The 72089-nt window shown below is 43.8% G+C and overlaps 1 protein-coding gene across 2 annotated transcripts; it reads left to right on the top strand.

The window, feature by feature from the left end:
• The first annotated feature begins 19502 nt into the window (after positions 1–19502).
• LOC119287895 (kinesin light chain 3-like) lies at positions 19503–41118 on the top strand. 2 transcript variants are annotated; one of them, XM_037567518.1, is made up of 18 exons: positions 19503–19763; positions 20096–20161; positions 20257–20447; positions 21149–21253; positions 22205–22305; positions 22658–22736; positions 34839–34850; positions 35512–35577; positions 36442–36510; positions 36583–36639; positions 37556–37633; positions 38021–38118; positions 38199–38244; positions 38631–38758; positions 39226–39325; positions 39840–39902; positions 40485–40541; positions 40669–41118. In XM_037567518.1, the coding sequence occupies exons 1-18, from the start codon at positions 19631–19633 to the stop codon at positions 40846–40848; spliced, it is 1629 nt and encodes a 542-aa protein (XP_037423415.1). In that variant the 5' UTR covers positions 19503–19630; the 3' UTR covers positions 40849–41118. The 2 variants fall into 2 exon arrangements, with proteins under 2 accessions (XP_037423415.1, XP_037423416.1); XM_037567519.1 differs by lacking the exons at positions 40485–40541; positions 40669–41118 and having other exon boundaries at positions 39793–39902.
• The last annotated feature ends 30971 nt before the right edge of the window (positions 41119–72089 follow it).

The raw sequence follows: 72089 nt of genomic DNA, 5'->3' as shown, positions 1-72089 counted from the left end.
CATGACGGTGCTTCGGAGATGGAGATCACAAGCACAAGATGATGATGGCCATATCATATCACTTATATTGATTGCATGTGATGTTTATCTTTTTATGCATCTTATCTTGCTTTGATTGACGGTAGCATTATAAGATGATCTCTCACTAAATTATCAAGAAGTGTTCTCCCCGAGTATGCACCGTTGCAAAAGTTCTTCGTGCTGAGACACCACGTGATGATCGGGTGTGATAGGCTCTACGTTCAAATACAACGGGTGCAAAACAGTTGCGCACGCAGAATACTCAGGTTAAACTTGACGAGCCTAGCATATGCAGATATGGCCTCGGAACACGGAGACCGAAAGGTCGAGCGTGAATCATATAGTAGATATGATCAACATAATGATGTTCACCAATGAAACTACTCCATCTCACGTGATGATCGGTTATGGTTTAGTTGATTTGGATCACGTGATCACTTAGAGGATTAGAGGGATGTCTATCTAAGTGGGAGTTCTTTAGTAATATGATTAATTGAACTTAAAATTTATCATGAACTTAGTCCCTGATAGTATCTTGCTTGTTTATGTTGATTGTAGATAGATGGCTCGTGCTGTTGTTCCGTTGAATTTTAATGCGTTCCTTGAGAAAGCAAAGTTGAAAGATGATGGTAGCAATTACACGGACTGGGTCCGTAACTTGAGGATTATCCTCATTGCTGCACAGAAGAATTACGTCCTGGAAGCACCGCTGGGTGCCAGGCCTGCTGCTGGAGCAACGCCAGATGTTATGAACGTCTGGCAGAGCAAAGCTGATGACTACTCGATAGTTCAGTGTGCCATGCTTTACGGCTTGGAATCGGGACTTCAACGACGTTTTGAACGTCATGGAGCATATGAGATGTTCCAGGAGTTGAAGTTAATATTTCAAGCAAATGCCCGGATTGAGAGATATGAAGTCTCCAATAAGTTCTATAGCTGCAAGATGGAGGAGAACAGTTCTGTCAGTGAGCATATACTCAAAATGTCTGGGTATAATAATCACTTGATTCAATTGGGAGTTAATCTTCCGGATGATTGCGTCATTGACAGAATTCTCCAATCACTGCCACCAAGCTACAAGAGCTTCGTGATGAACTATAATATGCAAGGGATGAACAAGACTATTCCCGAGCTCTTCGCAATGCTGAAAGCTGCGGAGGTAGAAATCAAGAAGGAGCATCAAGTGTTGATGGTTAACAAGACCACTAGTTTCAAGAAAAAGGGCAAAGGGAAGGAAAAGGGGAACTTCAAAAAGAACGGCAAGCAAGTTGCTGCTCAAGAGAAGAAACCCAAGTCTAGACCTAAGCCTGAAACTGAGTGCTTCTACTGCAAGCAGACTGGTCACTGGAAGCGGAACTGCCCCAAGTATTTGGCGGATAAGAAGGATGGCAAGGTGAACAAAGGTATATGTGATATACGTGTTATTGATGTGTACCTTACCAATGCTCGCAGTAGCACCTGGGTATTTGATACTGGTTCTGTTGCTAATATTTGCAACTCGAAACAGGGACTACAGAATAAGCGGGCACTGGCAAAGGACGAGGTGACGATGCGCGTGGGAAACGGTTCCAAAGTCGATGTGATCGCGGTCGGCACGTTACCTCTACATCTACCTTCGGGATTAATATTAGACCTAAATAATTGTTATTTGGTGCCAGCGTTGAGCATGAACATTATATCTGGATCTTGTTTAATGCGAGACGGTTATTCATTTAAATCAGAGAATAATGGTTGTTCTATTTATATGAGTAATATCTTTTATGGTCATGCACCCTTGAAGAGTGGTCTATTCTTACTAAATCTCGATAGTAGTAATACACATATTCATAATGTTGAAACCAAAAGATACAGAGTTGATAATGAAAGTGCAACTTATTTGTGGCACTGTCGTTTAGGTCATATCGGTGTAAAACGCATGAAGAAACTCCATACTAATGGACTTTTGGAACCACTTGATTATGAATCACTTGGTACTTGCGAACCGTGCCTCATGGACAAGATGACTAAAACACCGTTCTCCGGTACTATGGAGAGAGCAACAGATTTGTTGGAAATCATACATACCGATGTATGTGGTCCGATGAATATTGAGGCTCGTGGCGGATATCGTTATTTTCTCACCTTCACAGATGATTTGAGCAGATATGGATATATCTACTTAATGAAGCATAAGTCTGAAACATTTGAAAAGTTCAAAGAATTTCAGAGTGAAGTTGAAAATCATCGTAACAAGAAAATAAAGTTTCTACGATCTGATCGTGGAGGAGAATATTTGAGTTACGAGTTTGGTGTACATTTGAAAAACTGTAGAATAGTTTCGCAACTCACGCCCCCCGGAACACCACAGCGTAATGGTGTGTCCGAACGTCGTAATCGTACTTTACTAGATATGGTGCGATCTATGATGTCTCTTACAGATTTACCGCTATCATTTTGGGGATATGCTTTAGAGACGGCCGCATTCACGTTAAATAGGGCACCATCAAAATCCGTTGAGACGACGCCTTATGAACTATGGTTTGGCAAGAAACCAAAGTTGTCGTTTCTTAAAGTTTGGGGCTGCGATGCTTATGTGAAAAAGCTTCAACCTGATAAGCTCGAACCCAAATCGGAGAAATGTGTATTCATAGGATACCCAAAGGAAACTGTTGGGTACACCTTCTATCACAGATCCGAAGGCAAAACATTTGTTGCTAAGAATGGATCATTTCTAGAGAAGGAGTTTCTCTCGAAAGAAGTGAGTGGGAGGAAAGTAGAACTTGACGAGGTAACTGTACCTGCTCCCTTACTGGAAAGTAGTTCATCACAGAAAACTGTTTCAGTGACACCTACACCAGTTAGTGAGGAAGCCAATGATAATGATCATGAAACTTCAGATCAAGATACTACTGAACTTCGTAGATCAACCAGAGTAAGATCCGCACCAGAGTGGTACGGTAATCCTGTTCTGGAGGTCATGCTACTAGATCATGATGAACCTACGAACTATGAAGAAACGATGGTGAGCCCAGATTCCGCAAAGTGGCTAGAAGCCATGAAATCTGAGATGGGATCCATGTATGAGAACAAAGTATGGACTTTGGTTGACTTGCCCGATGATCGGCAAGCGATTGAGAATAAATGGATCTTTAAGAAGAAGACTGACGCTGATGGTAATGTTACTGTCTACAAAGCTCGACTTGTCGCAAAAGGTTTTCGGCAAGTTCAAGGAATTGACTACGATGAGACCTTCTCACCCGTAGCGATGCTTAAGTCCGTCCGAATCATGTTAGCAATTGCCGCATTTTATGATTATGAAATTTGGCAAATGGATGTCAAAACTGCATTCCTGAATGGATTCCTGAAAGAAGAGTTGTATATGATGCAACCAGAAGGTTTTGTCGATCCAAAGGGAGCTAACAAAGTGTGCAAGCTCCAGCGATCCATTTATGGACTGGTGCAAGCCTCTCGGAGTTGGAATAAACGTTTTGATAGTGTGATCAAAGCATTTGGTTTTATACAGACTTTTGGAGAAGCCTGTATTTACAAGAAAGTGAGTGGGAGCTCTGTAGCATTTCTGATATTATATGTGGATGACATATTACTGATTGGAAATGATATAGAATTTCTGGATAGCATAAAGGGATACTTGAATAAAAGTTTTTCAATGAAAGACCTCGGTGAAGCTGCTTACATATTAGGCATTAAGATCTATAAGAGACAGATCAAGACGCTTAATTGGACTTTCACAAAGCACATACCTTGACAAAATTTTGAAGAAATTCAAAATGGATCAAGCAAAGAAAGGGTTCTTGCCTGCGTTACAAGGTGTGAAATTGAGTAAGACTCAATGCCCGACCACTGCAGAAGATAGAGAGAATATGAAAGATGTTCCCTATGCATCAGCCATAGGCTCTATCATGTATGCAATGCTGTGTACCAGACCTGATGTGTGCCTTGCTATAAGTTTAGCAGGGAGGTACCAAAGTAATCCAGGAATGGATCACTGGACAGCGGTCAAGAACATCCAGAAATACCTGAAAAAGACTAAGGATATGTTTCTCGTATATGGAAGTGACAAAGAGCTCATCGTAAAAGGTTACGTTGATGCAAGCTTTGACACTGATCCGGACGATTCTAAATCGCAAACCGGATACGTGTTTACATTAAACGGTGGAGCTGTCAGTTGGTGCAGTTCTAAACAAAGCGTCGTAGCGGGATCTACATGTGAAGCGGAATACATAGCTGCTTCGGAAGCAGCAAATGAAGGAGTCTGGATGAAGGAGTTCATATCCGATCTAGGTGTCATACCTAGTGCATCGGGTCCAATGAAAATCTTTTGTGACAATACTGGTGCAATTGCCTTGGCAAAGGAATCCAGATTTCACAAAAGGACCAAACACATCAAGAGACGCTTCAACTCCATCCGGGATCTAGTCCAGGTGGGAGACATAGAGATTTGCAAGATACATACGGATCTGAATATTGCAGACCCGTTGACTAAGCCTCTTCCACGAGCAAAACATGATCAGCACCAAAGCTCCATGGGTGTTAGATTCATTACAGTGTAATCTAGATTATTGACTCTAGTGCAAGTGGGAGACTGAAGGAAATATGCCCTAGAGGCAATAATAAAGTTATTATTTATTTCCTTATAATCATGATAAATGTTTATTGTTCATGCTAGAATTGTATTTTCCGGAAACATAATACATGTGTGAATACATAGACAAACAGAGTGTCACTAGTATGCCTCTACTTCACTAGCTCGTTAATCAAAGATGGTTATGTTTCCTAACCATGAACAATGAGTTGTTATTTGATTAACGAGGTCACATCATTAGTAGAATGATCTGATTGACATGACCCATTCCATTAGCTTAGCACCTGATCGTTTAGTATGTTGCTATTGCTTTCTTCATGACTTATACATGTTCCTACGACTATGAGATTATGCAACTCCCGTTTACCGGAGGAACACTTTGGGTACTACCAAACGTCACAACGTAAATGGGTGATTATAAAGGAGTACTACAGGTGTCTCCAATGGTCGATGTTGGGTTGGCGTATTTCGAGATTAGGATTTGTCACTCCGATTGTCGGAGAGGTATCTCTGGGCCATCTCGGTAATACACATCACATAAGCCTTGCAAGCATTACAACTAATATGTTAGTTGTGAGATGATGTATTACGGAACGAGTAAAGAGACTTGCCGTTAACGAGATTGAACTAGGTATTGGATACCGACGATCGAATCTCGGGCAAGTAACATACCGATGACAAAGGGAACAACGTATGTTGTTATGCGGTCTGACCGATAAAGATCTTCGTAGAATATGTAGGAGCCAATATGGGCATCCAGGTCCCGCTATTGGTTATTGACCAGAGACATGTCTCGGTCATGTCTACATTGTTCTCGAACCCGTAGGGTCCGCACGCTTAAGGTTACGATGACAGTTATATTATGAGTTTATGCATTTTGATGTACCGAAGGTTGTTCGGAGTCCCGGATGTGATCACGGACATGACGAGGAGTCTCGAAATGGTCGAGACGTAAATATTGATATATTGGAAGCCTATGTTTGGACATCGGAAGTGTTCCGGGTGAAATCGGGATTTTACCGGGTTACCGGGAGGTTACCGGAACCCCCCGGGAGCCATATGGGCCATCATGGGCCTTAGTGGAAAGGAGAAAGGGGCAGCCCAAGGTGGCTGCGCCTCTTTCCCCTCCCCTAGTCCTATTAGGACTAGGAGAAGGTGGTCGGGCCCCCTCTCTCCCTTCCCCTCCGAGGAATCCTAGTTGGACTAGGATTGGGGGGAGGAATCCTACTCCCAGAGGGAGTAGGACTCTCCTGCGCCTCCCTCTTTGGCCGGCCAGCCTCCCCTCCTCTCCTCCTTTATATACGGAGGCAGGGGCACCTCTAAACACACAAGTTGACACAAGTTGATCCACGTGATCGATTCCTTAGCCGTGTGCGGTGCCCCCTGCCACCATATTCCTCGATAATACTGTAGCGGAGTTTAGGCGAAGCCCTGCTGCTGTAGTTCATCAAGATCGTCACCACGCCGTCGTGCTGACGAAACTCTTCCCCGACACTTTGCTGGATCGGAGTCCGGGGATCGTCATCGAGCTGAACGTGTGCTCGAACTCGGAGGTGCCGTAGTTTCGGTGCTTGATCGGTTGGATCGTGAAGACGTACGACTACTTCCTCTATGTCGTGTCATTGCTTCCGCAGTCGGTCTGCGTTGGGTACGTAGACAACACTCTCCTCTCGTTGCTATGCATCACATGATCCAGTGTGCGCGTAGGAAAATTTTTGAAATTACTACGAAACCCAACACCACTTACTTGTGGCACTGCCATGTAAGTCATATTGGTGTAAAACACATGAAGAAGCTCCATGTTGATAGATCTTTGGACTCACTCGTTTTTGAAAAGTTTGAGACATGTGAACCATGTCTATTGGTGTATACGCATGAAGAAACTCCATGCAGATGGATCATTTGGACTCACTTGATTTTGAATCACTTGAGATATGCAAATCATACCACATGGGCAAGATGACTGAAGAGCCTCGTTTTCAGTAAGATGGAACAAGATAGCAACTTGTTGGAAGTAACACATTTTGATGCGTGCAGTCCAATGAGTGCTGAGGCACGCAGTGGATATCGTTATGTTCTTACTTCACGGATGATTTGAGTAGATACTGAGTATATTTACTTGATGAAACACAAGTCTGAATTATTGAATGGTTCAAGTAATTTCAGAGTGAAGTTGAAGGTCATCGTGACAAGAGGATAAAATGTCTATGATATGATCATAGAGATGAGTATCTGAGTTACGAGCTTTGGCACGAAATTAAGACATTGTGGAAATTGTTTCACAATAAATACCGCCTGGAACACCATAGTGTGATGGTGTGTCCGAACATCATAGTTACACCCTATTGGAAATATATGGTGCGTACCATGATGTCTCTTATCGAATTACCACTATCATTCATGGGTTAGGCATTAGAGACAACCGCACTCACTTTAAATAGGGCACCACGTAATTCCGTTGAGACGACACCGTTTGAACTATGGTTTGGAGAAACCTAAGTTGTCATTTCTTGAAAGTTTGGGACTGCGACGCTTATATGAAAAGTTTCATCGTGATAAGCTCGAACCCAAAGCGGATAAATACATCTTCATAGGATACCCAAAATGGTAGGGTATACCTCCTATCTCAGATCCGAAAGCAATAGGGATTGTTTCTTGAATCGGGTCCTTTCTCGAGGAAAAGTTTGTCTCGAAAATGAAGGAAATATGCCCTAGAGGCAATAATAAAGTTATTATTTATTTCCTTATAATCATGATAAATGTTTATTATTCATGCTAGAAGTGTATTTACCGGAAACATAATACATGTGTGAATACATAGACAAACAAAGTGTCACTAGTATGCCTCTACTTGACTAGCTCGTTAATCAAAGATGGTTATGTTTCCTAACCATGAACAATGAGTTGTTATTTGATTAACGAGGTCACATCATTAGCAGAATGATCTGATTGACATGACCCATTCCATTAGCTTAGCACCCGATCGTTTAGTATGTTGCTATTGCTTTCTTCATGACTTATACATGTTCCTATGACTATGAGATTATGCAACTCCCGTTTACCGGAGGAACACTTTGGGTACTACCAAACGTCACAACGTAACTGGGTGATTATAAAGGAGTACTACAGTGTCTCCAATGGTCGATGTTGGGTTGGCGTATTTCGAGATTAGGATTTGTCACTCCGATTGTCGGAGAGGTATCTCTGGGCCCTCTCGGTAATACACATCACATAAGCCTTGCAAGCATTACAACTAATATGTTAGTTGTGAGATGATGTATTACGGAACGAGTAAAGAGACTTGCCGGTAACGAGATTGAACTAGGTATTGGATACCGACGATCGAATCTCGGGCAAGTAACATACCGATGACAAAGGGAACAACGTATGTTGTTATGCGGTCTGACCGATAAAGATCTTCGTAGAATATGTAGGAGCCAATATGGGCATCCAGGTCCCGCTATTGGTTATTGACCAGAGACGTGTCTCGGTCATGTCTACATTGTTCTCGAACCCGTAGGGTCCGCACGCTTAAGGTTACGATGACAGTTATATTATGAGTTTATGCATTTTGATGTACCGAAGGTTGTTCGGAGTCCCGGATGTGATCACGGACATGACGAGGAGTCTCGAAATGGTCGAGACGTAAAGATTGATATATTGGAAGCCTATATTTGGGTATCGGAAGTGTTCCGGGTGAAATCGGGATTTTACCGGAATACCGGGAGGGTTACCGGAACCCCCCGAAAGCTATTTGGGCCATAGTGGGCCTTAGTGGAAAAGAGAAGGGGCTGCCCTAGATGGGCTGCGCCCCCCCCCCTTCCCCTAGTCCTATTAGGACTAGGAGAGGTGGCCGGCCCCCTCCTCCTCTTTTCCCCTCCGAGGAATCCTAGTTGGACTAGTATTGGAGGGGGAATCCTACTCCCAGAGGGAGTAGGACCCTCCTGCGCCTCCCCCCCTTTCGACGGCCAGCCTCCCCTCCTCTCCTCCTTTATATACGGAGGCAGGGGCACCTCTAAACACACAAGTTGACACAAGTTGATCCACGTGATCTATTCCTTAGCCGTGTGCGGTGCCCCTTGCCACCATATTCCTCGATAATACTGTAGCGGAGTTTAGGCGAAGCCCTGCTGCTGTAGTTCATCAAGATTGTCACCACGCCGTCGTGCTGACGAAACTCTTCCCCGACACTTTGCTGGATCGGAGTCCGGGGATCGTCATCGAGCTGAATGTGTGCTCGAACTCGGAGGTGCCGTAGTTTCGGTGCTTGATCGGTTGGATCGAGAAGACGTACAACTACTTCCTCTACGTCGTGTCATCGCTTCCGCAGTCGGTCTGCGTTGGGTACGTAGACAATACTCTCCCCTCGTTGCTATGCATCACATGATCCTGTGTGTGCGTAGGAAAATTTTTGAAATTACTACGAAACCCTTCAGTGGCATCCGAGCCTAGGTTATTTATGTTGATGTTATATGCACGAGTAGAACACAAGTGAGTTGTGGACGATACAAGTCATACTGCCTACCAGCATGTCATACTTTGGTTCGGCGGTATTGTTGGACGAGACGACCCGGACCAACCTTACGCGTACGCTTACGCGAGACCGGTTCCCTCGACGTGCTTTGCACAGAGATGGCTTGCGGGCGACTGTCTCTCCAACTTTAGTTGAACCAAGTATGGCTACGCCCGGTCCTTGCGAAGGTTAAAACGGAGTCTATTTGACAAACTATCGTTGTGGTTTTGATGCGTAGGTGAGATTGGTTCTTACTTAAGCCCGTAGCAGCCACGTAAAACATGCAACAACAAAGTAGAGGACGTCTAACTTGTTTTTGCAGGGCATGTTGTGATGTGATATGGTCAAGGCATGATGCTGGATTTTATTGTATGAGATGATCATGTTTTGTAACCGAGTTATCGGCAACTGGCAGGAGCCATATGGTTGTCGCTTTATTGTATGCAATGCAATCGCGATGTAATGCTTTACTTTATTACTAAACGGTAGTGATAGTCGTGGAAGCATAAGATTGGCGAGACGACAACGATGCTACGATGGAGATCAAGGTGTCGCGCCGGTGACGATGGTGATCATGACGATGCTTCGGAGATGGAGATCACAAGCACAAGATGATGATGACCATATCATATCACTTATATTGATTGCATGTGATGTTTATCTTTTTATGCATCTTATCTTGCTTTGATTGACGGTAGCATTATAAGATGATCTCTCACTAAATTATCAAGAAGTGTTCTCCCTGAGTATGCACCGTTGCCAAAGTTCGTCGTGCCCAGACACCACGTGATGATCGGGTGTGATAAGCTCTACGTCCATGTACAACGGGTGCAAGCCAGTTTTGCACACGCAGAATACTCAGGTTAAACTTGACGAGCCTAGCATATGCAGATATGGCCTCGGAACACGGAGACCGAAAGGTCGAGCGTGAATCATATAGTAGATATGATCAACATAACGATGTTCACCATTGAAAACTACTCCATCTCACGTGATGATCGGTCATGGTTTAGTTGATTTGGATCACGTAATCACTTAGAGGATTAGAGGGATGTCTATCTAAGTGGGAGTTCTGAAATAATATGATTAATTGAACTTAAATTTATCATGAACTTAGTACCTGATAGTATCTTGCTTGTTTGTGTTGATTGTAGATAGATGGCTCGTGCTGTTGTTCCGTTGAATTTTAATGCGTTCCTTGAGAAAGCAAAGTTGAAAGATGATGGTAGCAATTACACGGACTGGGTCCGTAACTTGAGGATTATCCTCATTGCTGCACAGAAAAATTACGTCCTGGAAGCACCGCTGGGTGCCAGGCCTGCTGCTGGAGCAACACCAGATGTTATGAACGTCTGGCAGAGCAAAGCTGATGACTACTCGATAGTTCAGTGTGCCATGCTTTACGGCTTAGAATCGGGACTTCAACGCCGTTTTGAACGTCATGGAGCATATGAGATGTTCCAGGAGTTGAAGTTAATATTTCAAGCAAATGCCCGAATTGAGAGATATGAAGTCTCCAATAAGTTCTATAGCTGCAAGATGGAGGAGAACAGTTCTGTCAGTGAGCATATACTCAAGATGTCTGGGTATAATAATCACTTGATTCAATTGGGAGTTAATCTTCCGGATGATTGCGTTATTGACAGAATTCTCCAATCACTGCCACCAAGCTACAAGAGCTTCGTGATGAACTATAATATGCAAGGGATGAACAAGACTATTCCCGAGCTCTTCGCAATGCTGAAAGCTGCGGAGGTAGAAATCAAGAAGGAGCATCAAGTGTTGATGGTTAACAAGACCACTAGTTTCAAGAAAAAGGGCAAAGGGAAGAAAAAGGGGAACTTCAAGAAGAACGGCAAGCAAGTTGCTGCTCAAGAGAAGAAACCCAAGTCTGGACCTAAGCCTGAAACTGAGTGCTTCTACTGCAAGCAGACTGGTCACTGGAAGCGGAACTGCCCCAAGTATTTGGCGGATAAGAAGGATGGCAAGGTGAACAAAGGTATATGTGATATACATGTTATTGATGTGTACCTTACCAATGCTCGCAGTAGCACCTGGGTATTTGATACTGGTTCTGTTGCTAATATTTGCAACTCGAAACAGGGACTACGGAATAAGCGGGCACTGGCAAAGGACGAGGTGACGATGCGCGTGGGAAACGGTTCCAAAGTCGATGTGATCGTAGTCGGCACGCTACCTCTACATCTACCTTCGGGATTAATATTAGACCTAAGTAATTGTTATTTGGTGCCAGCGTTGAGCATGAACATTATATCTGGATCTTGTTTAATGCGAGACGGTTATTCATTTAAATCAGAGAATAATGGTTGTTCTATTTATATGAGTAATATCTTTTATGGTCATGCACCCTTGAAGAGTGGTCTATTCTTATTGAATCTCGATAGTAGTAATACACATATTCATAATGTTGAAGCCAAAAGATGCAGAGTTGATAATGAAAGTGCAACTTATTTGTGGCACTGTCGTTTAGGTCATATCGGTATAAAGTGCATGAAGAAACTCCATGCTGATGGACTTTTGGAACCACTTGATTATGAATCACTTGGTACTTGCGAACCGTGCCTCATGGGCAAGATGACTAAAACACCGTTCTCCGGTACTATGGAGAGAGCAACAGATTTGTTGGAAATCATACATACCGATGTATGTGGCCTGATGAATATTGAGGCTCGTGGCGGATATCGTTATTTTCTCACCTTCACAGATGATTTAAGCAGATATGGGTATATCTACTTAATAAAACATAAGTCTGAAACATTTGAAAAGTTCAAAGAATTTCAGAGTGAAGTTGAAAATCATCGTAACAAGAAAATAAAGTTCCTACGATCTGATCGTGGAGGAGAATATTTGAGTTACGAGTTTGGTGTACATTTGAAAAACTGTGGAATAGTTTCGCAACTCACGCCACCCGGAACACCACAGCGTAATGGTGTGTCCGAACGTCGTAATCGTACTTTACTAGATATGGTGCGATCTATGATGTCTCTTACTGATTTACCGCTATCATTTTGGGGATATGCTTTAGAGACGGCCGCATTCACGTTAAATAGGGCACCATCAAAATCCGTTGAGACGACGCCTTATGAACTGTGGTTTGGCAAGAAACCAAAGTTGTCGTTTCTTAAAGTTTGGGGCTGCGATACTTATGTGAAAAAGCTTCAACCTGATAAGCTCGAACCCAAATCGGAGAAATGTGTCTTCATAGGATACCCAAAGGAAACTGTTGGGTACACCTTCTATCACAGATCCGAAGGCAAGACATTCGTTGCTAAGAATGGATCATTTCTAGAGAAGGAGTTTCTCTCGAAAGAAGTGAGTGGGAGGAAAGTAGAACTTGATGAGGTAACTGTACCTGCTCCCTTACTGGAAAGTAGTTCATCACAGAAAACTGTTTCAGTGACACCTACACCAGTTAGTGAGGAAGCCAATGATAATGATCATGAAACTTCAGATCAAGATACTACTGAACCTCGTAGATCAATCAGAGTAAGATCCGCACCAGAGTGGTACGGTAATCCTGTTCTGGAGGTCATGCTACTAGATCATGATGAACCTACGAACTATGAAGAAGCGATGGTGAGCCCAGATTCCGCAAAGTGGCTTGAAGCCATGAAATCTGAGATGGGATCCATGTATGAGAACAAAGTATGGACTTTGGTTGACTTGCCCGATGATCGGCAAGCAATTGAGAATAAATGGATTTTTAAGAAGAAGACTGACGCTGATGGTAATATTACTGTCTACAAAGCTCGACTTGTCGCAAAAGGTTTTCGGCAAGTTCAAGGGATTGACTACGATGAGACCTTCTCACCCGTAGCGATGCTTAAGTCCGTCCAAATCATGTTAGCAATTGCCGCATTTTATGATTATGAAATTTGGCAGATGGATGTCAAAACTGCATTCCTGAATGGATTTCTGGAAGAAGAGTTGTATATGATGCAACCAGAAGGTTTTGTCGATCCAAAGGGAGCTAACAAAGTGTGCAAGCTCCAGCGATCCATTTATGGACTAGTGCAAGCCTCTCGGAGTTGGAATAAACGTTTTGATAGTGTGATCAAAGCATTTGGTTTTATACAGACTTTCGGAGAAGCCTGTATTTACAAGAAAGTGAGTGGAAGCTCTGTAGCATTTCTGATATTATATGTGGATGACATATTACTAATTGGAAATGATATAGAATTTCTGGATAGCATAAAGGGATACTTGAATAAAAAAATTTCAATGAAAGACCTCGGTGAAGCTGCTTACATATTAGGCATTAAGATCTATAGAGATAGATCAAGACGCTTAATTGGACTTTCACAAAGCACATACCTTGACAAAATTTTGAAGAAATTCAAAATGGATCAAGCAAAGAAAGGATTCTTGCCTGTATTACAAGGTGTGAAGTTGAGTAAGACTCAATGCCCGACCACTGCAGAAGATAGAGAGAATATGAAAGATGTTCCCTATGCATCAGCCATAGGCTCTATCATGTATGCAATGCTGTGTACCAGACCTGATGTGTGCCTTGCTATAAGTTTAGCAGGGAGGTACCAAAGTAATCCAGGAGTGGATCACTGGACAGCGGTCAAGAACATCCTGAAATACCTGAAAAGGACTAAGGATATGTTTCTCGTATATGGAGGTGACAAAGAGATCACCGTAAAAGGTTACGTTGATGCAAGTTTTGACACTGATCCGGACGATTCTAAATCGCAAACCGGATACGTGTTTACATTAAACGGTGGAGCTGTCAGTTGGTGCAGTTCTAAACAAAGCGTTGTAGCGGGATCTACATGTGAAGCGGAATACATGGCTGCTTCGGAAGCAGCAAATGAAGGAGTCTGGATGAAGGAGTTCATATCCGATCTAGGTGTCATACCTAGTGCATCGGGTCCAATGAAAATCTTTTGTGACAATACTGGTGCAATTGCCTTGGCAAAGGAATCCAGATTTCACAAAAGGACCAAACACATCAAGAGACGCTTCAACTCCATCCGGGATCTAGTCCAGGTGGGAGACATAGAGATTTGCAAGATACATACGGATCTGAATGTTGCAGACCCATTGACTAAGCCTCTTCCACGAGCAAAACATGATCAGCACCAAGGCTCCATGGGTGTTAGAATCATTACAGTGTAATCTAGATTATTGACTCTAGTGCAAGTGGGAGACTGAAGGAAATATGCCCTAGAGGCAATAATAAAGTTATTATTTATTTCCTTATAATCATGATAAATGTTTATTATTCATGCTAGAAGTGTATTTACCGGAAACATAATACATGTGTGAATACATAGACAAACAAAGTGTCACTAGTATGCCTCTACTTGACTAGCTCGTTAATCAAAGATGGTTATGTGTCCTAACCATGAACAATGAGTTGTTATTTGATTAACGAGGTCACATCATTAGCAGAATGATCTGATTGACATGACCCATTCCATTAGCTTAGCACCCGATCGTTTAGTATGTTGCTATTGCTTTCTTCATGACTTATACATGTTCCTATGACTATGAGATTATGCAACTCCCGTTTACCGGAGGAACACTTTGGGTACTACCAAACGTCACAACGTAACTGGGTGATTATAAAGGAGTACTACAGGTGTCTCCAATGGTCGATGTTGGGTTGGCGTATTTCGAGATTAGGATTTGTCACTCCGATTGTCGGAGAGGTATCTCTGGGCCCTCTCGGTAATACACATCACATAAGCCTTGCAAGCATTACAACTAATATGTTAGTTGTGAGATGATGTATTACGGAACGAGTAAAGAGACTTGCCGCTAACGAGATTGAACTAGGTATTGGATACCGACGATCGAATCTCGGGCAAGTAACATACCGATGACAAAGGGAACAACGTATGTTGTTATGCGGTCTGACCGATAAAGATCTTCGTAGAATATGTAGGAGCCAATATGGGCATCCAGGTCCCGCTATTGGTTATTGACCAGAGACGTGTCTCGGTCATGTCTACATTGTTCTCGAACCCGTAGGGTCCGCACGCTTAAGGTTACGATGACAGTTATATTATGAGTTTATGCATTTTGATGTACCGAAGGTTGTTCGGAGTCCCGGATGTGATCACGGACATGACGAGGAGTCTCGAAATGGTCGAGACGTAAAGATTGATATATTGGAAGCCTATATTTGGATATCGGAAGTGTTCCGGGTGAAATCGGGATTTTACCGGAATACCGGGAGGGTTACCGGAACCCCCCGGAAGCTATTTGGGCCATAGTGGGCCTTAGTGGAAAAGAGAAGGGGCTGCCCTAGATGGGCTGCGCGCCCCCCCTTCCCCTAGTCCTATTAGGACTAGGAGAGGTGGCCGGCCCCCTCCTCCTCTTTTCCCCTCCGAGGAATCCTAGTTGGACTAGGATTGGAGGGGGAATCCTACTCCCAGAGGGAGTAGGACTCTCCTGCGCCTCCCCCCCTTTGGCCGGCCAGCCTCCCCTCCTCTCCTCCTTTATATACGGAGGCAGGGGCACCTCTAAACACACAAGTTGACACAAGTTGATCCACGTGATCTATTCCTTAGCCGTGTGCGGTGCCCCCTGCCACCATATTCCTCGATAATATTGTAGCGGAGTTTAGGCGAAGCCCTGCTGCTGTAGTTCATCAAGATTGTCACCACGCCGTCGTGCTGACGAAACTCTTCCCCGACACTTTGCTGGATCGGAGTCCGGGGATCGTCATCGAGCTGAACGTGTGCTCGAACTCGGAGGTGCCGTAGTTTCGGTGCTTGATCGGTTGGATCGAGAAGACGTACGACTACTTCCTCTACGTCGTGTCATCGCTTCCGCAGTCGGTCTGCGTTGGGTACGTAGACAATACTCTCCCCTTGTTGCTATGCATCACATGATCCTGTGTGTGCGTAGGAAATTTTTTGAAATTACTACGAAACCCAACAGAAAATTGAGTGGGAGGATGGTGGAGACTTGATATGGTTATTGAACCGTCACTACAGTTAGTGTGTAGCAGGGCACAGGAAGTTGTTCCTGTGGCACCTACACCAATTGAAGTAGAAGCTTATGATAGTGATCATGAAACTTCGGATCAAGTCACTACCGTACCTCGTAGGGTGACAAGGATGCGTACTACTTCATAGTGGTACAGTAATCCTGTCTTGAAGGTCATGTTGCTAGACAACAATGAACCTACGAGCTATGGAGAAGCAATGGTGGGCCCATATTCCAACAAATGGTTAGAAGCCATAAAATCCGAGAGAGGATCCATGTATGAGAACAAAGCATGGACTTTGGTGGTCTTGCCCGATGATCGGCAAGCCATTGAGATAAATGGGTCTTTAAGAAGAAAACGGACGTGGACGGTAATGTCACCGTCTATGAAGCTCGACTTGTGGCGAAGAGTTTTTCACAAGTTCAAGGAGTTGACTACGATGAGATTTTCTCATCCGTAGCGATGCTTAAGTCCGTTGGAATCATGTTAGCATAAGCTGCATTTATGAAATCTGGCAGATGGATGTCAAAACAAGTTTCCTTACCAGTTTATCGTGAGGAAAGGTTGTATGTGATACAACCAGAAGGTTTTGACAATACTGAAGAACGCTAACAAATATGCAAAACTCCAGCAATCCTTCTAAGGACTGGAGTAAGCATCTCGGAGTTGGAATGTACGCTTTGATGAGATGATCAAAGATTTTGGGTTTATACAAAGTTTATGAGAAACTTGTATTTCCAAAGAAGTGAGTGGGAGCGCTATAGAATTTCTGATGAGTATATGTTGTTGACATATTGTTGATCAAAAATGATGTAGAATTTCTGGAAAGCATATATGGTTATTTGAAAAGTGTTTTTCAATGGAAAACCTGGATTAAGCTACTTGAACATTGAGCATCAAGATCTATGAGGATAGATCAAAAACGCTAAATGATACTTTCAAATGAGCACATACCTTGACATGATCTTGAATTCAAGATGGATCAGTCAAAGAAGGAGTTCTTGCCTGAGTTGTAAGGTATGAAGTTAAGAGTTAAAGCTCGACCACGACAGAAGAGAGAGAAAGGACGAAGGTCATCCCCTATGCTTCAGACGTAGGCTCTATAATATGCTATGTTGTGTACCGCATCGGAAGTGTGCCTTGCCATGAGTCAGTCAAGGGGTACAAGAATGATCCAGGAATGGATCATTGGACAGCGGTCAAAATTGTCCTTGGAGTAAATAAGGACATGTTTCTCGATTATGGAGGTGATAAAGAGTTCGGCGTAAAGGGTTACATCGATGCAAGCTTTAACACCTATCCAAATGACTCTGAGTAGCAAACCGGATACGTATAGTGGAGCAACCATTTGGAATAGCTCCAAGTGGAGCGTGGAAGCAGCATTTACAATATGACCTAGAGATTTGCGAAATACATACGGATCTGAATGTTGCAGACCCGTTGACTAAAACCTCTCTCACAAGCAAAACATGATCAAACCCCAGAGCGCCAATAAAGAAAATAAAGACCACATATGCGCCAAGGAGCCCCCCCCCCGCGCGCCCACCAGCTCTACCGCCTTTGGCTCTCTGGCTGGGCATAGGTCCCCCCTTACCCCTGCCCCTCCAGTCCCAACCCTATACAACCCCTAATCCTAAACCCTACACTAAGTGCTCTACTCCCCTTCTACTGCTACTTGGTGACAACCCTGCTAAGGCCCAACTCTTTTAACGCAAATCGAATCCATCGTCGCCGAGCAGTATGGGACTAAACGAACCCCGATAGTAGTTCAGTTCCCTTACTCGAGTGGCCGCCGCCCAACGACGCCTCCCCCGCACCCCGACACATCTATGGTGCGGGGAGAACTGAGGTGTCACAGGTGGTGTGCACGTTGGTCTCCGCTCCCATAGGCCACCACCACACCGGCGACACACAGGCTCTCCGGTGGCTAGAGTTTTGGCCGGGGTCGAGTGAACTGGTTAAACGATGCCCATCGAACTACGTGAGAGCTATATGTTGCTTCATGTGAGATGGAACAAGCTCACCATGGATCACTCCCAGGTCTCCTCGACGCTGCACATAGCTGCTAGCCAATGAGGTACTATTGTGTACTTGGAAGAATATAAGGCACGGCATACTTGAGGAAAGAGAGCCGGTTTTTTCCACGGGTTCTTTCAGTTCTTTTTGTTTTTGTCTTCTATTTGTTTTTCACCAGTTTTCTTTGTCTCTTTCTTTGTTATTGGGTTTTTCTCTCTCGATTTTTTTGTTTTCTGTTTTTACACCGGTTTTCTTCGTTTCTTTCTTTATTTTCACTGGTTTTTCTTTGTTTTAGTTTGTTTACTATGTTTCTTTCACGGTTTTCATTGCCTTTTTCTTATTTTCTTTCCTTTTTCTTCATTTTTGTTTGTTTCTTTCTCATTTTTCATCAGTTTTCACAGTTTTTCTATATACATTTTTTGTATATATCTAATAAATTATTCTAATACGTGTTTAACATTTTTAGAATACAAGATCAACATTTTTAATACCTGGTACACATTTGACATTTTTCAAATGTTTGATTAAGATTTTTTAAATACAAGATTAACATTTTTAATACATGGTCAACATTTTTTACTTAGACATTTAACATTTTCCAAATGCTTGATTAACATTTTTCAAATACAAGTTTAACATTTATTGAATACAATACAAGATTATCATTTTTAACATACATGGTCAACATTTTTGCTATATACATTTAATTTTTTTAAATGCTTTATTAACAATTTTCAAATATCATTTATACATTTTTTGAATACAATACAATAGTAACATTTTTTTTCAAAACATGGTAAACATTTTTTTATACACATTTAACATTTTTCAAATGCTGGATTAACATTTGAAATACTTCTTTAGTTATTTGTTTCAAAAGCTTGATGGATATTTTTTAAATACATGATCAACTTTGTTCACACACATTGTATATTTTTCATATACATAGTCAATTTTTTCTATACACATTTATCATTTTTAATATTATGTAAATTATATTTTTTAATATATATGTTTAGAATATTTGGAAGTGTAAATGAAAGTAAAAAAAAGGAATAACAAATGAGAACAAAAATAGTGAAAAAATATTTAAAATGAGTGAGTGGCATCCCGCGCACTGGGCCGGCCATTCTCGTGGTCCTGCAGCGAGACCTTTTTTTCTTTGAGCGAATCCTTCAGCGAGACTGCCTCTGTCTCGCGTGACGCGAGACATAGCCGAGTCCACTAGTTCAACTCAAAAAAAAAAACGAGTCCACTAGTCCAGCGAACTATTGGGTTTTGTTGATTCACTGTGGTTATTGAGCCGTTTGTTGGGTATTATTGGGCCCCCAGTTGCACCGGCCTCGTGGCCGAATTAAAACTGACCGCCTGGTGCCTGGCCCTGGCCCAACCAAACCCTTTCCTCCTCTCTCTCGAGTCGCGCTGGCCGCCTCCTTGCCGCTGCCGCCGACGGAGAAAGCAAGCGCCGTCCCCGCCGCCTCCGCTGCCGCCAGCCCCTGCCGCCGGTCGAGAGGCGACACGATATTGGAGCATGTACTCGCGGCGGAGGCTTCTCTCGCTCCTGCGGCACGCTCGCCTCGCCCCGGCGGGTCGTCTCGCCGCCGCAGCGCCTTCGAGGAGCTTCAGCCTGCCCCGCGCGGTCGCCGGCGCGGCCTCCACCTCAGGTGAGCGCTTCCCGTGCCTCTACTCTCCACCCCTCACAGGATCCTCACGCCGGGTCGGTAGCGTTCAGTTTGGCGGTGGAATAGCTGTAGCGAGGCGGACTGGTAGCGTCTTAGATCGTGAGATTGCGATGATGCTGCCTCCGATTGCTTGGGCGGATGTACTGAGAGACAGGCGAGGGTCGTGAGGGCCTAAGACTAGATTAGTGATCTGATTTTAATCTGCCCCGCGGGTATTGTTCCTATTGCAGTAAGGGTGGTATTTCTCATGTTTGCCATCATAAGTTCATAACCATTTTAACAAGATGAGTGAAATTAATGATTTTCTATCACAGGTTCTAGCGATGGTCACTTCAGTTGTAAGGGTTCAACATATGCCGCCATACTGATTGGGCAAGCAGGTCTGCTCTCTGCATATGCAGCCTCCTCCATTTGATTTAATGAAATAAAGATCATATTTGATACCATGTCAATCCTAATTCCAGTCTTGTTACAGCTGTTGTTCTTGGCCTGAGCAGCAACTCTGTATTGGCTCAGGATGATTTGGTTGCTCCAGCAGCTACAAGTGAGCAAGCTGATGTAAATGTTACTGGCCTACGTCGTATTGAAGATGGTTCAGTGATCTCAAATGAACACACGATCAAATGGAGAATGTGCACCGATAAAGCACGAGAGTTTTTCATGGAAGTAAGTTTCTCATTATCCTTACCTTCATCTGAACCACCTTTTGGCATTATCCTTTAAAAATAATCTTAGTACTACATTATAGTTTCCTCCTCTGTTCAAACATAATTCTCTTTATTATATGTGTTTCCCCAAAAATGATACGAAATTTAACCACAATCATGTTTATACATCATAGCCTAGAAAGAACAACTCCAGTGCTTAGTCCCCTGATGCTGACCGATTTTCATATAACCTGTTTGGTCCATACTTTTTGGTCACTTGCTGCAACTCTTACTATGGGGATAGCTCTTCAGTTTCCTCATTAAACCATGTGGATTTATAAGGTTTAGCCTGTAATTAAAGTATTACACTATGTGCTGTTTCATGTTGATTTACGGGAACTGGGTGGTAATTTGCCATGATATTTTTTATTGGTATTTCTTGAAAGCTTGGGTTTAGCAACTTCTCGTATTGTAAGTACATATTCCAAGACCTTGCTTCAGTTACAAAATCATGCAACTATTGAACATTTAAATTAAGTATGACTGTTTGGACCATATACTCTGTGCATTACAAATTTTTAACATCATAATGTTTGGTTGGAGTATAACTGTATGAGAGGAGGAAAGGAGGCGTGTCTCTTTAGTTACTCCTACTCTTCATTCGACCGTTAAATTACAGTTGTTGTTAGTCTATCATATCCATTTATATTAATTTTCTAGGGAAAACTAGATGAAGCCGAGAAGTTATTCAAGGCAGCCTTACAAGAAGCTAAAGAAGGATTTGGACTCAGAGATCCACATGCTGCATCAGCTCTGAACAACTTGGTATGTGTTACTGTTGATTATGAACTGAAGATTGAAGTAACATTCTATTTGCCTTTCTAATGTATGGAACTGCAGTACCCATATAAGTCCATAAGCTAGATTATGAGGTTTAAGATCTGTTTGGATTCATAGTCAAACATTACCACACTTTGCTGTAAGCTAGGCGAGTTTAACCGAGTTAGGAATAGGTTTTGTTCGTAGTAAGTAGTAACATATTTGGCCAGATTCCTCTTTTTTTTGACAGTGGGCCATACAACCATAGACTCAAAAGGCGTGCCAGATTCTCTTAGGGATGCTAAAGTGCACACAGATTTTGTTGTCCTAACCTATGCAAGTTCAGCAGGAAATATGTGGAAAAGTTTGAACAGGTTAGACATTGAACTAAACTGGTAAACTCAGCTGCATTTAATACCATACCATTATATGCTTAATTATGTCTATTTTGTAATATTTAAATCGCGTGGGGGTACTGACAACGTAAGGCTACCAATATAATCAAAGTGTCTGATAAGTCACCTAGAGAACTCTTGTTTGCTAGTTTTTATGCTTTATAGAATTTAAAATCTTGTGTGTATCAGGATTCAGGAATAGATTCCGCGCACTGTATTTTAGATTTCATACGTTTATGAATCTGCATGTGAAGTCCAGTCTTTATCATGTGATTCCATTAAACCTGTAACCATTTAAGCTCTCTCAACCAAACAACTTCAAAAGACTGGAATTGTTGGTTTGTTGTACGAATACCACTGTATTATCCCCCCTATGTTAAGTTGTACGGGTTGCATTTGACACACTGGCACTCAAATAGTTTTTGTCTACAGATTTGAATAGGCAGGCCATGCTCTCTTTGTGGTAGGCTTTCGTAAACCTACCTTAAAAGTTAATACAAGTCTTGCATGAAGCAGCATTCCTTTTTGTTCCCCTATTTAACTGTTATCCTAAGTTTTGCAGGCAGAGTTTTATAGGCTAAGGAAAGCGTATGAGAAAGCTGAACCGTTATATCTGGAAGCGATTGAAATCTTGGAGCAATCATTTGGACCTGATGATATACGGTACTTCGATTTTTAGATTATACTGTGCTCTATATCATTGTTCAGTGACTTTGATTCGGCTCATTTTGTAAAAGAAAGTTCTAGTCAAGAGCAAAATACCACTCTTTTGGGATAAATAAGAGTATATGTGACAGATATTTTTGTTCATTACACTCTAGTATGTGTTACACATTCCTGCCTGCTCATTGTATACCATTGTTGGTGAGTGGAAGGATGGTATGCACTTCCATCTGTGTGTGTTGCGTGGTTGACTGCACTTGTCAATGCATACAGTGTTTCATCTAAATTCCCTGTGTTGGAGAACTACCTTAATTTTGGAATTGTATAAAGATACTTTACATGCCTCTTGTAGGGTTGGAGCAGCTTTCCGTAATCTTGGGCAATACTATTATATTCAACGCAGGTTTGATCAAGCTCAGACATGTTTTGAGGTACCTGTTTTTACCTCATGATTTTTTTCGAGTAAATGTCTTATGTTTTTTGTAATTGTATTATCTTGTAACGTTTGACAAGCTTTTAATTGAAATGTCATCTAGGCAATAATTCTAAGGAATGAATATACATTATCTGTTGCTACCTTAATATGTAGTTCTTTAATCTTGCTGGACACAATGATGGCCATTTTTCAATAATCTTTGGAAACCTGAATAGTGCGCAACATCACATTGGAATAGCCAGGAAAATCAAATATAGTGTTGTATGTGTGGCCCATCACTTTTGGCCCATGACCTAGACAAGGAGAGGCTCAAAGTTGTCTGCCTCTCTTCGGTCTACATGGTATCTGAGGCTAGGGCCCTGGAGATGGCAGCGTCGTCAGCGGGGCTCATCTTTCTCCCTCTCGCGGCAGAGCAGCGTGGTGGCTTGGAGCTGCGCGGTGGCTGCAGCAAAGGGCAGCGCGTTGGTGTGTCATGGGATGGTGCGGATCGACTGGTGGTTGGGCGGCGCACAGGTGGCGGAGTGTGAGCTAGAGGCACTGCCGGAGTTGTTGCTGCTGTTGAGGTTGGTGTTGTTGGAATTGATGGCTAAGCTTGGCGCTGACGCACGTAGAAGAGGTTCTCATAGCTAAAGTGAGTAGTTGAAGTGAGTGATCCTGGTGGTGGTGTGGCTGCTGGTTGCAGAGGAAGGAGGCAACACTGGAGGTGGTACAACTAGGAGAAGAAGAGATGGAGGTTGTCATGGGGTCTGAACTGGCCTCTGCCCTGGAGAAACTGGCGTAGCCATGACTGCGAAAACTGTTGAGGGGTTTTGAAGCTTGAGCTCATGCCAAATGACGTGAATTTGAATGGCGGGATCAACTACCTAAGCTGGTCGAGGTGGGCCCTGTTGATCTTGAAGCCAAAGGATCTGATGGGATATGTTCTTGGGACGGTTGAAGAACATGCTAACAAGGAAAGCTCAGAATGGAAGAAGTGGAGTTTATTGACTCCCTGATACTAGCATGGATGTTGAACTCCTTGATTGTAATGCTCCCAAGGCGGAGGTAGGTGTTGGTAGTAGCAATGGAGGTGGTCGGAATGGGAGATGTTGTCGGAATCGGGGTGGTGGTTCTTCGAATGCTCCTCATTGGAATGCTCCCAAGTTACATGGACCGCAACAGGACGGACCAGGAGGGAATGCTCATGCTAGCTGCAGTGTCGAGGATAAGGAGATTACAACCCTAATCCAGGATGGGACATGCTCCCAAGGCGAGGCGTAGGGGGCTGTGGTACATCGACCGCAACAGGACGGACCAGGAGGGAATGCACATGCTAGCTGCAGTTGTCGAGGATAAGGAAATTAGAGCCCTAATCCAGGATGGGACATGTGTCTTTTGACAAAATGTATCAAATATTTCCTGATGTATTGAATGGTGTGGACAAGAGCAAGCTGAACCATGGCTCAGGCATTGATGTTCACCATGAATGTGCCCAAGTTTCTGTGTAGTGAAGCTGTCATGATGGCCACCTTCTTGATCATCGCACGCCATCCCGGTTGAAAGGTATGAAATTGTTGTGAGTTAAGTTTCACAGAAAATAAATTTCTAGTTCCTCCCAAGGTGTTTGGTTGCACTTGTTTTGTTCGTGATCATAAGCCATCAACAAATTGGATCCTCGGGCAGTCAAGTGTATCTTTATTGGGTATTCTTCAGGACAAAGAGGATACAAATGCTAGAATCTGTATGAGAGGATGACATTTGTGAGCATTGATGTTACATTTCGTGTGTCAAAACCTTCTTATGGTGAGAAAAATGATCTAAGCATCATGTCTGAAGGCCTTAACCAATCTCGGGTTGGTGAAATTGGTCAAGAGGGGGATAGTAGTGGCACATTAACTCATGTGGCTCCTGTGACACAAGCATCGACCTACACTAGTGATGCGCAGGTTGGTGCATCGGCTCAAGTTGGTAGCGTGCCTGGCAGTGTGCCGAGGTGGACATCAGAGCAAGCGAAGCAGCTCAAGGTGTATTCATGGAAGAGTGGTAATGTGTTACACATCAGGGGGAGCAACTAGATCAGCCACTGATGGAACAATAGGGTAGTACTAATGTGATTTCCATCTCCTCTGATGGGGACCAGGCTGAAGGGTCAGTGGCTACCGAAGGGTGAACTGATGGGCCAATTTCTTTGGGGAGAACTACTCGAGCAAGAACAAGGGTACCAGATAATCGGTATGGGTTCGATGCCAATGATATTGGAAATTAAGTTAGGCATTATCTCCAACCTACAAATCATTTGTTGCTTCTCTTTAGTCTAACCTATAGAGCATTTGTTGCTTCTCTTCAGTCTGTGTCAACTCCGACTTATATGAAGGCAAAAGGGTGACTCAAAATGGCATATGGCCTTGGTGGAGGAGCTGGAGGCTCGAGGCTATGTGTTAGAGCAAGACATGGGTAGTAACACCTCCAAACAGGAAAGAACACAATCAACTGCAAGTGGGTATACATTGTGAAGCAGAATGTAGAAGGAAATATTGGAAGGTACAAAGCAAAGCTTGTGGCGAGTATAACCAGGCCAACGACGGTAAATTGGTGGACTAAACCAAAGAAAGACTGTCTCTTTGATGGCGTGGTCATTGCGATACAATACGACAACAAAGATGATGAAGAATATGCCCTACTCAAGGGATCAAGCACTCGATCGTAACTAAATCATCTTGATGCACTCGTAGCATGAGCACATAGGGCAAGATGAAAAGAAGGATAAACAAACGAGATCGTCAACTTTAGCATGGCATGCTTCCATCAGTGCTCCAAAACTTTTGATATTCTTATCTCTAGAAGGGTGCTTCTATTGTTGTAGTGTTTCTAGCAAAAGAGGACAAAACTCTACCTGGAAAATGTATAACTCCGGTATCGCGTCGCGGGTGAAAAGGGCCTGAATATTTCCTAGCAGCCAACACCCCACTAACTCACACATCATTCTTGCTCATTCTTGCATCTCAGGGCCCGAGAAACGGCAAAAAGCAAAAGGTGTGGACATTGTAATTTTTTCCATACAGAGAAACTGATCGTCTTTGAAGGTGAACATTGTGGGGCACTGCTTTCGGCAGAACATTTCCTAGTGTGCAAGTGAATTTGAAGGTGGTAAAAAGGCAGCAAAGTGTTCCAGCACCTAGCCATGATGCTTGCCCCATCGTCGAGGCAGAGAATATTCTCTGATGAGCGGACGGGATAACCCTCTTTGGATTTGCCCAAGATCTTTGGAATTCATTTATTTCTTGCAGGGGTGGCTTGCTTTGGCTTTGGGGCATTTCATGTAACGGGTTTGTATGGTCCTGGGATATGGGTATCCGATCCTTATGGACTAACTGGAAAAGAACAAGCTGTAAATCCAGCGTGGGGTGCAGAAGGTTTTGATCCTTTTGTTCCGGGGGGAATAGCTTCTCATCATATTGCTGCGGGTACATTGGGTATATTAGCGGGCTTATTCCATCTTGGTGTCCGTCCGCCTCAACGCCTATATAAAGGATTACATATGGACAATATTGAAACCTCTCAGCAAGCACAGGAGCTCACCATTTCCACCACATCGGCGCCTCCGATCTTCCCTGCGGTTCCTTTTCCCGAGAAGCAACTTATCTTGGTTGTTGGATCGACGTACATATAGCCATGGGCACGCAAGGCCGAACCTCTATTTCTTCACCTGCCTTTCCTCCCACCTGGCCATGACGACCTTCTCCATGTAGATGTTCGACGATGAGGTCGCCCGTCCACGCTCAGCAGCATCGCACCCATCCTGCGCGTAACCACTGAATCAAGCCTGAATGCCCCCAAAGTCTCTTACCTCTGTGCGTGCATTCATTTTCGCGGGCATACAAATGGTGCATTTTGCATGTTGTTTTGATGCGTTTGGGTTTGGATTTTGTGCTAGATCGAGTGCTCCCGGTGAATTTTTTGGTGTCGGATCAATGCCGCGTAGGCTGTGTGTACTTGGAATTTTTTTGTCTTCACACATTTAAAATTATTTGTTCTGAGATTTTTTTAGGGGGGGGGGCATGCATGCCTCGATTCGTGTTTTTCTAGGATGTTTTTGCTTTTGATTCACAATCATATGGGTCTATGCAGAAAAATAGTTTGTGTGACTTCCTGGAGGAACTTTTTGGTTTGTCTTTTTTTTTTTTGCTTTGAAGAGCTAATTTTGGAGTATGTTCGTAGTTTACGCATTAGATTTTGCTTCGCGATTAGCCATACATATTACTTGTTCATTTCGGTTGTGTTTAAAACTTGAAGGAGCAGTTAGATGTACTAGATAGTGGTATTTCCGATACTTTCCTTGTTTTGTTGAAATCATATTGCTATCATATAGTTATGGTCAATTGGTTTCACTAGAGTAGTTTTAGATATCTCAAATGGGGACTCAAATAATTGGTTTCTATTTTCTACTACATCCTACAAAGTAAATGGAAGTTTTGCGTTTTGCTCGTTTTAGTTTTAGATTATTTTTTTGCTATGAACATAGGTAGGTATTACGCATTGAAGAAGGCACACCGGCTGGATCACAATTCTGTTGGTCACGGAGTCAGCAGTTTAAGATTGCTCTGCTCCAATGACTTGAGAAGGCGAGATGCGATCTCCATGGCTCTATGTATTTTGCATACTCTAGCGTATGTGGTGTTTCCTTCATTTTGGTTCGTTTCCTGAATAAAAGGATATGTGGTGGATTTCTCTCAATCAATAAGCAACTAGAACTTAGCACATGTACATATAAAACAAAAAAGGAGCAAAGGATGCATCATATCATCTGGAGTAACATAATTAATAAATTCAGCTTGCATACTTGTTTCATGACATCTCCTAACAAATACCAATTTAACCACCTTGGCCATCGGCTAATTATCATCTTATCACAATTACAATTTTATTGAATTGAAATCAAATGAATTGAGGAGTCATAAAACATCATCCAAGCTCCAAATACAAGCTACAAGTAGGCAAACACCATCCAATTCAACCACATTTTTTATGAGCATTTACTCATACATTGAGATATCAATCAAGCTACTAGTTCTCTTGTATTGGCTTGTTTTCCAGCATGGTGTAAATTGAATTCTGAGACCTATATCCAATCAAAGCGATACACTTATCCACTTAGCAATTTGTAAAGCTTTATCAAGCAAGTAATGAAGCTACTAGCTACATACATTGGTTTCACAGCAAGGTGAAAATTGCAAGCCATGCAAGGCAAATAAAGGCACAAGCAAGCCAAAAACAGCAAACAACTAGAAATGAACTGAAATGAATGAAACTAATGAAGGAAACACCATATACGCAAGAGCATGCAAAATACATGGAGCCATAGAGATTGTGTCTCACCATATCAAGTCGTTGGAGCAGAGCCGTCTTGAACCGCTTGACTCTGCGACCGATAGAATTCTGATCCAGCCGGTGCACCTTCTCGAATGCGTAAAACCAACATATGTTTGCTGCAAAAAAAAATTAAAAATAAAGTGAGTAAAATGCTAGAAACTTTAATTCCTTTGCAGGATGCAATAAAAACTAGAAACCAATTATCCGAGTCCCCATTTAAGATACGTGAAATTATTCTAGCCAATTCATTGACCATAACTATTTGATTGCAGCATAATTTCAACAAAACGAGGAAAGTATCGGAAATACCACTATTTAGTACACCTATTCTGCCCCCTCAAATGTTAAACTCAAAGGTGCTCTGAAATGAACAAGTAATATGTGTGGATGATCGCCAAATGTAAAATCTAATGCGGACGCTTACGAACATAGGAGGAAGCTAGCCGAGCCTAGGAGGATTCGCTTAGGTAGCTGGAACGTAGGTCTCTGACAGGGAAGCTTAGGGAGCTAGTTGATGCAGCAGTGAGGAGGTTGATATCCTTTGCTTCCATGAAACCAAATGGAGGGGTCAGAAGGCGAAGGAGGTGGATGATACATGTTTCAAATGTGGTACACGGGGACGGTTGCAAATAGAAATGGCGCAGGCATCTTGCTCAACAAGAGCCTCAAGGATGGAGTGGTAGACGTCAAGAGACGTGGCGACCGGATTATCCTGGTCAAGCTGGTAGTTGGGGACTTAGTTCTCAATGTTATCAGCGTGTATGCCCGCAAGTAGGCCACAATGAGAACACCAAGAGGGAGTTCTGGAAGGCCTAGAGGACATGGTTAGGAATGTACGATTGGCGAGAAGCTCTTCATAGGAGGAGACCTCAATGGCCACATGGGTACATCTAACAGTGGTTTTGAATGGGTGCATGGGGGCTTTGGCTATGGCATCAGGAATCAAGAAGGAGAAGATGTCTTGAGCTTTGCTCTAGCCTACGACATGATCGTAGCTAACACCCTCTTTAAAAAGGGAGAATCACATTTGGTGACTTCTAAAAGTGGCCAACACTCTAGCCAGATTGATTCCATCCTCTCGAGGAGAGAAGCTAGGGGTGCGTGCCTAGATTGTAAGGTGATACCTGGTGAGAGTGTTGTCCCTCAACATAAGCTGGTGGTTGCTGACTAACGCTTTCGGATCCGTGTCCAGCGGGATAAGCATGCCAAAGTCGCTCGAACGAAGTGGTGGAAGATCAAGGGGGAGGTAGCTCAGGCGTTCAAGGAGTGGGTCATTAAGGAGGGCCCTTGAGAGGAAGGAGGGGATGCGTACAATATGTCGATGAAGATAGCGACTTGCATTCGTAAGGTGGCCTCAGAGGAGTTTGGAGTATCCAAGGGAAGGAGAAGCGAAGCTAAGGATACCTGGTGGTGGAATGATGATGTCTAGAAGGCGATTAAGGAGAAGAAAGATTGTTTAAGACGCCTATACTTGGATAGGAGTGCAGACAACATAGAGAAGTACACGATGGTGAAGAAGGCCGCAAAGCAAGCTATCAGTGAAGCAAGGGGTCGGGCGTATGAGGGCCTCTACCAACAGCTAGGCACGAAGGAAGGCGAAAGGGGCATTTACAAGATGGCCAAGATCTACGAGAGGAAGACGAGGGATGTTGGCCCAAGTCAAATGCATCAAGGACGGAGCAGACCAACTCTTGGTGAAGGACGAGGAGATGAAGCATAGATGGCGTGAGTACTTTGACAAGCTGTTCAATGGGGAGAATGAGAGTTCTACCGTTGAACTGGACGATTCCTTTGATGAGACCAGCGTGCGTTTTGTGCGGCGGATCCAGGAGTCTGAGGTCAAGGAGGCTTTAAAAAGGATGAAAAGCGATGGGCCCTAGTTGTATCCCCATTGAGGTATGGAAAGGCCTCGGGGACATAGTGATAGTATGGCTAACCAAGCTTTTCAACCTCATTTTTCGGACAAACAAGATCCAGAAGAATGGAGATGGAGTATATTAGTACCAATCTTCAAGAACAAGGGGGATGTTCAGAGTTGTACTAATTACCGTGGAATTAAGCTGATGAGCCATACAATGAAGCTATGGGAGAGAGTCATTGAGCACCGCTTAAGAAGAATGACAAGCGTGACCAAAAATCAGTTTGCTTTCATGCCTGGGAGGTCGACCATGGAAGCCATTTTCTTGGTACGACAACTTATGGAGAGATACAGGGAGCAAAAGGACTTGCATATGGTGTTCATTGACTTGGAGAAGGCCTATGATAAGATGCCGCGAAATGTCATATGGTGGGCCTTGGAGAAACACAAAGTCCTAGCAAAGTACATTACCCTCATCAAGGACATGTACGATAATGTTGTGACAAGTGTTCGAACAAGTGATGTCGACACTGATGACTTCCCGATTAAAATAGGACTGTACCAGGGGTCGGCATTGAGCCCTTATCTTTTTGCCTTGGTGATGGATGAGGTCACAAGGGATATACAAGGAGATATCCCATGGTGTATGCTCTTTGTTGATGATGTGGTGCTAGTTGACGATAGTCGGACGGGGTAAATAGGAAGTTAGAGTTATGGAGACAAACCTTGAAATCGAAAGGGTTTAGGCTTAGTAGAACTAAAACCGGGTACATGATGTGCAGTTTCAGTACTACTAGGCGCGACGAGGAGGTTAGTCTTGATGGGCATGTGGTGCCTCAGAAGGAGACCTTTTGATATTTGATGCTGCAGAAGGATGGGGGTATTGATGAAGATGAACCATCGAATCAAAGCCGGATGGATGAAGTGGCGCCAAGCTTCTAGCATTCTCTATGACAAGAGAGTGCCACAAAAGCTAAAAGGCAGTTCTACAGGACGGCGGTTCGACCCGCAATGTTGTATGGCGCTGAGTGTTGGCCAACTAAAAGGCGACATGTTAAACAGTTATGTGTGGCGGAGATGCGTATGTTGGGATGGACGTGTGGCCACACAAGGATCGAGTCCGGAATGATGATATGTGAGATCGAGTTGGGGTAGCACCAATTGAAGAGAAGCTTGTTCAACATCGTCTGAGATGGTTTGGGCATATTCAGCGCCGGCCTCCAGAAGCTTCAGTGCATAGCGGACGGCTAAAGCGTGCGGAGAATGTCAAGAGAGGTCGGGGTAGACCGAATTTGACATGAGAGGAGTTCGTAAAGAGAGATCTGAAGGATTGGAGTATCACCAAAGAACTAGCTATGGACAGGGGTGCGTGGAAGCTTGCTATCCATGTGCCCGAACCATGGGTTGGTCGCGAGATCTTATGGGTTTCACCTCTAGCCTACCCCAACTTGTTTGGGACTAAGGCCCTGTTTGTTTGGGCTTTTGCTTCTGCTTTTGCAGCTTTTCCATTTTGGCCAAAAAGCCATAAAAGCTCCTAAATAGGTGCTTTTGGGGCTTTTATGGCTTTTGATGAACCAATATTTAGCTTCAAAAGCCATAAAAGCTTCAAAAGCACCTATTTAGGAGCTTTTGTGGCTTTTTGACCAAAGTGGAAAAGCTGCAAAAGCATAAGCAAAAGCCCAAACAAATAGGGCTGAAGGCTTTGTTGTTGTTGTTGGATGCTTATGAACATACTCCAAAATTAGCTCTTCAAAGCAAGTAAAAAAGGTAAGCCGAAAAAGTTCTAGAAGAGATAACATTAATTGTTTTTCTGCATAGACTCTTATGATTATGAATCAAAAGGAAAACATCATAGAAAGCCGTGAAGCGAGGCGTGCATGCACCACACAGCAATTCGCAGCACAAACATTTCTCTACGTGGGAACACAAAACTTTTTCAAGTACACATAGCCTATGCGACATTGATCCGGTGCCACCATGGGCGCTATCTCTGCCACAAAAACCAAACCAAACGCATCAAAACACCATGTGAAGTGCATCATGTGTATCTCCACGAAAACGAATGCACACACAGAGATAAGCAAATCAGGGGTGCTCGGGCGCGATCTCGACGGTGACACGCAAGATGGGAGCTATGTTGCTGAGCATGGGCGGGGAGACCTTGCTGCTGAACACCATGAAGAAGATCGCATGCCTATGTGGGAGGGAAGGAAGGTCAAGAAATAGGGGTCTTGCCTTGCATGCTCGTGGCTATTTATACGCGGTCGAACGGCCAAGATAAGCTGCTTCTCGGGAAAGGGAACCGTGGGGGAGATCGGAGGCATCGGTGTGGTGGAAATGCTGAGCTCTGCTGCTTGGTGAAGGGTTTATCTGCCATGGGGCAAGTGTCGTGGCGGACCGTTGGAATACTTCACTGCCTTTTATCATCTTCAAATTCGCTTACACACTAGGGAATGTTCTGCTAACAGCAGTACCCCACAATGTTTAGCTTTGAAGAGGGTTTGTTTTCCTGTATAGAAAAGATTACAAGGTTCACACCTTTTGCTTACTGCCATTTCTCGGGCATAGCGGCAGTGAGATGCAAGAATGACGTGTGAGTTAGTGGGGTGCTTACTGGTAGGAAATATTTTTGTTAGTGTTAATTATCCTTCTCTTCATCTTTCTATGTGCTCACGTCGTGGGATGATTTAGTTTTGATCAAGTGCTTGACTCCTTGAGTAGGGCATATTCTTCAACATCTCTTTTGTTGGATCATATCCGCATGACCACGTCGTCAAAGAGACGGTCTTTCTTTGGTTTGGCCCACTGATGTACCGTCGTTGGTGCATTGCATTGACTATGGTGAGACCTTTGCTCCAGTAGCGAAGATGAATGCTATGAGGATTCTGATCTCCTGTGCACCAAATTTTGGGTGGTCTTGCATGGGGACTTGTAGAAGGAGGTTTACATGGAGATCCCACCCGGGTTCTTGACTTCTAAGATTGCTTGCAAGGCATGTAGGCTCAAGAAAGCCCTTTACGGGCTGAAGTAATCTCCAAGAGCTTCGTTTGACAAGTATAGACAGGCAGTGTGTCACATGGGGTATGGACAATGCAATGGTGACATACATTGTTTAATAGACACTCTAAAGGGAAAATAATCATTCGTGTAGTTTATGTAGATATCATTATCACCGGAGAAGGATGACGTACAGATAGCAAGATTGAAGAAGTGTCTGAGTAAGGCCTTTGAAGTTAAAGATCTTGGTCGACTCAAGTACTTCCTTGTATACAAATGGCTATGTCTGGAAAAGGAATAACTCTTTCTCAAAGAAAGTATGCCTTGGACCTTCCCTGTGATGTTGGCATGTTGGGCGGCATGTTGGGCTTTCGAGTAGCTTCATCCCCAATTGATCGAAACTACAAAGTGACTACCCAATTTGGTGATCTTGTGGCTAAACAAAAATATTAGCTATTGGTGGGAAGATTTGTTGTACTTGTGTCGTACACGGCCACACATTGCATTTGCAGTAAGTGTTGCGACTAGTTACATCCATGAGCCTAGAAGTGAACATCTTGTGGCAGTACATAGAATCTCGAGATACTTGAAAGGTACTCTTGGGGAAGGGTTGTTGTTCAAGAGTTATGGACAAATTGTTGTAGATGGTTATTATGATGTTGATTGGGCTAGTTGCTTGATGACAACAGATCAACTTCGGGCCATTGTGGTTTCGCAGGAGGAAATCTAGTGTCTTGGAGAAGCAAGAAACAACCCGCTGTTTCGAAATCAATTGCAGAGGCTAAATACAGAGATATGTCTTAGGGACTGAGTGAGTTGCTATAGACAAGGAATCTATTAGAATGTATGGTGTGACAACAAGTCGGCAATTAATATAGCAAACAACCTAGTTCTGTTGAAGTGTATATGTGGATTGCCTAGCCCTTTCCATTAGTTTGGATTTTTGGTTGCGTTGGCTAGTGCATGAAGCTGAACATGGTATCAGAGCCTAAGGTGTTAAGTTCAAGTCCTGGCTTTCGTAGTTTATTGAAAAATTGTTCTTCCCCCCTTTGTGTCCAAGTATAGGCCTCATGAGCCATACGTGAGTCTATCCATGTGTTGACTTCCCGCATCACACGTGAGAGGGGGTGTTGAAGTGTATATGTGGATTGCCTAGCCCTTTCCATCAGTTCAGACTTTTGGTTGCGTTGGCTAGTGCATGAAGCTTAACAAGTTCAACATGATAGAACAAACATGTGGAGATAGACAGATTCTTTATCAAAGAAAAGCTGGATTTGGGATTATCAAGATAGAGCATGTGGTTCAAATTGTAGATTGTTTGACTGAAAGACTTGGAACCAGAGAATGCAGCTTAGCGTGTGACAAGATGGGGATGATAGATATCTATCACTCGTGAGGGGGAGTGTTGTATGTACGGCCCATCACTGATGACCCATGTGGCCCAGGCCCGTACCAATCAAGTGGCTCGCTGACCTAGACAAGGAGAGGCTTGAAGCTGCCTGCTTCTGAGCGCCGCCACAACACAGGAACACATCGCTGGTACGCCGCTCCTCGGTCTACTGATAGGAATCAAAGGATTTCTCAGAGAAACATACCAGTTACATCATAGAATTTCTTAAAAAAAACATAGCATCGACAACACTGCAAAAGTTATCATCTGGATACTCATTTTCGCTTGCACATGGTGCCCATTTTCTGTCTTGCTGTTACAGTTCACTAATTTAAGCTTCTCTACTTATTTGAGTTGTGCTTGTTCTAACCATGTGCAACATAAAAAATTAAGGAACTGCTTGTGGAACAATATTGCATCATTTTGTATTATTTGATGCATGTTTTCTTCAGTTTAAACTTGCTTCTTATATTATTTTCTGTGTCTGTTGTTTCTTTTTGCAGCGTGCTTTGAAGGTACTGAACATTAATTCTCTACCCTCCCTTTCCTTTGCATGTTTCACATTCGTTATTTTAATATCATATGTGTCTATGCCAGTAAGATTATTAATATTACAACATTTGGGTAAGGCAGTACACTACTTCAATATTGTCTATTGTTTGACACATGGCACACAAGCAGACAAAATGATAAACTGTGATAGAAATATATCCGACATTGTGTCATGGCACACTCGGCAAAGCACTAGAAAATATGTGCATGTAAATCGATGATATGTACATGAAAAGCTCTTCCAATTTACCTATGAATACAAACTTTAGCTATTCTTCCATGTGAATACTGTGTTAATGTTTCATCCAAGAAGAGCTACTGTATTGTCCTTTTCCCTCTTGTGTAGTATGTATTCTGCTGACTTTATCTTTATTTGTTTTCTCTGAATAATCAAATACTCCTTCCGTCCCATAATATAAGATCGTTTTACAAGCTAAAACAGCTTGCTAAATGATCTTATATTATGGGACGGAGGGAGTATTTGTTAGTGGTACATACCAGTTACTGATGAGTAAAAATTGTATGTGCTATCCTTTGTTCAGAAATAATATATCTGGATAAATTTTTCACGGTAAGGTAATTTATGTTTTGTAGTTCTAGCTTATAATTTTGAACTTTTTGTAGATAGAAGGACGTGTTATGGGGCTTGGTAACCCAGACTATGCAAATACAATGTACCTTCTTGCCAAGGTACAACTGCTCTGTTACTGTATAAGTTAGTGTTCTATATTCTCTTATTCTTTTCAGAGACATCTTTCTGGAAGGGCAGGAGCTTTGTATTTCATTTGAGTTAATTAACGGAAACCAGATACAGCAGCATACACCTAAGCTAAACTAGCTCCAAAGCCCCACAGGCCACACTCCAAAGCTATGGCACTGTTTGGTGGAAACTATGTATTTTCTTTCCTAGCCCCTTAGCCAGATACGACACACACTCACCTAGCTAAACATAACCAAGCATATCTGACATGGTGACACTGTTTTTTGGAAGCGGAAACTATGTAAACTACATGGATATTAATTAGGCCCCATTTTGTTTCAATGAATTTCAAAGAAAACTCCGAAGGAACTGATTCCTATGGAAAAACTCTTTTTCACAGGAAATAAAACATGTGACCTCTTTTTTTTTGCGGACGAACGGGGCAGCTAGGTGAGAGTCCAACAGTTTTGGTGCGAGAGAGTCACGTAGTTTTAAAATTTTCCTTTTTGCGAGCTTTGTTAATCATGACCGAGGACACAAGTGATGGGTGAATAAATGGATGAGGGTGGTTTGGACGATATTACTGATATGCGGGTGCCTTATTCTAATGACCCCACATGTCATCGAGTAAATATTAAATGTTCTATCTTTAAGGCTCACACTTTCACCCTTATTGAAGCGCTTATGCCCTTTTTGAGCTCACTCTAAACTGTGTATTCTTGAGCATTTCCCTAATTTTTACAGTCTCCTAAATAGATGGAACCATTTGCAACTATTTACCAGAGAAATGCATTTTCAAGCTTTCTAACTGTGTTGTGCCAGAAAAGGCTAAACATATCTTTTCCTATTCGTAGGTTTTAAGTCAACAAGGAAAAGGAAAAGATGCAGAAGCTCTTATTCGAGAGTCTATTAGGATACTTGAGGTATGTTTATCATTTAGGAGTAGATGTTAATCTCTTTTTTGTGCATGAAAGGGTTTAACGAGGGCTAATTAGGAAGCTGGACTTGGCGAATCACCTGCATGCATACAAAGAATGAAGTTTCTCTCTTTGGTAAGCACCTTTATCAAATATGTTATAGCTTTCAATAGACCACTATGCTTTCCAAACTTATGCATAGGGGTTTCTACTATGTTGATGTTTATAAAAGAAATGCTGTAGCCATGCTCTTTGATGTTTCTTTTCTCTCGAGAAAACGCAGAAGCTTTGTGTTCTGTTGTATTGAAAAGGCAGGAACAGAGTTACACCCATGCGGACAGATTTGAAACTGAATACAAACAAACAAGGGCAAAAGCATCGTCAGGGTAGGAAACTGGAAACAAAACAAACACATGCCATGAATGCCAGAAGTTGCATATTTAAAATATAAATACAATGCGACACCGATATTTGACAGTGAGCAAAACAACACTTTCAGGCACACCTTGATCTTCACCTGGGGAGAGAGGGAGAGGGTTAGCTTGGACGGGTTTGTACGTCAAAGCATGAGGCTAGCGTCCAATTTAGAGGTCTCTTTTATCGTGTCTTCCTTTCAAGGTTCAAGGATCCTTTAGTAAAATATTTAGTGTGATTATGTACAATCAGTTGGAAGAAATTTTAGAGGTGGGCAGAGAGTGAAAATTTTAGATGACACCTAAAGTGTCCCCAATTGATATGCTAAATTATTCTTCAGATCCCTAATTCTTAGTTTCTGCAGAATTCAATAAAAAACAACGGCCTCTGATGTACTTTCTCTTATTTAAATCTGTCTTGCTGAAAGCATTTCTTCTATCTAAATGCAGATATTGACATACTAAACTTAAAAAATGTGTTTGCTGATCACTCTTCTCAAGTTCTCTGCAATGAGTACATACTCTTCTTAAGTTCTCTTATGGCATGCTCTGACCAGTTCTGCTCTGTGATTCTTGTTTGTGATCTTACTTCATCCTTGAGCGCATTTTTTGCTCTTGTTTAATATACTGTTTTTTAGGAGTTGGTGAAGTCAAAGCAACTGGCTGAAGCTGAAAATTTGCAAAGGAAGATATTACATAATCTGGAGCTTTCGAAGGTATGCTTATATAGCTTTAAACATATACTTTCTTCAGTGGTCTGTCATGTGAAGTTGATATGAGCCTTAAATCATAGGCTTGTGCATCCAGTTAGTTTAGTTCGGTAAATACGGTATGAAACCGAAATACTGTTTGGTTTTAGTAAATACCAAACTGACTGAAGTTGACATGAATCCAGAAAATGAGGGAACACTATTTTACTTTCATTTCTATATCCGAACATCTCAAAGTTGTCATGTGGAATGCTGCCTCAGTACTCAGTACGATCTGCGTGTATAAATGATTAAGTGGCCCAGTGTAGAGCATGAAACCATATTGCCATAGACATCAGTGATCAGTCCATGACACATAAACTACTGAAATATATCTGTGGAACTGTTTGGTAGGGATGGAATTCGTTGGATACTACAGCCGCAGCCGAAACCTTAAGTGTTACTCTTCAAAACATAGGGAATTTGAAGGAATCAGAAGAACTATTGGAAAGGTAAGAAGGTTGTTCGTTAAGCTCCTTGGCTATTTTTAAAGTTTTCTTACTTACAGGTTTCAATTGTTTATGATATTCAGATGCCTCACTGTCAGAAGGAAGATTCTCTCTGAAGATCATTTTGAGGTTTGCCATTGCCTTGTATTTGGCTTTTGAGCCGATTCTCGATTATAACAGAATGTCATCGTGTTAACAAATGAAAGCATCGTGACCAGTTTATCTTAATGGTCACACTTGGTAGTATATATCACAAGCTTTGTTACATGGAAACTCTTAAAGTTGCATGCATCTTAAGATTTCGTTGTTAAGTCTGATATATGTAGATGGGATTGACCCATATGGCCTGCCTAGGATGGCTTGGCTCACGTGGCCTATAACCCTGGAGCCTGATACCCACCACATAGCTGCGGCCAATCTGAACTGGCTTTTGAAATCTAAAGATATATTTATGTTGAACAATTGCATTCTATCAGTGATTGATTACCTATTGTATGCTGGTCTCATTGTTATAGGTAGCAGGTATATTGGTACACTTGGCAAGGCTAACTTTGCTTAAAATTACTAGTGATATCAAGGTAAACAATGATCTGTCTACGCCTCACCTTGTCAAGGCAAAACAACTTGTCAATGATTCAATAAGGTATTGCCATTTAGCTCCATCTTTTTGTATGTTCCGAGTTTCTATCTCCATAAACCCATGAAGCACATCAAAAGGTGGTTTTGTTTTCATATGTCATAGATTACTGTAGTGAAATCTCGAGGATTTTCTCAAATTTGAGGATTAATCCCTTTGAAAGGTATTCTTCTTATTGGCCTCTATGATTTCACCATTAAATTTGCTGGTGGCATATTTTATGTTACCCATAAAGATTAGCTGAACCGTTTCATTGGTGAAATTTCAACTCAAAATTTCAAATAAAAAAATGGTGGTATCTAATTCACAGGTCTGTTTGACTGAAGCCTGCCTTCATTGCTATTCTATACTTGAGTTATCCCTTCTATGGTGTTGCATTGTACATGTTTATTACATTTATTGCCTAGAATACTGGTAAGTAGCCCAATGAATTGCTTAATGTTACTGAAGTCTTCAATATTTCATCATGGTAGGATAACGGAAGGAATATTGAATCCTTCAAGGGAGAATCGGAAAAAATTAAATAGCACATTTGCCATGGAAAGAGAGAAGATTGGGGCAATAGTTGTACTTGTATGTTTCTACTTCCTACTCACCCTGAGGGATTTATCTTATTATATGCTACCCTGTTCATGATGCTCAACCCCTTCTACTGCCAGTTTTACAATTTTCACCTGCTTTCATGTTTATTTATTTTTCTTTCCATCAGTAAGAATTAATTCTGTTGGTAACTCTCAGGATTGCATTTTTAAGCCATTGGTGCTTTAAATTTTCAAGCTGATCAAAGTTACCATAAAGCTCCCATGTAGCATCAGGTTGCCTTTACCTTTGTTGTGGGATTTTGTATGATAAGAATGTTATGTCAACCCCATGTTCCATGAGGAGATAACTAGCATCTTATCTGAAATTTTCTGCATAAGAATGATCTCCCACCATACTTGAATTTAGTTGTAACCTGATGTCGCAGTGCTGTACCTAGGATTGTGAAACATTGGAAATTGATTTATTAACACTATTATTATTGTTATCTTCTTGACTAGGTAGATGCATGAATCCCAGTTTTCTTATTGATACTTTGCTGTTATAGTTGCAAGCACTTGAAGTTGTTGGACTTCTTGAAGCTGCAAGAAAGAGAATACAGGCACCAGCGGTATTTTTCCAATACTTCATTTATTAATATGGCAATGACCTAATTATATGTTGTACTGTTTATTTGTTTGCCTGTAATATAACAATGCCTGCTCTAGAAGTTGGTACTCCTTGATAAGGCTTCCTCTGGAACATATGAAGCATGGATACTTCTAAATTGATGATGTACGCATATCAGACACATGTCGGCTATTCATATGGCCAGATAAACCTCTCATAGGTGCTCGATATACTAAATTGTGCATCCATTTTAAAAATAATTTTGGAAAGGTCCTATATAACACTGATGCTTTTTTCAATACGGAAAGAGACTTATAAATTGATCGATTTTCCCTTCGAAATTCGGCCACTAATCACAGTGGTCTCGGTGGTTATTTTTGTATTTTATATTATGGGAAACATTTGATTCATAGTTGGAAGTTACAAATTCCAGGCTTTAATTTGTGTTAAATAGACATAGTTTTATTTTTTCTGTACTTGATCAACTTTCCTCTGCATTGTGTTAATTCATGCTTAATTTACCTGTAGTATCACCTTAATTTTATCAGTTTTATTTTTGCTGACTTGGATTGCTTCATTTCAGTTTGATTATCAACACGTTGAACAAGCTCTGCGCAGGTGTATTTCACTTTACAACGAGGTTTGTGTCAGACCCTTCTCCACATTTGTCACAAATCACGCAACGAAGCATCAGCCTTTCTGTTCAGTTGGATCTGTAGTGCACAAGAACTAAACAGCCATTGTGACACGATATCTAATTGTTGCAGCCTCATACAAGAAACGTGGTGTCGAAAGCCCTCAGGCAGCACTACCTGAAATGCTTGCACAGCCTCACGCTTATTGTTCAGCACGATCCAGACATCTCGAATGCACCGCAGATGCAGGGTCTGCTTGGTGAATCACAGCGAATAGTGAAGGAATTGGGCGAGGAGAACAATACGAAGTAGTCCATTTTTTATGGGCAATATGAAGTAGTTGGTGACCCAGAGAATAAAACATGTCATACAAAGTTTTGTATTTATGGGCCAATGTTAAAATACACTATTGATTTCTTGGTCTTGTTGGTAGCTCTTGCCAGTTTCCACTTGGCATTTATAATTTTTTCAATCAAGGCTTTTTCTCCTCCCACCACTTATAGACGAATTTCTTTTCCCAATTCCCATATCTATTTTTTATACAAGTGTCTCCTTAGCGATGATTAAGGTGATCATGCCAAATCTTGAGTTCCTCAGGTTTTGAACTTTTTTTATCTTGTACACAACATAAGGTATGGATTTTGATTTATGGACTGCACAATCCAGATGGTACGGGTCTGATTCTTGCTAAGTTGGGAGTAGGATAGTTCCTGGTAGAATGGTTATTACATCCACATCGCCCACAAGCTTGACAGAACACAAGCTTGACAGAATTCTTGAAATTGCCTTTGTCCTTGTGTTGAGCCGTAAGATTTCAATTCTTCTTGTGTTCCCATTTTCTGCTGGATTGTTTTTGGTGCATCTTCTGATCAGCAAATGTTGCTTGTATTTGGAATGCTTGAACGAGCTTCAAGCAAGTGGTGTTGTACCCGATGGCATGCCAGATGATTCTTCTTGGAAGCTCATCATGCTTTTTAGCCGAGTGGATCAAAAAACATGTCATGTGGATGCAACGGGGAGCTCCTATTCTGCGCCTTTTGTGCCGCTTAGCGCTCATGGCGCTCGCGCGGGACCCCTAGCGGGCCGGTCCAGCTACCTCCTTTGAAAAAGAGGTGAAGGGAAAACATTTATGGGAGACTTGTGAAAGCTATTTCACGCATTCAGCGAGACAGTAGCGATCTCTTGCTAAAGGGTTCACTGCGATCGGGCTAGCCCATTAGCGACTTTGTTTTGAAAAAGTGAGTGAAAAAGAGGAGTGCCTGGGATTCGAACCTCATACGTCCAGGCTACTAGCCACTAGGACAATATCAAGTTTGTGCTAAACTATCTGGGTGTAACCTATTTTTTGGAACACAGATGCACGCTAATATATACACGCATACACTCAACCCAATAAACACACACGCACACTCTATCCTTATGAGCACCTTCAAGAGACTGATCCGGCATATCATCTTAAATTTACGAAGTCATCTCAGGCACCTCGTTGCCGACGGGAACGTCTCCTCCCGATGAAAACGTATCGCCCGAAATCCTGAAATAAATTCAGGAATAATTCGAGCATCAGGATTTGAACCCTGGTGGGCTGGGGATATCACTATCCCTCTAACCATCTAACCATAGGTTGTTTCGCCTTGGCGCGACCTATTAGAAGGAAAAAGAATTGGCTTTTCACTGGGTTTTTTTCTTTTCTTTTCTCCATTTTCTTCTTTCTTATTCTGTTTTCTTCACCTCTTTTTTTTCCGTTTTCTTGTTTCTTCTCTATTTTTTTTCATTTGCTTCTTTGGTTTTCAATGTTTTCTTTTGTTTCTTTTCTTTTTCTCTTCTCTGTGTTTTTGTTGTGCTTTCATTCTTTTTCTATTCTTTCTAAATTTGTTTCGTTGGTTTTCTTTTTCTTTTTTTCTTTTTGGTTTATTTTTTTTGTTTTAATTTTTTAACTGTGCCCATGTCTCGCACGTGGTTAAGACTAGGTGTGTAATATACTTGAGCTGAACGAAGCCATTTTTTTCATTGTTTTTCACGGTTTTTTTTTGTTTGACAGGTTTTCTTCGTTTTTTCTTTGGATTCTGTTTGGTTTCTTTTTTCTTCTCCATTTCTTATTTCTCTCTAGTTTTTCTTATGTTTGCTTTCATTTTTACTCTAATTTTTTGTATATGTCAAAACATTTTTAAAATAAGTGAACAACATTTTCTGTATACACGTTCAACATCTCCCGAACGCTTATTCAAAATTTCTTACATATTTGTTAAACATTTTTCAAATACTTGTACAATATTTCTGAATATTTATTAAAAAATTCAAATACGTGTTCCACATTATTTAATTACTTGTTCAACATTTTTGAATACATATTCAACATTTTTCAGATAAGTGTTTAACAATTTTAAATACTTATTCAACATTTTTGAATACATGTTCACCATTTTCCAAATTCTTGTTCAACATTTTTAAATACTTGTTCAAAAAATTTCATATACCTGCTCAACATTTTTCTAATACCTATTCAACATTATTCAAATACTTGTTCAACATTTATAACACTTATTAAAACAATTTAAAATACTTGTTCAACATTTTTCATATTCTTGTTCAATATTTTTTTAATAACATTTATGAAGGATATTTAAAAGTATAAAGAAAAGTACAAAAAATGAGAACAAAAAACAGAAGAAAAATATGTTGGCCCGGCGCGAGCGGATGCCCCTGTCTCGCTTAAAGCGAGAGATGGGGGCACCCCAGGAGACGTGCGATTCGAACCGAAAAATCCTATAGGACACATATTGCATCCAACTGGCGACGCTTCCCACAGGAGGAGCGAGTGGGCCTGCCCATTTACAGCGCTAAGCAGGTTTCCTGTTTTTATTGGTTATGGAAAACCTTCTTGAGGGTTTCCTTTTTTGTTTTTTTCTTTTGGTTTTATGTTTCTTTTTTCTATCCCTTCTGTTTTGTTTCCAAAAAATTATATTTTTTAAAAATCATATTTTCCACCAATATTTGTGTTTTTGAAATTTTCTTTGGGACTAAAAAAATGTTAGCAAAATGTTTGTGATTACATAGTTTATTCTCAAATTCGAAAAATGTCAGTGTTTCTAAAATTTGCTCGTATTCTGCAAAATAGTTAAATAAGTTGAAAAATTGTTCATTTACTCAAAAAATATTCCGAATTTCCAATATTATTCACGTTTTCAAAAAAAGTAGAATTTACGAAAAACAATTCATCAAATTTTGAGATATGTTGACGGGTTTCAGAAAAATGTTCACAAACTTAAGTAAGTTCACGAATTTTAAAAAATATCATCAAATTTCAAATAAAGTTCACAAATTATAAATAAGTTCATCAGTTTTTTTAAAGTTTGTATGGAATTTTTTCTATCCCTTAAGTAAGTTTCTCTCTTTCATTGTATGTATATATAATTATCCTCACTATATTATGCAGATGGAAGATCGCCGAATGCAAGAAAAGACAATCGGTGATATTGGGTTCATTAACACAAATCTCATAGATGAATGGAATGTTAAACATGATGCCAAACAAACCGAGGCAACTTGCTACGATCATTACTTCGAAATCAAAACAAAGATACAATACTGTTTCCTTTTTTTTGCGGGGGTTCAATACTGTTTCCTTACAACTTGAAGTGAGTGTTACTGTTTTGTGCATATTCAGTTTCCCTTATTACTTGAGGTATAGTAATGTAATTGATGAGTTATGCATGCGTGCGCAGCTTCCACTTTATTCTGCTAGAGATTAAGCGTGAGCAGGGACTAGTAACCGTCATAGACTCGAGACGAAAAGATCCCGAGGAGTATGCGGCCATGACTAAAATGCTTGAGAAGTAAGTTCAATTGATCGTTATCGCACCATATCGACAACTTTGTTCATTTCCTGATATCAAGTGATTGTTTTCTTTGTCTGGCAGGGTTTGGAAAAAGTTCACCGCAGAAGCTGCGGGACTGCCGGGGGAGCTGTGGTTTAAACACCCGAAAGTAAGTACTACTAGGTAGTTCCGCGCATCTCCGATTGATTCTAACTAGTTTCATCAATGTCATTTAGCATGCTTGCTTATCAGTTTGACATACCTCTATTCCTTGTAAAGTGGTTGTGGCAGGAACCAGAGAATAATTACTATGGATACTACATTTGCGAATTCATCCGCCACACGACCTATGAGCAGGGCTACTCTAAAAAACAATATGAAGTGCGTAAGCAATAATGTTCACAATTTTATTTTATTACCATCATTTGTGTTGAGTTTCATTCATATATATGTATTGACCCCTTCTTCAAATTAGATGTTTTAGATGCGAGATGAATTCCTACCACAAGATCGCATACGAGCAATTCAAGAGGAATTGGCGGGATTCTTTCTTGACCACGTCATCGATAAAGACAAAGAATACCATGTGGAACTTGAGTTCAGATGTTAATGGATTGTAAGAGATCTTATATTGTATATTTGTAGCCAGTTGTCACATCCCTAGTTCTGGTATGCTCAAGGCTAGCTAGTCATGTGTGCATCATGTTTAAATTCCATTTAAGTTTGAAATGAGGATTTGTGAAACCCTCAGAAATTATTTCTGGAAATGACCCAGATAAAAATTTCTCCAAAAAAGTCCAAGAAAATGTTCATGTTGCTCTCTGAAAATATTGGTTAGAGGTAAAAATTAAAGCACTATTTTTATGACCTCAAAAATATTTATTTTGGCCATTTGAAATAAATCCAGTGATTATTTGCGCTGGATAAATATTTATATATATATAATATTGTCCAATATTTCTGAATTTTGGTGAGGGGCTTTGGAGTGGTCCAACTAGTCCCTACAAAAATTTACAGAATTAAATAAATTGATTTAGTATTTTTACTAAATCAGAACAAATGTCAGAAAAATAGAAAATAAAATAAAATGGAAAAAGCTTACCTGCGGCCTGGCACTGCGCGGCCTGGCCTGGCCCAGCGGCCCAGCTGACTGGCGACGCCAGTTGTCGTCCTCCTGGCGCTAGGAGGACGATGGGCACGCGCTCGCCGCCCGTGCGCATGCGCGCCACCTTCTACCTGCCTCCGTGGCGTCCTCCTCGTCGCCCTGGATCGCCCGGACAACGCCACGCGACCCCCCAGGCCTCTCTCACTCTCCCCCGTCCTCCTCCCCGCCTCTGTCGCCCTCTCCCGCGACAGCCAAGCGCTACCATCGCTGCAGCTCACCGCCGACGCTATCCCCGCCGTCCCCTCGCACCTCTGTCGTGTCCTAGACCTTCGCCTCCTCGCGCTGAAGTCCTCCGCCGACTCACGCAAGCCGGAACGCCCCGAGGAATCGCCATCGCCGTCGTCTTCGCCTCTGGCCGCCGTAGATCGCCATCGCCGCTCCCTCGTCTCCAGCGCGTCCCCGGCCACACCGAGCAACCCTGCGAGCCCGCTGAGCCCCGCCATCTTCTCCTCCTTATCCCCTGGCCTTCTACGCCCTCTAGCCCCCTGGTTGCACGAGCCGAAGCTCACCTCCGCTCGAGCTCATCGCCGGCAACATTCCGGCGACCCCCTGGCCACCCCACCATGCCCAACGGCCTTGTGAGCTCGCGTAGAGGCCGTAGGAGGCAAGATCCATGCGTTTTGCAGCCCGTAGCGTCGACCTCCTCTGCCAAACTCCGGCCGCTACTAAGGTCGATGCCGTTGCCACCTCCAGCCACCCCACGGCATCCCGCGTGCTTCACTGGATGCGCGCGAGCCTGGGCATCGCGTAGGTGGTCTCCGCCGCATGTTTGGTCGCCGGAGGGCGATTTCCGCAGCCCGCCGCCGCGTCTGGCCTCGCCGGCGTTGATTCGCCGGTGGGGTTAGCCCCGGTTGACCGGGTTTGACCCCGTCTAACCAGGGTTTGACCACCCTGGGTCACTGACACATGGGGCCAGCCCTGTTAACTAAACTAGTTTAGGTTTAATTTAAACTAGGATTAGTCTCAGTCACTGACACATGGGACCCACACGTCAGGTTTGACCCAGTCAGCATTGTTGACTTGCTGACGCAAGCATGACACAGTACTAACCCAGTTATTCATTTTCTAGATTTAAAATAAATCAAGAAATTCCAGAAAATACTATAAACTTCAAAAATTCATAGAAATTCAACCGTAGCTCAAATTGAAATAATTTATATATGAAAAATTATCAAAAAATCCAATGTATCCATCTGTACTAGTTTCATGCATGACAAACCAACTTATACCTATTGTATAATTGAAAACATATAAATGGCATTTATAAGAGCTCATTTTGGAGTTGCTAGTTGCATTAGCCCAAACAACATCACATCTTCATGCCATGTTCATGCATCATATTGTTGCATATGCTTGTGTATTGATTGCCGACACCGTTCCTTCTCGATAGGTCCTGCTCCGGAGAGTGCTCCAGAGTACCTGTCTGAGGAGCAGTGCCCCCTGTTGATCTACCAGGGAAGCAAACCCCCATGTTCATTCTGATACAATCCTACTCTCTGGCTCCTGCTCTCTGTTATTGCATTAGGACAACAACAAATCAATTGCTACTTTGTGCTGTGGTAGTTGAACCCATTCCTCTGCATGACCTGTCATTGCCATAGTAAATAGTTGAAACCCACTAGCATGTGTAGGAGTTGAGTGAAGCCATTTTTGTGTTCCTACCATGCCATGCCTGCTATTGCTTAGAGTGTGTCAGGTCTGATTCATTGGGAATGAATTGGAGTGCAGTGCTATGTTCTGATGCTGAGAGTTAACTGTGTGAACATGATTTGGTAAAAGGTAGCGGTGAGAGACCATGTAGGAGTACATGGTGGGTTGTCTCACTAGAACCATCCTTAAGCACTGAGTTATGTGTATATTGTCTAATGACTAGCTACTACCACGCATTGGAATGCTTAAGTGCCCCTCTCGACTTATTAACTGACTTGATCTCTGTCCAAGAGTCGCAACTAGTTTCTAGTGCTTGTGGCAGTGTTATTCTTCTACCAAGTGGCACACGACAGGGTGGGCTTGGGACAGACTAGGCACACGTGGCACGGTGTACTAAGTGGCACCCGGTTAGTGGGCTTGGAAACCCTGCTCACATCGTTGGGGGCCGTGATGGAAACCTCGGCCAGACTCCCTTGTGGATAGAACCCAAATAGGCGATAAACCTGGACTAGAGTCTTGTATGGTTAGTCAGGTCATGGCCGAAACCCTCGCCAGGCTTCCGCTTGAAGGTTGCCGAGATACATGACGTGTACATGGCGGTAAGTGGCGAGAGCGTGTGTGAAGAAGTACACCCCTGCAGGGTTAACATGATCTATTCGAATAGCCGGGCCCACGGTTATGGACTTCTTGGATGCTTACATGGTACATAGACAACTTGAAGTGGATACTCTAAAATGCTCAAGATAAGTGTGAGTGCTAAGGATGGCCTTCTCGTAGGGAGACGGGGATGAATCCATAGTAGTGTGTTGTCTGGTGATTAGTGGACTCGTGTGCGTTGCCTCACCTCAAAGAAGTTTCTTGTAGTGGTAGAACAGGATAGCCACTGAGTCATAGCTGGCTTGCTGCAACTAAACCCCACATTACCTTCTTGATACAAATTCATGTATGATAGGATCTGTTGTATGTCTTGCTGAGTACCTTTGTACTCATGTTGCTTTATTTATGTTTTGGCAGCGGAGACTTCGGTCTTACTAGTGTTCTCGTGGACTTCGACAAGTAGCTTGTACCTCAGCTATGATCTTGATTGGATGTTGTAGATAGTCAGGCTCTTCAGCCATTTTCATTTATAGATGTCTGCACTCAGACATATAATGCTTCCGCTTGTTGCTTGTATGCTCTGAATGTTGGGTCATGTGATCCCTATTCGTAATAAATGCTATGATGGCTCTTCTTAGCCTTTAGCATGTTATGCGTACGTGTAATGTGTATTGCTATCTGTGGGATCCGACAACCTAATTGTTTATTCTTGGTAGCCTCTCTTATGGGGAAATGTCTCCTAGTGCTTCCACTGGGCCATGGTAGCTTGCTACTGCTCCGGAACACTTAGGCTGGCCGGCATGTGTCCTTCTTTGTTCCTGTGTCTGTCCCTTTGGGAAAATGCCACACGGTGTCTACCGGAGTCCTGTTAGCCTGCTACAGCCCGGATTCTCCGAAGTCCTGTTAGCCCAGCTGCTACAACCCGGATTCACTCGTTGATGACCGACACGTTCGTTGTTGGGTCATGTATGCCTTTCCTTGTAAGTTAGTGCCACTTTGGGTTTACAATTAGTCATGTCGGCTCAGGTTCTTTGTCATATGGATGCTAGCGACACTATCATATACATGAGCCAAAAGACGCAAACAGTCCTGGGCCAAGTAAGGTGGCACCCGTGGGAATACCGTGCGTGAGGCCACAAAGCGATATGATGTGTTACATGCTAGGTCGGTGTGGCATAGGATTGGGGTCCTGACAGCTTTGGTATCAAAGCCTGACTGCCTGTAGGATTACCAAGCCAAACTGGTCGAAGTTGAGTCTAGAAATTCTTTAGTTATATAAGGGAATTGATTGTGGATGGGAACGCAAGGCTCTTTTTACTCCTTATACCTCATGGCCCTCTGATCCGAGTCATCCTATCTTTCCTACGGGGTTAAGGAACTAGGCTTTCCTTCCATCTATCAGGATCACGTGTTACTACTTTGTAGTCCCATAGGATTGGTTGAGCAGAGTCATACTCCAGTTTTTGAGTACTTCCGGTGTAGACTATTTAGTATTATCTCAGAACCTTGAGTGGTGATGTTGAGTTGTTGTACTGTCCTATTTTAGCAGGATGTCTCATTCTGAGCATTTAACTGTCGTTATGCTGTCGGAATTGCCATAGGAGTTCAAAAGATACTAATTTCCCTACCTTACATTCTACAGCCTATAGTTGATGCTGATTCCGTGCTTGGTTTCATTTCTCAGGATGTCACCAATTAAGCAAAGTTCTGTTGCTCGTAGCCAGAACCACGGAGATGGTAGGGATGGGGATCCTCCCGACCAACCTTCGTTGGTAGAGTTCATGTTAGAGATGGAGAGAAACAAGCGTGAGTCTAACCGCTTGTTGGCACGTATCGAGGAGAACACCACACATCAGTCCAAAGAGTATGCGACCATTCATGACTTCATTCGCTTGCACCCACCCACCTTTCATCATTCTATTGAGCCATTCGATGCAGATGACTGGCTCCGTAGCATCACTCATAAGTTGCGTTCCGCGAATGTAGCTAAAAATGACAAGGTCACCTATGCCACATACCACCTGGAAGGTCCTGCTAGTCTTTGGTGGCAGAACTATGAGGCTATGCTTTCAGCTGGCCAGATTCCTACCTGGATGGATTTCACTGAGGTTTTTCACGAGCATCACATTCCTCAAGCCCTCATCGATCGCAAGAGAGAAGAGTTCTGTAGTTTCACCCAGAGTAAGTTGGCTGTTGATGCTTATAGTAGAGAATTTGAGAACCTCGCCCGCTATGCCACAGAGGAGGTGTCCACGGATGCCAAGAACCAGACTAGGTTCCGGAAGGGTCTCAACCCCAAGTTGCGTCGTGATCTCCACCTGCATCATTGTGATACATTCCAGGCCCTTGTGAATAAGGCCATTAATGTAGAGACAACTCAGCTCACTTACGAGGAGTCTCGTAAGCATACCCGTGATTTGGGATCTTCCTCCAGTTCTAGTTCTCAAAAGCGCCGGATTTGGGTTCCGAACTCCGCTCTTCCTTCCAGATATTCACCAAGACCATCTTACATGGCGCCTCACCCAGCTTAGTCGTATGTTCCACCCAGGCCTATTAGTAGACCGCTTGTCAGTGCGGGTCCACATCCAACCTCAGGGACTTGCTTCACATGTGGGAAGCTAGGACACTATGCACGTGACTGCTATCGGACTAGTTATGCTCCACCCCAACCCAAGAAGTCTGTTGGCTGTGTTAAGCCATCAAGCAAGACGATCAGTGCCAAGCCAGCTTGCACTAAACGTGGACGTGTGCATCACGTCTCAGCTAAACACGCTCATGATGATCCGGATGTCGTTCTTGGTACACTTCTTCTCAATTGTCATCCAGCATTGGTTCTATTCGATACTAGAGCATCTCATTCCTTCATATCTGAAAGCTATGCTAACTTGCACAACATGTCATTTTGTGATATGCCCTCTCCGCTAGTCATTCAAACTCCTGGATCCAAATGGCAAACTTCTAGTGTAAGCCATGGTAACGAAATCCTTGTTGACAGACTTGTATTCCTTGCATCACTTATAGCCCTCAAGTCTACAGATATTAATATCATCTTGGGTATGGACTGGATGAAAGCTCATTGCCAAGATTGATTGTTACACTAGGTCTGTTCAGCTTACACATCCATCTGGCAAGATAGTCACTGTCTACACTAGAGTTGCAAAGCGTCAGCTCTACTCTCTTAATGCGAGCCCTCTTCCAGACCTTGAAGATATCCCGGTAGTCCGTGACTTTCCAGATGTCTTTCCAGAGGAACTGCCAGGTGTTCCACCTGATAGAGATGTAGAGTTTGTCATATATCTTATCCCAGGAACAGCTCCAATCTCTAGGAGACCTTACAAGATGGCACCCTTAGAACTAGCTGAGCTTAAGAAACAACTTGATGAGTCCTTGCAAAAGGGTTTCATTCGTCCTAGTTCTTCTCCTTGGGCTTGCCCCGTCCTCTTCGTCAAGAAGAAGGATGGTACGGACCCGATGGTTGTAGATTATCGTCCTGTTAATTTGGTCACGATAAAGAACAAATATCCGCTTCCCAGGATCAACGACCTGTATGATCAGCTCGCTGGATCCTCAGTCTTCTCTAAGATGGATTTGAGGTTAGGTTATCACCAAATCAAGATCAGAAACGGGGACATCCCCAAGACAGCCTTTGTCACTCATTATGGCCAATATGAGTATACCGTCATGTCCTTTGGTCTAACCAACGCTCCAGCTACTTTCTCTCGCTTGATGAACTCGATCTTCATGGAGTACTTAGATAAGTTCGTTGTGGTTTACCTCGATGATATTCTTACTTACTCGAAGAACGAGGAAGAGCATGCCGAACATCTTAGACTTGTGTTAGAAAAACTCAGAGAGCACCGTCTTTATGCCAAATTCTCCAAGTGTGAATTTTGGTTGCCAGAAGTGACCTATCTAGGTCACATGATCTCTGGTAAGGGCATTGCTGTCAATCCTGAGAGAGTTCGGGCTGTTCTTGATTGGACTCCACCTGAAACTGTTAAACAAGTTAGGAGTTTCCTTGGTCTAGCCAGTTATTGTCACCGCTTTGTTGAAAACTTATCCAAAGTAGCCAAACCCCTCACGGAACTTCTCAAGAAAGATTAAAAAAGTTCGAGTGGTCCCCACAGTGTGAGTACAGTTTTCAGGAACTGAAAAGACGCCTGACTTCTGCTCCCATACTTGTGCCACTGGATTTCACGAAGGACTTTGTTATCTACTGCGACGCCTCACGACAGGGACTAGGTTGCATTCTTATGCAGGAACGTCATGTGATTGCCTATGGATCTTGACAGTTTCTTCCACATGAGGAGAACTATCCTACACATGATCTAGAGCTTGCAGCCGTAGTCTATGCACTCAAGACATGGCGATATTACCTTCTTGGTAAACGTTGCGAGATCTACACCGATCACCAGAGTCTCAAGTATATCTTCACCCAACCAGATTTGAACCTTAGGCAAAGACGTTGGTTGGAAGTGATCTCAGATTATGATCTAGGGATTACCTACACTCCAGGCAAAGCCAATGTCATGGCTGATGCATTAAGTCGTAAATCCTATTGCGACAATCTCATGTTGCAGCAGGGCCAACCACTTCTCCATGAGGAATTCTGTAAGCTTAACCTTCACATTGCTCCTCACGGATTCCTTTCTACCTTGGTGGCGAAACCTACCCTCGAGGATCAGATCATTACTGACCAGAAGTTTGATAGAGGTGTTATCCGCATCAAGAGAAACATTAAGAAGGGAGTTGGTGGATGTTTCTCTATGGATGATCGCGGTGTTGTTTTCTTTGAGGATCGCTTGGTGGTTCCCAAGAATCAACATTTGCGACAACTGATTCTTATGGAGGCGCATGAATCTCCTCTCAGGATTCATCCCGGTAGTACTAAGATGTATCAGGACCTACGCCAGAGGTTCTGGTGGACTAGGATGAAGAGAGAAATTGCTCAGTTCATTTCTAACTGTGACGTTTGTCGTCGAGTTAAGGCAGAGCATCAGAGACCTGCTGGCACCCTTCAACCTTTAGTTATTCCTGAGTGGAAATGGGATAAAGTTGGTATGGACTTCATCACCGGCTTTCCCAGGACCAAGAGAGGGAATAATGCTATCTTCGTAGTCATTGATCGTCTCTCCAAAGTGGCACACTTTCTACCTGTTCGAGAGAGTATCACTGCTTGTCAGCTCGCTGACTTATATATTTCTTGAATAGTGTCACTTCATGGTGTTCCACTAGAGATCAATTCAGACCGTGGTAGTCTTTTCACTTCTCATTTCTGGGAGAGTTTCCAAACTGCCATGGGAACCCATCTTTCCTTCAGTACCGCTTTCCACCCTCAGTCGAGTGGTCAGGTGGAAAGGGTCAACCAAATTCTCGAAGACATGCTTAGAGCTTGTGTTATCTCAATCGGTGTGGATTGGGAGAAATGTCTTCCTTTCGTCGAGTTTGCTTATAACAATAGCTATCAATCCAGTCTCAAGAAAGCCCCTTTTGAGATTCTTTATGGACGAAGATGTCGAACACCTTTGAACTGGTTAGAAACCAGTGAAAGATAATTCTTTGGACCGGACATGATCTAGGAGGCAGAAGAGCAAGTTCGCATCATTCGTGAAAACTTGAAAACAGCCCAGTCTCGTCACAAGAGTCAGTATGACCGTCATCATAAGGATATAACTTATGAAGTTGGCGACAAAGCTTACCTTCGGGTTACTCCTTTGAAGGGTACCCATCGTTTCAGTATCAAGGGCAAATTGGCTCCTCGTTACATTGGTCCTTTTCGCATTCTCGCTAAACAAGGAGAGGTTGCCTACCAGTTGGAACTACCCCCACATATTTCCAGAGTGCATGATGTCTTCCACGTCTCTCAACTCAGGAGTTGCTTCTCGGATCCCATCCGCGGAGTGGACCACAAAACGCTTGATCTCCAAGATAACTTCACATATCGAGAGTACCCAGTTCGCATTCTTGATCAAGAAGAGCATGTTACCCGTCGTCAGAACATCAAGTTCCTCAAGGTTCAGTGGTCTCATCATTCTGAGAGAGAAGCTACTTAGGAGCGAGAAGATTGCCTTCGACTGGAGTATCCCACTTTCTTTCCGTCGACCCCTGAATCTCGGGATGAGATTCTTTCAAGTGGGGGCGAGTTGTCACATCCCTAGTTCTGGTATGCTCAAGGCTAGCTAGTCATGTGTGCATCATGTTTAAATTCCATTTAAGTTTGAAATGAGGATTTGTGAAACCCTCAGAAATCATTTCTGGAAATGACCCAGATAAAAATTTCTCCAAAAAGGTCCAAGAAAATGTTCACGTTGCTCTCTGAAAATATTGGTTAGAGGTAAAAATCAAACCAATATTTTTATGACCTCATAAATATTTATTTTGGCCATTTGGAATTAATCCAGTAATTATTTGCGTTGGATATATATATATATATATATATATATATATATATAATATTGTCCAATATTTCTGAATTTTGGTGAGGGGCTTTTGAGTGGTCCAGCTAGTCCCTACAAAAATTTACAGAATTAAATAAATTGATTTAGTATTTTTACTAAATCGGAACAAATGTCAGAAAAATAGAAAAGAAAACAAAATGGAAAAAGCTTACCTGCGGCCTAGCCTAGCTGACTAGCAACGTGGCGCCAGGAGGACGATGGGCACGCGCTCGCCGCCCGCGCGCATGCGCGCCACCTCCTGCCTGCGTGCCTGGCGTCCCCCTCGTCGCCCTGGATCGCCCGGACGACGCCACGCGACCCCCCAGGCCTCTCTCACTCTCCCCCGTCCTCCTTCCCGCCTCTGTCGCCCTTTCCCGCAACAGCCAAGCACTGTCGTCGCTGCAGCTCACCGCCGACGCGCTCCCCGCCGTCCCCTCGCACCTCCGTTGTGTCCCAGAGCTCCGCCTCCTCGCACTGAAGCCCTCCGCCGAGTCACGCAAGCCGGAATGCCTCGAGGAGCCGCCATCGCCATCGTCTTTGCCTCCGGCCGCTGTAGATCACCATCGCCGCTCTGTCATCTCCAACGCGTCCCCGGCCACACCGAGCAACCTTGCGAGCCCGCTGTGAGCCCCGCCATCTTCTCCCCCTTCTTCCCTGGCCTTCTGCGCCCTCTAGCCCCCTGGCTGCACGAGCCGAAGCTCACCTTCGCTCGAGCTCATCGCCGGCGACATTTCGGCGACCCCCTGGCCACCCCACCATGCCCAATGGCCTTGTGAGCTCGTGTAGAGGCCGTAGGAAGCAAGATCCATGCGTTTTGCAGCCCGTAGCATCGACCTCCTCCTCGGCCGAACTCCGGCCGCCGCCGAGGTCGATGCCGCCGCCACCTCCGGCCACCCCACAGCCTCCCGCGTGCTCCACTGGATGCGTGCAAACCTGGGCATCGCGTAGGTGGTCTCCGCCATGCGTTTGGTCGCCAGAGGGCGATTTCCACAGCCCGCCGCCGCGTCTGGCCTCGCCGGCGTCGAGTCGCCGGTGGGGTTAGCCCTGATTGATCGGGTTTGACCCCGTCTGACCAGGGTTTGACCACCCTGGGTCACTGACGCATGGGGCCAACCCTGTTAACTAAACCAGTTTAGGTTTAATTTAAACTAGGATTAATCTCAGTCACTAACACATGGGACACACACGTCAGGTTTGACCCAGTCTGCGTTGTTGACTTGCTAATGCAAGCATGACGCAGTACTGACGCAGTTATTCATTTTCTGGATTTAAAATAAATCAGGAAATTCCAGAAAATGCTATAAACTTAAAAAATTCATAGAAATTCAACTATAGCTCAGGTTGAAATAATTTATATATGAAAAATTATCAGAAAAATCCAATGTATCCATCTGTACTAGTTTCATGCATGACAAACCAACTTATACCTGCTTTATAAGTGAAAACATATAAATGGCATTTATAAGAGCTCATTTTGGAGTTGCATTTGAACCTTTGGTTCAAATGGACTTCAACCAAATGAATGCTAGTTGCATTAGCCCAAACAACATCACATCTTCATGCCATGTTCATGCATCATATTATTGCATATGCTTGTGTATTGATTGCCAACACCGTTCATCTCGATAGGTCCTGCTCCGGAGAGTGCTCCAGAGTCCCTGTCTGAGGAGCAGTGCCCCTTGTTGATCTACCAGGCAAGCAAAACCCCTTGTTCATTCTGATACAATCCTACTCTCTCGCTCTTGCTCTTTGTTATTGCATTAGGACAACAACAAATCAACTGCTACTTTGTGCTGTGGTAGTTGAACCCATTCCTCTGCATGACCTGTCATTGCCACAATAAATAGTTGAAACCCACTAGCATGTGTAGGAGTTGATTGAAGCCATTGTTGTGTTCCTACCATGCCATGCCTGCTATTGCTTAGAGTGTGTCAGGTCTGATTCATTGGGAATGAATTGGAGTGCAGTGCTATGTTCTGATGCTGAGAGTTAAGTGTGTGAACACGATTTGGTAAAAGGTAGCGGTGAGAGGCCATGTAGGAGTACATGGTGGGTTGTCTCACTGGAACCGTCCTTAAGCACTAAGTTCTGTGTATGTTGTCCAACGACTAGCTACTACCACGCATTGGAATGCTTAAGTGCCCCTCTCGACTTATTAACCGACTTGATCTCTGTCCAGGAGTCGCAACTAGTTTCTGGTGCTTGTAGGCAGTGTTATTCTTCTACCAAGTGGCACCCGGCAAGGTGGGCTTGGGACAGACTAGGCACACGTGGCACGGTGTACTAAGTGGCACCCGGTTGGTGGGCTTGGAAACCCTGCTCACATCGTTTGGGGCCGTGATGGAAACCTCGGCCAGACTCCCTTGCGGATAGAACCCGAATAGGCGATAAACCTGGACTAGAGTCTTGTGTAGTTAATCAAGTCGTGGCCGACACCCTCGCCAGGCTTCCGTTTGAAGGTTGCCGAGATACATGACGTGTACATGGCGGTAAGTGGCGAGAGCGTGTGTGAAGAAGTACACTCCTGCAGGGTTAACATGATCTATTCGAATAGCCAGGTCCATGGTTATGGACTTCTTGGATGCTTACATGGTACATAGACAACTTGAAGTGGATACTCTAAAATGCTCAAGACAAGTGTGAGTGCTAAGGATGGCCTTCTCGTAGGGAGACGGGGATGAATCCATAGTAGTGTATTGTGTGGTGATTAGTGGACTTGCGTGCGTTGCCTCACCTCAAAGAAGTATCTTGTAGTCGTAGAACAGGATAGCCACTGAGTCACATCTGGCTTGCTGCAACTAAAACCCACATTACCTTCTTGACACAAATGCATGTATGATAGGATCTGATGTAAGTCTTGCTGAGTACCTTTGTAGTCATGTTGCTTTATTTATATTTTTGCAGCGGAGACTTCGGTCTTACTAGTGTTCTCATGGATTTCGACAAGTAGCTTGTACCTCAGCTACGATCTTGATTGGATGTTGTAGATAGTTAGGCTGTTCAGCCTTTTTCATTTATAGATGTCTGCACTCAGACATGTAATGCTTCCGCTTGTTGCTTGTATGCTCTGAATGTTGGGTCATGTGACCCCTGTTTGTAATAAATGCTATGATGGTTCTTCTGGGCCTTTATCTATATGAGTTGTTGAGTTATGTTGTGATGCCATGTTGTACAGCAGATACTTGCATGTTATGTGTACGTGTAATGTGTATTGCTATGTGTGGTATCCGACAACCTAGTTGTTTATTCTTGGTAGCCTCTCTTATGAGGAAATGTCTCCTAGTGCTTCCACTGGGCCATGGTAGCTTGCTACTGCTCCGGAACACTTAGGCTGGCCGACATGTGTCCTTCTTCATTCCTGTGTCTGTCCCTTCGGGGAAATGTTACGCGGTGTCTACCGGAGTCCTGTTAGCCTGCTACAGCCCGGATTCTCCGGAGTCCTGTTAGCCCAGCTGCTACAGCCCGGATTCACTCGCTGATGACCGACACGTTCGTTGCTGGGTCATGTATGCTTGTCCCTGTAAGTTAGTGCCACTTTGGGTTTACAATTAGTCATGTCGGCCCGGGTTCTTTGTCATATGGATGCTAGCGACACTATCATATACGTGAGCCAAAAGGCGCAAATGGTCCCGAGCCAGGTAAGGTGGCACCTGTGGGAATACCGTGCGTGAGGCCGCAAAACGATATGATGTGTTACATGCTAGGTCGGTGTGTGGTATAGGATCGGGGTCCTGACACCAGTAGCGTCGGATAGATATACAAAAACTTGTTGTTCGACCAATCTCTCGGAGAAGAAGAGGTCGATCACTTCTCTTTGTATATGTTTATGTTCATGACGATCTTCTGTACTTAATGGTTTTCTTCATTTGCTTACTAGCTAGCTAGCGTGTCGAGTCCTCTCTATACATATAGTACGCAGCGTCGACCAAGCACGTAGATAAGAGAGGACACTTCTCTCTATTAGCTAGCTAACACAATATATGAAACCCCTAAAGTAACCCTACGAAACCCCACCCCTTTAAAAAAAACAAAAACCTATCCCCTAAACTGCTGACGCGTGGATCCCTTTTGGTCCCGGTTGGTGCTACCAATCAGGACAAAAGGCCCTCCTGTTTGGGCAAACCGCAGCGGCCACGTGGAGCCCCATCTGTCCCGGTTCGTAAGCGAACCAGGACTAAAGGTATTGGGCTTTAGTACCGACCCTTTAGTCCCGGCTCGGGAACCGGGATAAATGAGCCTTATGAACCGGGACAAATGGGCGTTTTTCTACTAGTGTGGGTTTATGTTTCTTTCCTTGCCAAGACACTGCATAAGTGCCATGACGTATATGATCTGGAGAAATGGTTCTGATACTCCTAGAGAGGCTATAGTGTATTGTGTTGTTTGTTCAATAGAAAATATGGATTCATGTGTAGATCATTTGTTAGATACTGGATAATTTTCCATTTTAGGGTCTTGTTTATATTAAGTTTTCATCGATCGGAAATGGTAGATTGGTTGGCAGTGGAACCTATGGGAGCTTCCTCCTCCTGTTCTCACACCATTTGTTTTTCTGCGGTTTGCTAAGGTATGTAAGGCATGTTTCACACCAATACGAGTTTCCCCATGAAAGGCATATTTTGGAATAGCAGAGGTCTCTCGGACTTGGCTAAACATAAACACGTCAGTGATTGTGTAAGGGAACATGGATTGGATTTTGTGGCAATTTCCGAGGCTGGTAAGTGTGATTTTCGCCCGCATGTCCTCAATCACCTTTCAGTTGGTTTCGACTATGCATGGCATAGTCTACCAGCTCGTGGAAGGTCTGGAGGAATTCTTCTTGGTATTCCGACAACAGTCATGGACTTGTTGGCCTTTTCAATCGGTGAATTTCATATAAAATATCACCTAAGAAACAGAGCTGACAATTTTACATGGACTCTAGTCGCAGTCTATGGGGCTGCCCAAGATGAGTATAAACCGGCTTTCCTTCGGGAACTGGTAAACCTGGCGAAGGATAACCCGTACCCAATGCTTATTGGAGGGGACTTCAATATCCTTAGATACCAGGAAGAGAAAAATAATGACCGTTTCGACACTCATTGGCCCTTCCTATTCAACGCTGTGATAGACAGTTTGGATCTTCGGGAGGGGAGTATGTCGGGGCGTCAGTTCACATGGGATAATAACCGATCTGTGCCGACATATGAGAAGCTTGATAGGATACTCATGGATACCGAATGGGAACTAAAATTTCCTCTGGTAACCGTACGAGCCCTAGAGCGTATCGAGGTGTTATCGGATCATGCACCCATCATTCTAGATTCTAAATCTATGAACCTAGCTGCACGTCGTCCTTTCAAATTTGAATTGGGATGGATGCATCGGGAAGGATTTGTAGACATAATCAAGAATGTTTGGGAGAGGCCTGTTGTTGGTCGTACACCTATTCACAGATGAAACTTTAAAATGAGGGCCATGAGGCAACATCTCACTGGATGGGCGAAACATACCAACGGGATATATAAAAAAGAAAAATAACGACTCTGTACCATCATTGATGACCTCGACAAAATTGCTGAGACGCGCACCTTATCTCAACAAGAGATTGAATTGAAAAATCAATCTAATGAGAAGGTTGCACGTCTTTTGCGAGAAGAAGAGATCAAATACTACGAAAGATCCAAAGCTGATTTCATTCTGATGGGTGATAGTAATACAAGATACTTCCAATTGGTCGCCAAAGGGCGGCATAGGAAGAAATGTATTTACAGTCTCCAACAAGATGAGGGGCAGATCGAAGGTCAGGAGGAGCTCAAAAAGTATATCACTAACTACTAAAAATCTCTGTTCGGGGCGACCGCTGAAGGGAACTTCACCCTTGATGAGAGCCGAACAGATGATATCCCACAAGTCACGGTTGAAGAAAACGATATCCTTACATCACCATTCTCTGAAGAGGAGGTGAGAGCTGCGGTGTTCCAAATGGAACATAACAAAGCTCCAGGTCCAGATGGTTTTCCCGCAGAATTCTATCAGAATTTCCGGGATATAATCAAGTCTGACCTAATGGAGTTGTTTAATTGCCTTCATGCCGACAACCTTGACCTATTCAGACTTAATTTTGGTGAGATTGTCTTGTTGCCGAAGATTAAGGAGGCTGAAGGATCCAACAGTTCAGACCCATATGCCTCCTTAATGTCAGCTTTAAAATTTTCACCAAAGTGGCTACGAATAGGTTAAACTCGGTAGTTGACCATGTTGTCCGGCTATCTCAAACGGCTTTCATGCAAGGAAGAAATATACTTGATGGCATAGTAATCCTGCATGAGACCGTCCATGAGATGCAACGAAAAAACATGAGTGGAGTAGTATTCAAGATCGACTTTGAAAAAGCCTATGACAAGGTCAAATGGTCTTTCCTCCAACAGGCCCTAAGGATGAAAGGTTTCTCCGATAAATGGCGCGAGTGGATCCATAATTTTGTAACTGGAGGTAGTGTGGCCATCAAAGTCAATGATGATGTAGGCCATTACTTTCAAACAAAAAAAGGATTACGACAGGGTGACTCCATGTCTCCAATGTTATTTAACATTGTCGCTGATATGTTGGCTATTCTGATTGAGCGTGCCAAGCAGGACGGCCAGATTGCAGGAGTAGTGCCACACCTTGTGGATGGTGGTCTCTCTATTCTGCAATATGCCGATGACACGATTCTCTTTATGGAACATGACCTGGACAAGGCTCGAAACCTTAAACTCTTGTTGTCAGCTTTTGAGCAAATGTCGGGTCTTAAAATAAACTTCCATAAAAGTGAACTTTTCTGCTTTGGAGAAGCCACTGAGGCGGCGGCCGAATATGCTGACCTTTTTGGTTGTGCACATGGCCAATTCCCGATTAAATATTTGGGAATACCGACTCATTATCGGCGTCTCACCATTGCGGAGTGGAAGCATGTAGAGGAGCGGTTAGAGAAACGATTGAGCAGTTGGAAAGGCAAATTGCTCTCAGTTGGAGGACGGCTGGTTTTGATTAACTCTGTCCTCACAAATATGGTTCTCTATATGCTTTCTTTCTTCCAACTCCCAAAAGTGGTCCTGCAAAGACTGGACTATTTTAGATCCAGATTCTTTTGGCAAGGAGATGGTGAAAAGAAAAAATATAGACTGGCCAAATGGAGTGTGGTTTGTAGACCGAAAGACCAAGGTGGCCTTGGAATTCATGACTTGCAAATCAAAAGTGAGGCCCTACTTAGTAAATGGTTATTCAAACTTCTTACTGAGGATGTTGTTTGGCAAACCATACCGCGCAACAAGTATCTAGACCAAAAGGCAGTGTCTCAGGCATATTGGACACCTGACGACTCGCACTTTTGGGCTGGCCTAATGGCGACAAAGAAACATCTTTTTCGCTTTGGGTCTTTCGCGATAAGGGACGGGTCGGAGGTTCGTTTCTGGGAAGACATCTGGCTAGGAAATGCCGGTCTTTGAGAACAATATCCAGCCCTGTACAACATTGCTCGCGGAAAGAATAATACTATTGCGCAAGTGCTCAGTTCATCCCCACCCAATATTTCGTTTAGGCGGGATTTGATTGGCCCCCGACTTATGTCATGGCACAATCTTTTATCCCGTCTGGATTCGATTAATATTAGACAAGGCCGGGATGTGTTTCACTGGAACCTTACTACATCAGGGTCATTCACAGTAGACTCTATATACCGTGCACTCATGCATTACGAGGTACCGGTGAGTAACAATAAGAAAATCTGGAAGTCGAAGATTCCACTAAAAGTTAAAATCTTCATGTGGTATCTTCATAGAGGAGTTGTTCTAACAAAAGACAACCTCGCACGACGCAACTGGCTAGGGAGTAAGAAGTGTTGTTTTTGTACTCATGAAGAGACAATCAAACAGAGAGTGGCGTTTTGGCTCCTAGGTGCATATGCACCCATTGTCGAAATCCAAATTCCTAGAAGTTGAAAAATTCGAAACAAAAATCCCGCGTGTATATCCAGACATTTTATGTGCGTTCACAAGGTTTCGGTGAAAAACGACGTTTTTTGTGGCTTGTGTAAAAAAGACAATTTCTGATGCTTCATTCTAACTATTCACGAGGCATTTCTTTATCTTTTTTACACAAGCCACAAAAAACGTCGTTTTTCACTGAAACGTTGTGAACGCACATAAAATGTCCGGATATACACGCGTGATTTTTGTTTCGAATTTTTTAACTTCTCGGAATTTGGATTTCGACAATGGGTGCATATGCACCTAGGAGCCAAAGGCAATTACTGCAATCAAACACCTCTTTTTCCAATGCAAGTTTGCACATACTACATGGTCAATCATCCAAATAGCGTCAAATTTGTATCCGCCCACAAGTGTCGTCAATATTTTTGTCACTGGTTGGACGGTATTCCAAATAGATTCAAAATGCTAATACGGGTGGGAGCATACGCCTTACTATGGTCGCTTTGGCTATGTAGAAATGATTTGGTTTTCAATGATAAAAATGCTTCTCCTTTGCAAGTTATTTTCCGTTGTACGCACTCGCTTCGTACGTGGTCTATGCTATAACGAGTGGAGTACCAACCGCTGTTCAAGGCGGTGTGTACGCGGTTGGAGCAGGTGGCTACGGTGGTTTTTACCCAACATGGGTGGCAACATAATCTCCGGATCGGTCCACCATCCCTTGCGACATAGGCATAGTGTCGGTCTATAGGACTCTACTGTCGTCGATTTGTCGTTTTTTTCCATTCTTTTTGTCAGACTTTCCTTGTTGGGCTATGTGCATTCTAATTATGCAGAGGCCGGGTGTTACTCATAATGTTTTGTATCTGCTTGATGCTACATTTCGAGATAATAAAAGCGCCCTTTATCGAAAAAAGGTATGTAAGGTTGCTGCTGATCGATTCGGCTTGGGGCGGGTGTCGGCTTGTACAAATCTATGTGCATGCGTAATTGCAGCCTACGCTGACGACCGATGCAAATCTGATGGAAGGTGGTGCTCTCTGGTGATGGAGGATTGCATATTCTCCTTTTCAGTTTCTAGTTTTGCTTGCTGTGGTGATTACGCATATGCTGAACAAACACACGGTCTGCCATAGGTGTTGTGCTTTCATGTGGTTGCCTCCAAATTATTTTCTTCTTCTGGTCAACCATTTGCGTGCTCTGATACTGATTTTACATGTCAAAGGAAATCATCCACTTGTCAGCACCCAGTGTCCTAGCTTTCTCGAGTTCAACATGTTGTTAAGTTAGATTGACCTTCCTTTCTTCAGTTGTGTACTGATGCTGTCAGCATACATGGTGTAAAGGAAAACTAGTCGCGCCAAATTATTCATTGATGGGTACTGTAATGAAGAAGCAGGAGAGGAAGTCGCACAGAAGCAGTTACCACAAGAAAAGCCGTCTGCCGCTGAGAATGTGTGCCTCATCTGAGAATTCTTTTTTCCTTGCTAGTTGGTGGTACGAGCTTCAGTTATGTGTGGTTTGCGTATTCGATTGATGAACTGATCAAAAGAAATGTCTCAGAAACATTCAGCTGTTTTTTCTTTTTTTTTTTTGCGCGGGGTGCCCGTAAAGCCATATCCTTTTCAGTTTCATTGAATAGATATACATGTCGTCGTACGTTTTGTTGAGTCAGTAATACGAGCAGGATATGATCGTTTTGGAAACAGAGCACTATGTATCCTCAGCTGCACATATACCATCAGGCAGACACTGGGATTCTTAGGAAGTTACAAGATGGTATGGATTGACCAACATGAAAGGAAGGGTTGCATCGACGCGAAGCAGCGAACAGTGAAGCCATCAGAGGAAGGCGTGGATGATCTTCTGGTGGAGACACCAGTTAAAGATCTGAAGTAGACAGGCGTCACAGGATATTCAGAAATGATAACAGGGCCATTTGAAAACTTGGACAGCTCCTTGATGCCAGCAAGAACGGCTCTGGCCTCGGCCTCTTCCACGCTACTGCATAAAGGCATTTTTTTGCAGCAAGAGAGGAGTACACAGCCCCTGGAATCACGGGCAACAGCACCAGCAGAATTCTCACCAGTTTCGGCAAAAAAGGCCGCATCGGTGTTGAGTTTGACAGTACCATGCGTTGGAGGGTTCCACTTTATATCCTGGGCATGTGGCAAACCCGTTGTGGTCAACACCCTGACATTGGTGTTCTTCCCTCCCGTCCACTCAACTGTAGTTTCTGCATTCTTCAGCTCCTCCTCATACTGTGTTAGGAAGTGAACCGATCGTCCGATTGTTTCCCTACCGTCATTGCGCACACAATCTTCCCTGAGAAACCAGCTACGCCAGATAAGCAAAAGGATTCTTGCTCGCATGTCCTCATTAACAGAGTCCAAGAGCACTTGTAGCCAATCGTCACCTGTATGCCTGAATTTTTGTTCCGGTGGTAGATCCCAGGATTCTCTCATGGCGGCTCTTAGACCCCTACTCTTTGTGCACCTGATCACTGCATGGTACTCATCCTCAATGCCATTCCCACAGATGTTACAAATGGCATCCGTCTCCAGGGTTCTTTTCCACTTATTTTCCTTTGTTGCTAGCGTGTTCGTAGCCACCCTCCATCCAAAAATTCTGATCTTCCCGGGGACTTTGGCTTTCCAGTCAGGTCCCATATGCTGCGATCATTTGGATTCTTAGAAGAATTTGATGGGTTCTGGGCCATCTGGGGGAGCCCAGCAGCAGCCAATTTGTACGCACTTCTCACCGAGAAAACTCCATTATTTTCATAGTGCCAGGCCACTTGGTCCGCTACATCCGAGGAAGGAATGGGGATCTTACATATCTCATCAGCATCAAAGGGGAAGAAAATTTGTCTAATTAGATCCTCATTCCACTCTTTCCTATCTTGGTGTAAGAGTTGGCTCACCCAGCGGATTCGGGACCTTCTTATAAATGTTGCCGTCATGAGACCCTCACGTCTCGGTATCCATTTGTCCCTCTGGATCTGTATACTTTTTCCATCCCCTACACGCCAGATCAAGCCTTTCTTAAGGAGTTCTAGTCCAAACTCAATTGCCCTCCACACCGGCGATGCATCAGAAGCGAACACCGTATCCAGAAGGTTTCCATTTGGATAGTACTTTGATTTGAGCACTCTCGCGCATAGGCTATCCAGATTTTGGATCAGTCTCCAGCCTTGTTTTGCAAGGAGGGCCTGGTTAAACAAGTGCATATCACGGAAGCCAATGCCACCCGCTCTTTTTGGCATTATCATACGCTCCCAAGACATCCAATGAAGCTTCCTATGCCCCTCCTCGTCACCCCACCAAAAATCCCTGATCATCCTCTCATACTTCTCACAAAAACCTTTGGAGAGCATGAAGACACTCATGGTGAAAGTAGAGAGGGCTTGAATGACCGATTTGACGTGGACCTCCTTTGCGGCGTAAGACATGAACTTCTCAGTCCAGTCATTGCATCTCTTGCCAAACCTATCCATGATTGGTTGAAAATTATCATCTTTCATTCTTTCCTCGGGTGTTGGCAATCCAAGATACTTACTTTCAAAAGAGTCTGTTTGCACACCAAGAATGCCCTTTATTTCCTCTCTAGTGCCATCCGGGCAGATCTCGCTGAAGAGGAGTGAGCATTTGCTCGTACTCAGCAGCTGGCCCGTACATCTCTGGAATGTATTTAGAACTCTTTTGATTGTCTCAGCTTGTTCCGGTGTCGCCTTGAAGAAAATCAGACTGTCATCTGCAAATAGAAGATTGGATATGCCCGGGCTGTTTCTGGCAATCTTCAGAGGGGTCAAACTGTTTACCGCCAATTCCTTCTTCAAGAGATGCACTAGACCATCAGCGACAAAGAGAAAGAGGTAGGGACTTAGAGGGTCTCCCTGTCGCAATCCCCGGGAGGGGATGAAAGGGTCCAACAAGACTCCGTTGCATCTCACAGAATATCGCACATACCGAACACACTGCATGACCCACCCCATCCATTTGTCGCAAAAACCCACCTTCTTGAGTACTCCTTCCAAGAAATCCCAATCCACCCTATCGCAAGCTTTGGCCAGATCCAATTTATATGCGCAATACGTGTTTCTGGCGTTCCTGCTTTGTTGGATCTTATGGAAACATTCAAAGGCAATGATAGCATTATCAGTAATCATCCTTCCTGGAATGAAAGCACTTTGGGTCTCCGATATGATGCCATCAAGAAGAGGCCGTAGGCGGTTCACGAGGCACTTCGCAATCACTTTGTAGATGACATTACAAAGGCTGATTGGTCTGTAGTCTTTCAGAGATTGAGGATCTTTTCCTTTTGGTACGAGGACAATCACGGTATCGTTAATGCCTTCTGGGAGAACATCTCTCTCAAAAAAATCTAGCACACCTCTCACGACATCCTCTTTAATTTCCCCCCAATTTCTTTGAAAGAAACGGGCCGGGAGGCCATCCGGGCCCGGTGCCTTAAGGGGGCCGATCTGAAACAGAGCATCGCTAATTTCCTCGGCTGTGAAGAGTTTTGTTAGGCCATCATTCATAGCTGCATCAACGCGTTCAGTCACAAGCTCCAGGATTTCAGTGGGGTCAATGCCCGCTTCTTTCTCATATAGGCTTTTGAAAAAAGCCATCGTCATATTGTGTATAGCTTTGTCTTCCTCAACCCATATGCCCCTGTCATCCTTGAGTTTAATAATTGTGTTTTTCTTTTTTCTCCATGTCGCTTTCTGCTGGAACCACTTTGTATTTCTGTCCCCATGTTTAATATACGTTGCTCGTGATCGTTGCCTCCACATAATCTCTTCCCGCAGTAGCAGCTCATCCAATTCCCGCCCAAGCTTGCTCGTTTTATCTTGTGCAGCAGCCGATGGAGGGCCATTCCATAACCTGCTAAGTTTTTTCCTTATTTCTGCAGTCTTTCTAAAGACCGAGCCAAAATCTTTGCTCGCCCAGTTCCGCAGCTCTTTCTGCAGGTTCTGAATTTTGGCACCTACCTTCTGTAAATTAACTGCAGGTCCATCTCTGTTCCAAGCTGCGGTGACTGTTGGTTGCAGGGAATCCACTCGCTCCCACATTTGTTCGTATCTGAAAATTTGCGAGCCCTTTTCTCCCACAGGTCTCCATTCCTTCTTGCAGCCCACTCGCATCAGGATAGGTAAATGGTCCGATCGCGAGGAACAAATGTGTTCCACTGTGGCTTCTTTGAAGTACTCTGTCCAAGTAGGTGAAGCTACAGCTCTATCTAAACGGGCACGCACATTGTCTCGCCCTTCCTGTTTGTTGTTAAAAGTCCATCCCGGGCCTTTGAACCCCAAATCAAACAGGTTACAGTCTGACAGAGCTTTACGAAAATCTTCCATATATTTCTCGGACCTCTTTGCCGCAGAGAAGTGTTCAGACTGCCATATGGTTTCATTGAAGTCACCCATCATCAGCCAAGGTAGATTATGTGTGTCTTCAATCCTTCTTAGCAGAGTCCACATGTGGTGGCGCTCATGGGCTTTTGGTTCCCCATAAACAAAAGTACCCCTCCACAACAAGCCATGAGGGTTTAAGCGAATTAACACATCAATATACCTCGTCACAACGGCAATCTTTTTTATTTCAACATTCTCATCATAGAAGAGGGCAATGCCGGCACCTTTTCCAATGCCGGGTTGTGCGATACAGTGGCGGAGGCCCAGCCTCCCCTTGAGGTTCATGACATACTTATTGCTTTGCCGTGTTTCAGTGAGGAAGACGAGCTTGGGCTTGTATGTGTGCACGAGGCACACTAGCACTTGAACTGTTCGAGGTTGCCCGAGGCCTCGACAGTTCCAGCTTAGCATCGTCATGGCTCCTGGTGGGCGCCATCCTTAGCACCCACCAGTTTACCGGGAGCCCCTGGTCCAGTTGCTTCCTTACCGCCATCGCAGCCAAGAAACTTTCCATCCTCCTCTTTCATGGTACCCTTACTCTTCTTTTTCTGCTCCTTGTTGTTCTGTTCGCACGCCTTCTCTTTTATCACGTCTGCATCCTGCTCTCTATCACCCCTCTTTCCAAGGACGGAGACCGTCTGATCGGTACTGATTCTAGTCCTCCTGTTTTCTTGTGGCTTCTTGATCTGAACATCAGTTCCACTTGTGGGGGTCATCGTCCCTGTCTGTGAGCCTACTGGCAGGTTGTTCGGAGTATCAAGCACACCATCCACCCCTCCTGAAGGCAAGGGAACGACGCCAGCAGGCACAATGAACTGGTGAACCGGGCCGAAACCCGGCTCCTTCAAATCTTCCATCCCAGCATTCTGAAGCTCCTCTGTCGCATGACCCAGGGGTGCAGGTTTGGCCGGGCTCCCCTTGCTGTCCGCCACGAGGTCCTTGGCAGGATCGGAGTCCGCCTTTAGGAACCTCGTGGGTGCTACCCCGCCTCCAGCAGCTTTGGTTACAGGCTCGTCCAGGGGCGCTTGCTGCTTTGTCTGGGTAGTCCCGTTAGATACTTTCAGTGCACTGACCGCCGCTATCGCCTCCTGCACCATCAGGTTCGAGAGCACCTCCTCAGGGATCATCTCGTAGTCAGGTTTCGCCAGTCTAGCTGAGCTCTCTCTATGCACTTCCTTGCCGAAACTAAGGAGCCGGCGGGCGCTATTTGCTACCAGGGCGACATATCCCCCTCTACTGCTACTCTTTTTGTATGGGGAGGCGCGCATTGTTTCCGTGTACCTCATCTCTTGGAGGTCCTCCGGCAACTTACAACCGCGTTGGTCATGCCCAAGGAAGCCACAAAACCCACAAAAACGTGGTACTCTCTCATACTTAACCTCTAAAAAGAAAATCTCATTTTTTGCCTTGTCGTGGGAGGTGATTTTACTACGGAGGGGCTCATCTACATCATGGCTCACTCTAACCCTAATGAAGTCACCCCACAACTTACCATGGATATTTGTGTCCACCTCAAGGACCTCGCCTAGTTTCTCACCAAGCTTCCAGGCCACCTCTTCATCCAGCATGATTGGTGGCACATCATGGATGCGAACCCAAACTGGCATGTGAGCAACCTCAACATCAGCTGGCCGAGCGCCACCATCCACAGCCACCATTAGGAAGGCGTCGCCTTTGTGAGTCCAGGGGCCGTTCTCGAGAATGAAACGACGATCACCCTCCCGCTCAAACTCCAGCAAGAAACGATTGTTCTTGAGGGGCTTGTAGTTGAGGCGGCCGCGGAGCCCCTACTTGCTCTTGAGCTCATCGAAGAGGCCCTCATTGCTATAGGGCAGGGGTGAGAAGAAGAGCCCCACAGCAATCGAGCGGGTCATCATCGCAGCTCTCTCTCTGGTGAGGTCCAACTCCACTACGTAATCGATCCCCGGGTTCAGGTTCACCGGGAATCTTGGGGCGATGACGTCGCCGCCAGCTCCGAGCCTCCTCATGGCAGCCCTCCCACCTTGGGCGTGGGAGGACTCACCCCGCAGAAACACCCTGGTGAGGCTGCAGCCGTCACCGGCACGGCCTGCAGCGGCCCCGCCTTCCATGGGTGCCTTGTTATTTTGGTTGTCCTTGTTCGCCATGGAGAAGGGGTTTGCACTTGAGGAGACAGTGTTGGTGATGGGAGGTTTTGATCCATCCCTCGATGATCCTTTTATACTTGGTTCCTGTTGCTGGTCCGATCCAATCATCATACGGTCTGCCGATTTGATAGGTGATTCCTTCCCTCCTATGTGATCTCTTTCCTCTTTCTGTGGATCCATGATCCCTCCGCCCTTGTCAAGGGGATCCGTGTCGTACGAGCAGGCGTTTCCTGGGGATCTTGATTTGCATCCCCTCTCCCCTAAGCCCTGCATTAGATCCTCTCTCATCTCCTTCAGCCTTTCACCGATTTTCCTCAGCGCATCACCCGCTCGGGCAGGTGATCTGGTTGCTTCGCCCGACCGATTCCGCGCAACCCCATCCTTTTCTGCAGCGATCTTGACGATCGCCTTCCTGGCTCTGAGCCATGCCTCTCTCAGTCCCAGGGGATCTACTTCCTTCACGGGCCCTCTCTTTCCAACGAGTGACGGTCTTGTTCATTCCTACGAAGCAAAGATCTTGTTCACCCCCACGAAGTGGATATTTTGTTCATTGAGGGCCTTGGATATATTCGGTACAAGAGTTGCCTTCATCCGACCATGAAGGGATCGAAGATGCAAATGTTTCTCTTTTTTTAAAGGGAGGCAAAAAAATTGCCTCATCGATTAATTTTGGAGAAGAGAATTGCCTAATTAATTAATGAAAATTGGGCAAGAAAACGGTCACCAACCAACCATTCGTGGACTACTCACAGAGCATGCAATCCCATAAGCATACGATCAGCCCGACAACCATACCCAAGTAACCCAACTCACAATGACCACCAACCCCTACAAAGAAACCCCCTCGAGCGAAGACCACAACACCACCAAAACCACAAAGGCAAGCCATACCCTATGAACAATTCAAGAGACTGATTGACCATCCATCAAGCAACTGCAGACGCCTTTGCTGTGGTGGCACTCTTCTTAATTTTGCTTCTGAGAGTCTTCTCCACAACCGTCTTGCCAGATCCAGGACTAGCCGCCTCCAAACGATTTGAGCAAACTGTGAAGCTCTACCTCGAAGAGAATCAGATCAACCTTGTCAGGCACAGTTTCCACGTGGCCAATCGTCACGTGCGAATGGGTGACGGCAACATCAAAACCTCCATCATCCACCAGGGTGAGCGGTTAGCTGGGCTCCAAAGGAGCACGCGCCAACATACCGACGGCACCAACATCATCGGCCATAGGAACCACCGACACGATGGACTCAAGCACCTCTAGTTTCACATGACATAGGTGAATCCTGCCCCTCGCATGAGGTCGCCGACGAGTCCACCTTCAATTGCTCCACAGACAGAGGCGAAATCGGTTCTCTACATGGCTCCAGATGCTCTGGCATGATCTGTAGCATCGGAGCCACAACCACATCGATGCATGAACCCTAAGAGGCAGACAACGACAAGATGACCCTAGCAGGGGGAGAAACATCCATGAAGCCCAGCTCCACTCTTGTCCTCAAGGTTGACATGAAGCACAACCAAGGGGCGAGACACATCAAATGGTCTGCAGTACCATACGGCACCTGAGAGAGCTCGCTCCAGAAAGTTTCCCATCTTAAGCATCCAACTCTGCGTGGAGTCAACAACATCGCGTAGGGGTTAAACCATTTCCTCGAGCCGAAAGGAAGCAATGCCGAGGAGCTCCGAGCGCAGCAACTCCACCTGCCCCTCCAAGGCAGACCGCAACGGCATATCTGCCAAGGCACAGAGGCAACAGGAGCAGAAACAATCAACGTCCAAGAATCACGACAAAACGTCTTGGAGAGGAGTGGGGCTTCTATATGAGCTTGGCGAGAAGCCAGATCTTGACGGTGCTCGGTGCAAATGTCAACTATCCCATATCACCCTTCAAAAAAACTATCCTATTTCAGTTTTAGAATTTGTTTTTTTGCGGGTAGGTTTTAGGCACTGCTAACCCTAGATATATTGAGTTAATTGCACAAAACTACCACATTTTTGGCTCGGTTTGCATAAAACCAATTACTCACTGTTTTTTTCAAAAGCCATCGAGTTTTAGTACTACATCCGTCTGGGTTTATTGGTCTCCTTCGTATTTTGTGCCAAACTTTGATCGTAGATTTGACTATCAAAGTATAAGTTGTATGTCACAAAACCTGTATTATTAGATTCATATTTGAAAGAGGTTTCCAATGATACTATTTTCTGGGTATATTTTAATATTTAAAATAAAGGTCAAAGTTTGACCTAAAATATAAAAAGGGGTAATAAAGCAGGTAGTAAACCTTTTGTAGAAAACCCTGATTGAGTAGATATTTCCACCAGATATAGTTTCTATATACGGAGCTTCTACCGTGACTTGGTTCACCAGATATTTCATCGAGTGC

The sequence above is a fragment of the Triticum dicoccoides genome, chromosome 4A, assembly GCF_002162155.2.
Source record: "Triticum dicoccoides isolate Atlit2015 ecotype Zavitan chromosome 4A, WEW_v2.0, whole genome shotgun sequence".
NCBI classification, from domain to species: Eukaryota; Viridiplantae; Streptophyta; class Magnoliopsida; order Poales; family Poaceae; genus Triticum; species Triticum dicoccoides.
This window is presented reverse-complemented; position numbering and strand designations above follow the sequence as displayed.

Excerpts from the sequence above, each read along its gene's own strand:
- LOC119287895 (XM_037567518.1), top strand. The coding sequence starts at position 19,631 with ATGTACTCGCGGCGGAGGCTTCTCTCGCTCCTGCGGCACGCTCGCCTC. Across the intron at positions 19,764-20,095 it reads CGGCGCGGCCTCCACCTCAG|GTTCTAGCGATGGTCACTTC; the intron begins GTGAGCGCTTCC and ends TTTCTATCACAG. Across the intron at positions 38,245-38,630 it reads TCTCTGAAGATCATTTTGAG|GTAGCAGGTATATTGGTACA; the intron begins GTTTGCCATTGC and ends TCATTGTTATAG.